This window comes from Nansenia antarctica (assembly GCF_963989245.1).
Source record: "Nansenia antarctica genome assembly, chromosome: 1".
Classification (NCBI taxonomy): Eukaryota; Metazoa; Chordata; class Actinopteri; order Argentiniformes; family Microstomatidae; genus Nansenia; species Nansenia antarctica.
Genome location: NC_137674.1, coordinates 99186971 through 99259059, shown reverse-complemented (window position 1 = coordinate 99259059; position 72089 = coordinate 99186971). Strand labels below are relative to the sequence as shown.

The following is a 72089-nucleotide window of genomic DNA, read 5'->3' as shown; positions in this document are numbered from 1 at the left end:
TTTATTAACAACAAAAAAGCAAAGGGTGGCTACTTTGAGGAATCTAAAATATAAGACATATTTAGAGTTATTTCACACTTTTTTGTTAAGTACATCATTCCACATGTGTTCATTCATAGTTTTGATGCCTTCAGTGAGAATCTACAATGTAAATAGTCATGAAAATAAAGGAAACACATTGAATGAGAAGGTGTGTCCAAACTTTTGGCCTGTACTGTATGTTGTGCCCTAAGCTTGACACAATTAATATCCAAGTCCACACGCCATCATTTGGAAACCCTAGGAAATCTACCCTGCTTGACATTCTATTGACTAATAGTCCCTACAATATAGACATATATATTTTTATAAAAGTGATCACTGTTCCATTGTGTGTCAGAGATGCTTATTTGCCTGTCAGTCTGTCAGTCACATGTATATTATACGGTAACCTATGTTCAGTGCTGTATGTATGCGTGTTCCGCATGTTCTGCTGCAGCTGTAGGATATCTTGGTATTTGATCACCTTCTATATAAAATCACCTGCTCGGCTTTAATGGCTTAACCGCAATTTAAAAATAAAAATGTTTTTGCCATCCTCTATTTTTTGGTGAAATTATGTCTTTGTTTTGAGAGCCAGTGCGCGCGAAAACCACTAATGTGAAAAAATCCTGGAGGAAACACTCCACTAGTTGTTACGAAAACCACCACTGTAGCTTGCTATGAACAACTAACTACATTTGACTGATTGTATTTGATTGTAATGAATAAGTATGTAATAATGATCTTGTATCACTAACGCAGCTCCACCTATGAGCGGCTGCAGCTCTGTACTGACCATTATACAACAGTTAGTTCTGACCAAGTAATTTGATTGGACAAGAGGCATTCCATGAGTGCTGATATACAGTATAACAGCACTGGGACTTTTAACTATATGTATCACTCCGCCGCACAGATGTTCTACTAAATGACCGTTAATTAGACTACATGTTTGTGTTCAGGTTACTAGGCAACAGTCCATTTGAAGTTCAGTTGCGGAACTATTTTTTGTTTATTTTTATGATTAAATAAACAAACAAGTCATAATGTGTTGTCGCTTATTACTGTTAACTAATACATCGCGCTGTAGAACTGTTGTATAAAAGCAATATCACACTCGAGGTCGTGCTGTTATACTGAATATCACAGTATATCACAGAGGCCTGCGGCCTCGTACCTACGACCGAATCACAGCCGTGCTGATATTCAGTATAACACACTCCCTCTCCTGTGATATTCAGTATAACACACTCACTCCCTCTCCTGTGATATTGCTTTTATACAACAGTACCGGTATATACAATTTTAGTTCGACATCCCGTTCGTTGGGCTTCTTCTTCTTCTTCTTCTCAGTTTGAATGGCGGTTTGCGACCAACTTTGATAGTGGCGCATTACCGACCCCTACCGGACTGTGTATGGACCTGTTCGTTGGTCTCACGGGAATAGCTGACGTCTCTCCTAACCTAAGGCATCATATTTGTATTTTGTTTGTGTATCATATTTGTATTTCAAAAAACTGTAAAGCACTTTGAATTGCCCCTGTTGTATGAAAAATGTGACACAGCCCAATGAAAAGGGCTACCTGTAGGCGAAATAATTTTTCAGTTTTTTACATGTGCTTAAACTACAGATTGTAAGCTTTCAAATGATGCATCATACATTGAAATCGGAAACAAATTGAAGACGACATGAGTATTTGAAAGTTGCTACACCGGAAATCACTAAGCACATAAAATCCCCATCAAAGATAATGAATCCCCATCAAACAACAAGAAACGAAGTCATTGTGTTATAGATTACACTTATTTAATGAACGTAAAACGGTTCGGAAAAATAACGAGTGGGTACTTCACATCTTCGAGTTGAATGTTAGCTAAAAAAACGAAAATCTGGAAAAAAAATAAAAAATAAATAAAGACGAATTTGACGTCTTTCTCATTTCCGAGAGGTGTCCAGAAACACCAGGAGCAGTCACAAATGCTATACAAATAAACTTCAGACGTCATAAAGACGTCATTTATTCTCGCGAGACCAAGGAACGGGATGTGAAACTAAGATGGTGGATCGACGAACTCACACAGTGCAGAGACTGAAGACAACACGAGTCATTTATTAAGTTTATAACTGTGCTAGAGGGCAAACATTACAACACTTATTACACAAAGACTGGGAAAGCGACACTAGCTTGAACAACAACGGAGGCGCCGACCTGACGGTAGGAGTTGGAGTGATTGATGAATGAAGCAGAGAGCTGCTAGATACAATGGTACAATGGTGGTGCAGCCGCTCATAGGTGGAGCTGCGTTAGATCATTATTACATACTTATTCATCATTACAATCAAATACAACCATGTTAATAGATGTGGCTTTGTTTGGCTAGTTAACCAGCCAACTCGGTAACATTACCGTAGTGAATTACTCATGACATGACGTAGGCCTACTAGTTCCCTCTCGTCCGCATTTCAGACAGCAAATGTTACCAGCCCTTTATAAACAAGCACAAACACTTTCCACCACTTATCCATGGCACTTTGTGTTCAGTAAAAGATTGCATTTCATGTTCGAAAGGCGCGATGTTAATAAAGCTTTACTTACTTACTTACTTACTTACTTACTTACTTACTTTTACACTGCTGTACTGAAAAGGTACTGAACCGTGACTTCAAAACCACAAACTGAAATGTGTTTGTACCGTTACTAGGGTTGCCACCTTTCAGTCAGAGAAATAAGGGACACCCCTCGCAGTAGGGGCCCCGCTCCTCGGGACCACGACAACCACAGGCCCAAGGGCGGGGTGGGGGCCCTAGTGCTAGTAAATCATAAGTTAAACATCGTTTCAATAAAGCATTTAGATTCATATTTAAAGTTTCAAGTGCTTTATTAACACTGACTGAACGTATCTTAATACAAAATGTATTAAACAAAAAGCATTAGCATACAGTATATGCACCATAACTTAACTCAATAACTTACAATTAAACAAAGCTTTGCCACTTTCAAATATAGTGCAACAATGGTTGTGCAAATAATAATTTATGAAACTATAAAACTACAAAACATTCAACAGTCATCATTCAATCATGTGCAGCAGTAGACAGGGTTTAACAGTTGAGCTCTCTCTCTTCTCCTCATTGTGTTACTTGTTTTTCCTGTGAAAACAGTTAACACCTCTCTCTCTTCCTCACTGTGTGTATTTCTTTTTCCAAGTGTACTTCTGATCACTCCTTGCAGCACTGAGCAGCTGTTTGTCTTTCAAAACAATGGAGTAAAACTCTGAACAGGACAGCTCAAAGTTGAGAGTGATCAGCAGCTCACTCCTCATGAGCTCCACAGAGCACCTGTTCCTGCAGTCACTCCATTTGCTGGTCATTCTGGAAAAGATCCTTTCCACATATCCAGTGGATGCTGGGACGCTCAGGATGTGGCTGATGACGGACAGCATGTTAGGCAGGTCAGCTGCTTGAAAGATAGCCACCCACCTGTAGGGGTGGGACGATTAGAAAATGTCATGTCACGATTATCGTGGGCAAAATAATCGCGATCCACGATATTATCGCGAGAATTAAAAAAAAAAAAAAAAAACTTTTTTTTAGAATGCCAATAAAACACACTGTAATCACTTTAACTTAGATTTTGTTGTATTTTTATTGAATCATGTTAATAACATTAACATCATTTTAAAAACATCTTGACAAAAATAAAAATCTTTAATAAAATCTTAAATAAGGTAATGATAAATTATAAGGTATCACTGCATAAATAAAGGAAAAAAATACTGTCAAACAAAACTTGAACACTGACACTTTTCTGTCATCAAACTGAGTGCTAGCCTTGTGGCTTAGAGACTTGAAAGCTTCAAGATAGGTTAAAGTGCAAAAATGTCAAACTTTTTCTGCCTTTAGCTGTGCTCGGAGAGGTGTGAGTTAGGGCTGCACGATTAATCGATTTTAAATCGAAATCGCGATTTGAAATGATGCGATTAGCTAATCGCAAAGCCTGCGATTTGCCTGCGATTTTTTTTTTTTTTTTTTTTTTTTTTTTTTTTACTATTTAGCAGACGCTTTTAATCCAAAGCGATTTACAATTACGAATTACAGGGACATTCCCCCTGGAGTAACTGAGGGCTAAGTGCCTTACTCAAGGGCACACTAGTAGTGGTGTGGTTTCAGGCGGGATTTGAACTCACACAACCTTCCGATCACAAGTCCAACTCACTAGACCACCACTATCCGTATCGGATACGTCATACAGCGCGTCGGATTCAACGTCAATGAACGTCAACGTCAATGAACGTCAAAAATGAACGTCAACAATTAACGTGAACGTCAATGAAAATAGGTGATAGATAGATTCATCCAATCACCTGCCAAGTATTTTTTGAAAGTACCTGCCCTTTTCCAAACAGCTTCCAATTAAGCTTTCCTAGATGGTTGTGTGAAACAAACTACCTGAGTCAGGTTAGTAATGCTCCATCACATGTTTTAATCTGAAGCTTGATTTTAAAGCAACCCAACTTGAAAGCAACCCAATGTAAGTTTAGTTCTTTCACTCATAGCTCGGGCTGTGGGGGTGCTAGAGGAGGGAGCCTCTAAGTCCCCTGAAGACGTACAAACAAACTGCACGTTGATACGACCTTCCTAGCCGGAGATATGGCCACACTTTACAAAAACTTTTTTTTTTTTTTTTTTTTTTTTGCTATTTAAAAAATAAATAATCGCAAATTAATCGCAATCGCGATATCTGTCCAAATAATCGCAATTCGATTTTTTCCCCAAATCGTGCAGCCCTAGTGTGAGTATGTGCCCACTGGCACTAAACACTCTCTCTGAAGGAACACTAGTTGCAGGTATGCATAGAAGCCTGCGTGCAACCCTGGAAAGGTGAGGCAATGGACACGGGGCCGATGCAGCCATGGTGAGAAGGCTAGCATACGTTAGTGACTGACTGACAAGGCTGACTTGACAGTCACGTTACCCATGCAGGCTGAACAATCGCGCGAGAGAAATTTCTGTGAGGATATTCGCGCGCGGCTCATGTGAGAAATCTCAATTATATTACTATTTATTTATAACATACGATTATTACATCCTCCCTCTCGCCAGTTTGGGGCAACATAGACTTCTCCCCTGGTGCCACGGATAGGGGTTTCAAGCGGTGGGACAGCAAAGGGATGGTTACTATCGGACATTTATATGATACGGAAATACTACTTTCATTTGACCAATTATGTAAGAAATATGACCTACCACGAAATGAGTTTTTCAGATACCTTCAGATACGAAGTTTTTTAAATAGCCAAAAAGACACTGGCCTCTGTCACCAACCCTCTCCGCTGGAGGAGATAGTCTCTGCTGGAAAGACGAGAGGCATTCTGGGGCTTGGGTATAGAGCACTTTCGAAATATGATAAAGGCAAACCTGCATTTACGCCCAAAGACTGGAATAATGACCTGAACATTAATACTGATGCAGCAACTTGGTCACTAATATGGCAATCGGCAAACGACATCTCAATCTGTAATAGGACGAAGGAAACGCAATGTAGACTACTACAACGTTTGCAGATTACTCCCCAACTTAGACATAAAATGGATCATAACAAATCGTAAATGTGTACAAAGTGTATTACCGAGGTTGGGAGCTTTGTTCATTGTGTTTGGACTTGTAGATATATAGATGATTACTGGAAAGGTATAGTGGATAAAATTCATCTAATTCTAGATGTTACATTGGAAAAGGACCCCATGTGTCTATTGTTTGGGTTGCCAGACAAACAACTTAAAAGTATGCATTCCAAAAGACTTCTGTGTATCCTCACTTTTTGTGCAAGGAAAAATATATTGCTGAAATGGATAGACTGCAAACCGCCTACAATAGCTGGATGGCACAAGGTAATTTTTGATATGATTCCTATGGAATATCTGACATATAGGTCTAAAGGGCTCTGCACACAGCGTGCGATTTCTGTTGCGCGTCAACGTTCCATTTTGAAGTTTGAATGGAAGTCTATGAGAACATACAACAGAAATTGCATCGCACGCTGTGTGCATTGGGATGCGATGTTTTATGATTTTCTCATAGACTTCCATTCAAACTTCAAAATGGAACGTTGACGCGCAACAGAAATCGCACGCTGTGTGCAGAGCCCTTTAGTGTAAGATAAAGACATTCTATAAGATTTGGTCTCCGTTCTTAGATTATATTGGTACCAGACTGGCTGCCATTGTAATGAAAGGTTTGGTGGATTACACTCAAGAAAGTACACAAGACTAATGTGTAACAGATCTACAATGTATGGGTCACAATATTATTTACTGTGCTGGTGTTGTGCTGCCGCTGTGTTTAGGACTGTAAGACATGGATGCTGTCTCCGATGGGGGTGATCCCCCCATATATTATGGCATTTGTTGTCATTTTCTTTTCTGTTTATTTCTGATATGTGACATGGCCTCCTCCCCCCCTGTTTTTTTGTTTTTGTTTTGTTTTGTTTGTCTTTGTTATTTGTTTGTTAGTTTGTTTAAAAAAAAAGAAAAGAGAAAGAACATTTTCTGTTATTGTTTATGGACAATGTACTGCATAACAAAGTGCAAAACTAGTTTTCTACTATTAATGGGACAATAACCTCCCCCACGGATACTAGTTGTTGTTGTTATGTCCTGTTGTGTACATGTCTCTGTGAAACTCAATAAAAATATAAAAAAAACAAAAAAAAACACACATAGGTCACATACATTAATACATACAATAAAAACAGACAGATCAAATCATGATACAGGTGATGGTACTCCTGCTGGGTAGTGTTGCACGATATACCGGTACCAACGATGTACCGCGGTGCCAAAATGTCACGGTGCCTACTATACCATAAGCTTTATACAACGGTACTACCGTGGAATACTATACTACCGTGTTGAACACGGTACCAGCGGGGCAACTCATAACACTTTCGGCTGCGTTCGTCAATTCGCTCCGAGAGCGCCGGAGCGCACACTGGGTGCAACGTCACAGAGCGACCGATTCGTTTGATTGGACGAGAGGCGTTCCGCGAGTGCGGGTCAGATTTCCAGAGCGAATTGACGAACGCAGCCTTTTTCGCGACTACCCATCGCGTTAGCTTTGTCGGCTAACAGGTTAGCAACCTCAAACGTTGTTCCTATGGTTCCTGCGAGCTCAGTGGGCATTAACTAGAAAATTAAAACCACTGAGTTTTCTTAAGTTGAGTTAAGTCTTGAGCTACAGTTTGGAAGTAGCCCTCTATTTTTTTGATATGCCAGTGTTTGCTTTTACTTTTCAAGTTCGTGAAAGACCCCACAGACGGACAGACATACAGACACAGACAGACAGACAGACACACACACACACACACACACACACACACACACACACACACACACACCTACTTTGCTATACTCTTGCAAAAGGCCAGTTGGTCTGTTTGATGTTTCAAACTACTTATTAATAAACATGTTATTCACAAAAATATCGGTTTCAGTACTTTTACTTACCTGTAGAGTTACAGTGTAATGCATTAAATGCATGTTATTCATGCACCACTCATTAAGTTATTGTAACTTGTATAAATACATTGCATGTTCATAAAAATAAAAAGTATTACAAAAGTGCCGCGGTATCGCGATACTACTCAGTATCGTGATACTTGGGCTGGTATAGTATCGCAGGGTAAAATATTGGTATCGTGACAACACTACTGCTGGGCATTGCTGCCTGACGCACCTCCAACAGTGCCTTTAGAACAGGTGTGCTGTGACACCTCACTGAACACCTATGTGGGCCTAACTGGGTCATCAGCTGGGGACCACCAGTCAGACAAAGCAGTGTTTATAAAATGTAGTGCCTATTTAAAAAGTCCAGTCATTTAAAAAGAATAATAATAAAAAAATAAAAATAAAATAAAAAACGATTATGACGATTATTCAACTAATTAAAATTCTCCACGATAAAGTTATCGCGGGTGTTTTTATCGCGATTAACGATAAACACGATAATCGTCCCATCCCTACCCACCTGGCAGCCACAGCTTTAGACTTCCACTCATCTTCTGCACCCTCCCTGAGCCCCTTCAAAGTGGCATTTGCTGTGGTGCATTCATCATATAGTTCATCCATATTGACTTTGTGGATGAGGTTGATCTTAACAGTGATCCTCTCAATATCACTGAAGGTAGCCATTCCATGGTGCAGAGAGAGAGATTTCAGGGAGAACAACCAGTTGTTCTCTGAAAAGTCAAACCATTTCTCAACATATGAGATTGCTGTGTTAAGAAACGCAGTGAAATCTGCCCTTGCCTTGTTTGCATCATGTGGAAGGAGACGCTGCAGCTTCACTTTGGTTAAGTAGCCATAGAAATGGTCGTCTCGTCTTTGTGCGAGTTTTTGTTTGAAGTTATCCATGATGGAATATAACTCAACACAGGTGGCTGAATTGCTTTCCATCTTCTTAACAACTTCCTCAAAGAGGGAGAGGATATTGTTGCAGAACAGGAGGTAAACCTCCACAATGTCAGGGTCTTCCCCAGTTGAGTCTTCACTGAGATTTAACAAATCTCTGATCTGTCTGGGACACTCATCCCCCAGGCTGATGAAGTAAGACTTGAGAGCAGTCCAGGTTTGCATAAGCCGGGTGATGGCTGGATTGAAGGAGAGACACCTTGTTGTGACTAGGGATGGGACGATTATCGTTTTTATCGTTAATCGCGATAAAAACACCCGCGATAACTTAATCGTGGAGAATTTTAATTATTTGAATAATCGTCATAATAATCGTATGTTATGAATAAACTGTGTTTAACAAATGTCTGGCGCTATTTTTCAGCCTAGGCTACATTACTTTTGCAGTCAAGTTAGCGACTGTTACTGTAATATAATTGCAATTCCTCACATGAGCCGCGCGCGAATATCCTCACAGAACTTGTCTCGCGCTATTGTTCAGCCTGCATGGGTAACGTTACTGTCAAGTCAGCCTTGTCAGTCAGTCACTAGGTAACGTATGCTAGCCTACTCACCATGGCTGGTGAAAAACTTTAGACGGGATACTGTCATTGGCCTTCCTTGTTATTACCAGGCAGTGACAGTCTATGGCTGCAAAAGGCACGGTCGCCCCTAAGCTTTAGCAAATATATTGTGGCAGTGTTTCCTCCAGGAATTTTTACCATGGTGGCGGGTAGTGCTGACCGCGCACGCGCGATTTTTTCGCGTGCACGCGCATGAAACGCGCACGCGCGCTCAAAACAACGACGTCATTTCAGCCAAAACTCGAAAATAAAATGTTTTCCTGTAAATTAAAAACAAGGGTAGTCCGTCCGTCCGTCCCTCTCTGGAATGGAATGGAATGGACTTTATTTGTCATTGCTACAGTACAGGTACCAGACAACGAAATGGTCCATTAAATAAAATGACACGGTTCAAATGTTCACGCCGGCAGTCCGGCTCTCACACATACTGGCAGCGTCCCGGTCTGACTTAGCTCTCGTTTGTGCACGGCTTTCTTTCTTTCCTTCCTTCCTTCCTTCCTTTATGTGAAGTGGCCGGTCCCGGGCACAGCTGCCTCGCATCCGCTCAACGAGCCCGGCGGTTCGGTGCTGCGCTGATTAGCGGATGCGGGACAGCTGTGTGAGCGGATCGCTCCATCTCTCATCTTGATGAAGATGAATGATCTTTATTGTCATTGTAACAGGTACAACGTAATTTAAATGAGGAATCACAAAACAGTTTTGCAAGCGCGTCGCTTCGCGCTTGTGGGTGTGTCTAGCGCTGTGAAGGTCTGAAAAGCGGCCTAAATCTTTTTTTTTTTTTTTTGGTTGAGAAATCTGCATGGTGGCGGAGGAAATTCCATCGTGGCGGACCGCCACGATGAAATGCATGTAGAGGAAACACTGTTGTGGTTTACTTGATACTGTTCAGCACTTGAGGTTACATTCAATGCATGACTTGTGCTATAGGCTAAATACAATGATTAAAGCGGCAAGTAGCAAGTGTGCACATCAAAGGCATTAGGCACGTAACATCCATGCTGTATAAACACATGACAACCGTCCGTTATTTCCCGAACTTTGCCCGAACCCCCTGCGAGGACCCGGGGAACAACGGTACGCTCCCCGCGGCTGCTATCAGACTGGCCGCGGGAGTGAGTGTTGAGGGAGAGAGGAGATGGCAACCCTCGCTCGCCATAGACTGTATCCCTACTCGTCTCTCCTGAGCTCGGTTGTAACGTGAACCGTGGAATACAGGATATGTTAGATGCTTTACAGTAATTCCCCAAATGACCAGAAAAGGAAGTTAGATTTGTCGCTGGTCGCTTTTGACTAATTAAGTCGCCAAGTCGCTCTGGAAGTTGGCAACACTGGGAGTGCGTTCTTTAAACTTCCTTGGGTACGTTAATGAAAGGTGCTGATTGGCCGAAAAGGAATTGCTCTTTCTTAAGGACCCGGATTGTGGCCAGAGATATGTGCCACTAGAATCTGAATTTGAATTACTGACTTAAACTGTCCTAAAAATACAACAAAATCTAAGTTAAAGTGATTACAGTGTGTTTTATTGGCATAAAAAAAAAAAAAGTTTTTTATTTTTTAATTCTCGCGATAATATCGTGGATCGCGATTATTTTGCCCACGATAATCGTGACATGACATTTTCTAATCGTCCCACCCCTAGTTGTGACATGTCGTAGAATCTCCCTGAATTCCACATCACAAAATTCACAAAACTCTTTGAGGGATTCTCTTCGTTTGGCTGATACGGAGAAGTGCCCATAGACCTTCAGCACAATGTTTTCGACATCTACAGTGAGCTGGTCCAGAGCATGTTTCACTGTGTTGTGCATAATGTGGGCATGACAGTTCCCTCGCAGCAGATCCTTTTGCTTTTTCTTCAGGTTTGTGAAGACAGAGTTGTGGATTCCATAATTTACATTAGTATTGTCTGCACTATATGCTGTCACTTGATCTAATGATAAGCCAAATGTATCAAGTGATTGTTGTATGGAATCTATAATCCCAGCGGCTGACTCATCTGCATTCTCTATGAAGTCAAGCATTCTGTTGGTGACCCCAGTTTCTGGCTGAAAGAATTGTACAGCAAGGGGAAACATCTTCCTGTTCCCCTTATTTGATGCATCCGTCTGGATGGAGAATGGGAGGGGTCCTGATGTCAAGACATTAAGAACTTCACCCACTGCCTTCGGCGCAAGGACGTCTTTGACCATTGCTTCTGCCTTTGTTCTCCCTAGAGACATTTTCTTTACGATTTTGGAATCATGCAGAATCGTTTGATTGAGTTTGTGTCCACAGTCCGCACTATTGTAGCTGAGGTTGTGCTTAACCGTGTGGTACACATGCGTCAATTCCGCTGCTGTAACCTAGAGGGGGGAGAGGATGACAAATTGTTAATGAAATTCAACAGTTTTAATTGTAGTGTTGTTTGGACACAGTTATGAAAGTCACACCAGTTTCTGTTTCCAAACAGTGAAACCACAGAAATCTTCACAAACATTTTTAATGTGAGAAAAACATATTAATACATTTTAAAATATATATTTTTCTCTGAGCATTTTTCTGTATCCTGTTAATCCATTAGTATTGCAAATGCAATTTTCCAGATGAGTCGAGCATATAACATAATAATATATATAACATCAGAGTTGTTTATTTTATTATTTTAATATTGTGCACTATATTTATATTGATGATACATCGATCAGTACTTGTACACTATGTTGATCGTTGCTATGACAACCACCCCGTCTTGCATCACGTGACACACACTAGTGACGATTCTGCCCACATCGACTACTAACAACAACAACAACAACAACAACAACCGTCACACATGGTAGAATGGATTCAAAATCGATCATTACGTTATCTGCTTCAGGAGATGCCTGTGGTACGAAATACTGTGTCACTGCAGCTTGGTTCATCTGGATCCTGGCATTACGGGAGTGCTGCTCTCCAGAGGCATGCTGTTTCACGTCTGACAGGCCGCCGTGTGCGATAGAAAATACCCGCCGACATATCGTGCAGTTAGCTTTATACTCGTTTTCAACAATGCTGACAAGCCACCTGTTCGCTTCTTCCCATTCGCGTCTGTATTTGCCTTTGTTTTTTTGCAGGACGAGGTGGAGTATCATGCTCTGCTTCTCGTTCAGCAGCCGGTTCCTCCATCTTCTTTAGAGAAGATATTATGATATTACCCAGCGGCCAGCGCTGCAGTAAGATATATTGTAGGAATCACGCAATGCGGGTGGATTGAAAATACGGAACAAACTGCGTTTGGATGGATTAAAAATCGATCATTACCTTATCTGCTTCAGGAGATGCCTGTGGTACGAAATACTGTGTCACTGCAGCTTGGTTCATCTGGATCCTGGCATTACGGCAGGGCTCTACGCTAACCTTTTTCACTAGGAGCACATGTGCTCCTAAATGAAAAATGTTAGGGGCACACAAAGAAATTTAGGAGCACAGTGAAAAATGTAATTATAACACATTTTTATTAGTGATTTAGCAATTTTTGCACCAAAATCACACATTGGCCCATGCCTACAGCCCTACTAGACGCAGAGTTGATGGCATTGTATTATGGTAACTAGCTGTGTCAAGTTCTCCTGGTTAGCAGCATGTTCATTCATTCATCCATGTCATGCCTGTCAGCTAGCAGCTAGCAGCCCAGCCAGGCTTTAGGGCTAGGTCTGTCAGCTAGCAGCCCAGCCAGGCCATGCAAAGGTCTGTCTCCATTAGGGGTGGGACGATTAGAAAATGTCATGTCACGATTATCGTGGGCAAAATAATCGCGATCCACGATATTATCGCGAGAATTTAAAAAAAAAAAAAAACTTTTTTTTAGAATGCCAATAAAACACACTGTAATCACTTTAACTTAGATTTTGTTGTATTTTTATTGAATCATGTTAATAACATTAACATCATTTTAAAAACATCTTGACAAAAATAAAAATCTTTAATAAAATCTTAAATAAGGTAATGATAAATTATAAGGTATCACTGCATAAATAAAGGAAAAAAATACTGTCAAACAAAACTTGAACACTGACACTTTTCTGTCATCAAACTGAGTGCTAGCCTTGTGGCTTAGAGACTTGAAAGCTTCAAGATAGGTTAAAGTGCAAAAATGTCAACATGTTCACTTTTTCTGCCTTTAGCTGTGCTCGGAGAGGTGTGAGTATGTGCCCACTGGCACTAAACACTCTCTGAAGGAACACTAGTTGCAGGTATGCATAGAAGCCTGCGTGCAACCCTGGAAAGGTGAGGCAATGGACACGGGGCCGATGCAGCCATGGTGAGAAGGCTAGCATACGTTAGTGACTGACTGACAAGGCTGACTTGACAGTCACGTTACCCATGCAGGCTGAACAATCGCGCGAGAGAAATTTCTGTGAGGATATTCGCGCGCGGCTCATGTGAGAAATCTCAATTATATTACTATTTATTTATAACATACGATTATTACATCCTCCCTCTCGCCAGTTTGGGGCAACATAGACTTCTCCCCTGGTGCCACGGATAGGGGTTTCAAGCGGTGGGACAGCAAAGGGATGGTTACTATCGGACATTTATATGATACTGAAATACTACTTTCATTTGACCAATTATGTAAGAAATATGACCTACCACGAAATGAGTTTTTCAGATACCTTCAGATACGAAGTTTTTTAAATAGCCAAAAAGACACTGGCCTCTGTCACCAACCCTCTCCGCTGGAGGAGATAGTCTCTGCTGGAAAGACGAGAGGCATTCTGGGGCTTGGGTATAGAGCACTTTCGAAATATGATAAAGGCAAACCTGCATTTACGCCCAAAGACTGGAATAATGACCTGAACATTAATACTGATGCAGCAACTTGGTCACTAATATGGCAATCGGCAAACGACATCTCAATCTGTAATAGGACGAAGGAAACGCAATGTAGACTACTACAACGTTTGCAGATTACTCCCCAACTTAGACATAAAATGGATCATAACAAATCGGAAATGTGTACAAAGTGTATTACCGAGGTTGGGAGCTTTGTTCATTGTGTTTGGACTTGTAGATATATAGATGATTACTGGAAAGGTATAGTGGATAAAATTAATCTAATTCTAGATGTTACATTGGAAAAGGACCCCATGTGTCTATTGTTTGGGTTGCCAGACAAACAACTTAAAAGTATGCATTCCAAAAGACTTCTGTGTATCCTCACTTTTTGTGCAAGGAAAAATATATTGCTGAAATGGATAGACTGCAAACCGCCTACAATAGCTGGATGGCACAAGGTAATTTTTGATATGATTCCTATGGAATATCTGACATATAGGTATAAGTGTAAGATAAATGTATTTTTATAAGTTATTGTTTATGGACAATGTACTGCATAACAAAGTGCAAAACTAGTTTTCTACTATTAATGGGACAATAACCTCCCCCACGGATACTAGTTGTTGTTGTTATGTCCTGTGTACATGTCTCTGTGAAACTCAATAAAAAAATTAAAAAAAACAAAAAAAACACACATAGGTCACATACATTAATACATACAATAAAAACAGACAGATCAAATCATGATACAGGTGATGGTACTCCTGCTGGGCATTGCTGCCTGACGCACCTCCAACAGTGCCTTTAGAACAGGTGTGCTGTGACACCTCACTGAACACCTATGTGGGCCTAACTGGGTCATCAGCTGGGGACCACCAGTCAGACAAAGCAGTGTTTATAAAATGTAGTGCCTATTTAAAAAGTCCAGTCATTTAAAAATAATAATAATAAATAAATAAAATAAAAAAAATAAAAAAGCGATTATGACGATTATTCAACTAATTAAAATTCTCCACGATAAAGTTATCGCGGGTGTTTTTATCGCGATTAACGATAAACACGATAATCGTCCCATCCCTAGTCTCCATGCTGCCCACCTCCCTGCTGCTGGGTCAGGCTACATCAGTCACACACGGTGGCCAGACAACTCCACATCTAGGGGTATTAAACTACCCCACATCCAGATGACCAGTCCCCAGCCCCATGCTGCCCGGGGTGGTGACATGTGGAGGTGGCCAGCCCAGCACGGTGCCTCTGCGGCGGCTAGCTGTTAGCACACCACCATCCCCGGGGGTCCCACCTCTCTGCCCCACTCAAGTACAACATGTTGCATTTTCATGCCATTAGGCAACTTGCTTCCTAGGGTTTCCTAGGATTAGAGATGCATTTGGACTTCTGGAGTACCTCCACTACTTTCAATGGGTTCTGAAGGTCTGAGAGCTTTCTACTGGTTGTAACCTTGGGTTCAAATCTGGAGTGTGTGGGACCAAATCTGTAGATGTGGTGAGCTAATGAAGCTAATGAAGCTTGAGATGAGAAAAGGGCGCTTGTCTCTTTAAGGCCCAGGAGGGAGTTAGCGATTAGCGATGTTAGCTTAGCGCCAGTTTAAGTCGCAATTGCGAGTGAAATGGTCGCACTGTCGAGCCCTGTACGGGAGTGCTGCTCTCCAGAGGCATGCTGTTTCACGTCTGACAGGCCGCCGTGTGCGATAGAAAAGATTAAAGGGACGGGCGATTTCCTGAAATCCAAATGTCCCGCTAAATTCGGACCAATCACAAAACTGTTTTGCAAGCGCGTCGCCTGTTCAGAGCGATTCAGTCTCGATTGCAGTGCGGGCCGCCACGAATCAATGCATATAGAGGAAACACTGATATTGCCCAGCGCTGCAGTAAGATATATTGGAGGAATCACGCAATGCGGGTGGATTGAAAATACGGAACAAACAGCGTTCCGTATTGGTTCAAAACGGAACGCATCTTTTAACTGTCAAATAAGGAACGATTCCGTATTTCAAGGTACGGGTGGCAACCCTAACCGTTACACCCCTATATATTTTAAATGTAACAATACAAACCTGATCTTTTCAAATCTGTAATCTCTTACCTTTCAATAGCTATTTTCATTTCGTCTACACTCTTATCCTGTGGCCTGTAAATGGTATTTGAAATGTTAAATGCCAAAATCATAGGCATAATCAGCCTATTTGCTGTGTTGTCAACACAGAAAAAGCTAAACTTGTGGTTTTCCCTTGAAAAAGAGGGGGCCACATATTAAAGAGCTGTAATTCCTAGACCCTTCCTCCAATCTGGATGTGAATACTCTCAAATTAAAGAGGGTATTTAGTCTGCACTTTAAGGCCATGCATTCTATAACTGCAACTTGAATATGTTTTGGTAAACAGCTAAAATAACAACAATTCTGTCAGTGTCCAAAATGCATATATATATATATATATATATATATATATATATATATATATATATATATATATATATCAGTGGAGGCTGGTGACTTCCAGAATTGAGGAGGCCACATTTTTTTCCGCTTGCTCGCTTCACTCGCGATGGAATGTTCCCTGTTCTTCTTATCTGTCTTTGTTAAAAATGATTAATTTGTGTTTGGCGGTACTGAAGGGATTGGGACACTCTCAGGATGGTGGATGAAGCATCTTTTATTGCCTGCACAATGGGTCATCAAATAAACAAAACAATTGGCATGAATCTCTGGTCCGCCTGCAGCAGCTATTGTCCCTTCTGCTCAGGCTCACAACATTCACCACAACATACTACATACAATCAATGACATGTCAAAAGCACTCAAACACTATGTCAATCAGACACACAACATACAATTCAGAACAATACTTCATCCATTTCTAATATTTATCCTGCAGAACAGCACTCATACACGCGTGTGGTGGAAAAAGGTACTACATGTGGAATGCAACATGACGTTACTGACTAGCCATGCCCTAGATCGCGAATGCTAGCAACACCACGAGTGGACTCTTACAAAATGCACCAAAACATAGAACTCAAACAACATATTGTTTACATAACATATTATGTAATAAGTTACCTGCACAATGGGTCATCAAATAAACAAAACAGCTATTGTCCCTTCTGCTCAGGCTCACAACATTCACCACAACATACTACATACAATTATTAATTATTAATATTAAAAATAAAACTGTTCAATAAATCCTAACTGTTGTCTACCTATTCGATGTATAAATCGCGCCAGAATCTCGCCGACTTCCGAGGTCATTTTAAGCAAAAGTATTTTTGGCCAAATGAGCTATTATCTTCAGGGGAAAATGGCTTCATGTGATTGGACGAACAAAATGTCAATCTTTCAGCCCTGGACTCAATGCATGGTGAGGCCAGGCCTCCTCTGCCCACCCATTTTCAGTGATTTGGCCAATCACATATTGCCATGAAAAAAATTGCATTACATTGACTTCTATGAGAAACCACTTTCCTGGGGGAGGCCTGGCCTCCTCAATACAAACGGATAGGGATTCTGGCCTGGAAAAATTCAGATTTATGAACAAAACGGAAATAATATGAATATAAAAAAATTTAAAATATGTTTTTTGTTAAATAAATAAATAAAATTATTGCTTTTTTAAATCTCTCTCTTCTCTCAAATTATTGGGGAGGCCAGGCCTCCTCCACCTCTATGGAGGAGCCTCCACTGATATATATATATATATATATATTAGGGCTGTTACGATTATTCGACGTCGTCGACGTCATCGACTACGTCAATACGTCGGTTAGCGTAATATGCGTCGGTTAGTCGTAAACAAAAATATTTTTTTTTTTTTTTTTTTTTTTTTTACCTTTATTTTACCAGGCGAGACAATTAAGTGTATGAGTGAAAAATGGATAGCTACTAGCTAATGTTACACAAGCAATGTAGCTCACCACAGTTCGTATGTCTTGTCTTCTGGTGTTAGTAACGTTAGCTATGTAGCTGGCTAGCTACGGTAGCCTATTGTCATTGTGGTGCGAGCACCTACTGTACGTTATCTAGCTCGTAGCTCGCATGCTACGTTAGCATCCATTTAGCTAATCATAACATAGCAGCGAGAGTAACGTTAGCTAGCTATGTGTTGTGGTGATGGACAGACTTCTAAATGGCCATGTTGGCATTCAAGTTGGCTAAACATAGCAGTGAGGTGGAGACAAATACGTTTTTTTTTTTTTTTTTTTTTACAGTACAAAAATTATCGTTAGACTTATCGATAAATTACTCGTTAGACTAATCGAATAATCGATAAAATAATCGCTAGATTAATCGTTAGAAAAATAGTCGTTTGGGACAGCACTAATATATATATATATATATATATATACATACACCGCGTTCCAAATTATTATGCAAATGATATTTTTCTCAGATTTTCCTAAATAGTCGATGCAAATGACAATCAGTATAATTTTCAAGTCATCAACCGTTAGAGTATAATTCAAATTTTATTGAACAAACCTCCCAATGATAACAGTATTTTATTTTATAAAAAACTCAAAATGCACTGTTCCAAATTATTATGCACAACAGAGTTTCAAAACATTTTATAGGTTGTAAAGAACTAAAAATGGTAATTTGATGAATTTAGGGTTAGGAGGTCATATTAGGAGGTCATATTTACTGAAATCAAAAGCTATTTCAAACAAAAACATCTTAACAGGTCAAGTTACATGTTAACATAGGACCCCTTCTTTGATATCACCTTCACAATTCTTGCATCCATTGAACTTGTGAGTTTTTGGACAGTTTCTGCTTGAATTTCTTTGCAGGATGATTGATTGATTGAAAACCTTTATTGTCCCCAATGGGGAAATTTTGTTGTCAAACAGCTCAGTTAGGGCAGAAAACATTCAATACAGAAAACAGAAAACATTCAATAAAATACATAAAACAGTGCAGGCTCAATAAGTAAAAAGTTCCAAAAGTTCCAGCTCCAGGTCTCCCCCACCCTGCAGGGCCTGGTTGTAGAGTCGGAGTGCAGCTGGAACAAAGGACTGTCCAAATCTTTTTGTACTTTGACGGGGGAGAACAAATCTGTGGCTGAACTTGCTCCTCATCCCCGCCAGCTCGCAGTACATCGGGTGGGAGGGATTGGCCAGCATGGCCGCCAGTTTTTTCCCCATCCTCTGTTCTGCCACCACCTCTAGGCTGTCCAGCCCGGTCCCCACCACAGAGCTGGCCTTCTTCACCAGTTTGTTTAGCTTCGCAGCATCCCTGGCACAGATGTTTCCACCCCAGCAGGCCACGGCGAAGAACAGAACGCTGGCAACCACCGACTGATAAAACATTTGCAGCAGCTTGTTGCAGACACCGAAAGACCTCAGCCTTCTCAGGAAAAACAGTCTGCTCTGCCCTTTCCTGAGAAGAGCCTCGGTGTTGTCAGTCCAGTCCAGTTTGTTATTAATTTGTACTCCCAGGTACCTGTAGGAGTCCACCCTCTCGACTTCCACCCCCTTGATGGTGATGGGGGCTGGGGTCCTTCTCTTCCTCCTAAAATCCACCACCAACTCCTTTGTTTTGCTGGTGTTAAGCAAAAGGTAGTTGGTGTCGCACCACTGCACAAAGCTCTCCACCAGGGCCCTGTACTCCTCATCCCTGTCATCTGTGATGTAACCGACGATAGAGGAGTCATCCGAAAACTTCTGCAGGTGGCACTGGTCGGAGCTAAACTGGAAGTCGGAGGTATAGAGGGTGAAGAGAAAGGGTGACAGAACAGTTCCCTGGGGGGCACCGGTGTTGCACACCACCACCTCAGACTGACAGCCCTGCAGTCTCACATACTGACGCCTGTCTGTGAGGTAGTTGTGGATCCAAGCCGTCAGGGAGTCCTCCACACACATCACTGCTAGTTTGTCAGCCAGCAGTGATGGCTTGATAGTGTTAAATGCACCGGAGAAGTCGAAGAACATGGTCCTCACCATGCTCTGTGGCCTCTCCAGGTGTGTGTAGGCCCTGTGCAGCATGTAAATGATGGCATCCTCCACCCCCATGCTCTCCTGGTATGCAAACTGCCGGGGGTCCAGGAAGTCCTTCACCTGGGGCTTAAGGTGTTGCAGCACTAGCCTCTCCAGGATCTTCATGACCTGTGGTGTCAGGGCGACAGGTCTGTAGTCGTTTGGGGTGCTGGGCCGTCCCTTCTTTGGCACTGGGACGATGCAAGAGGTCTTCCAGAGCTGTGGCACCCTCCTCAGTCTTAGAGATAGACTGAAGAGATGTTGGAATGTGTCCGCCAGCTCTCCAGCACACACCTTCAGAACCCTGGGGTTGATGTTGTCTGGACCTCTGGACTTGTTCACATTCACCCTGGAGAGCTGCCTTCTCACCTGCTCAGATGTTATAAAGCTGTGAGTACCGGTGTCTCCAGGTGTGAAGCATGCTCCCTGGCTCCTGGTGTTGGTAAGGGGGGGCAATTGCTGCTGGGGTGTGAGGGGGTCAGGGGGAGTGGGGGCTACTGTTGCCAGGGGTGCGGTACATTGGAGAGGGGAGGAGAGGGTCGGGGGCTGTGGGGGGTGACAGGGGGATGGTTGGTCAAACCTGTTAAAGAAGCAGTTCAGGTCATCCGCCTGCTCTCGGGTCCCCTCCACCACAGTATGTGGCTGCTTGTGGCCCGTGATCTTCTTGAAACCCTTCCACACCTCCTTGGAGCTGTGGGCCACTAGCCCGCCCTCCAATTTCCTCCTGTATTCCTCTTTGGCTGCTCTCAGCTCCTTCTTCACCTCCTTCTGAGTGGCCCTGGCTCCCTCAGTGTCCCCTGCCTTAAACAGCCTCCTCTTCCTTTTCAGAAGGTTCTTGATGTTCCCATTTATCCACGGCTTGTTGTTAGGAAAGCACCGTACCTTTTTAATGGGGACGATGCTCTCCTCGCAGAACTTGATATAGTCTGTGACACAGTCTAGCAGACCATCTATGTCCTCCCCGTGGACTCTCTGGAACATCCCCCAGTCGGTTGTTTCAAAACACGCCCTCAGCTCCTCCTCCACGTCTTCTGACCATTGCTGGACAGTCCTGGTGGTGATAGGCAGCCTTTTTATGATAGGGGTGTATGTTGGTTCCATCCAGACCATGTTGTGATCGGATGCCCCTAGTGGCGGGAGGGCAGTGGATGTGTAGGCTCCCTTCACATTGGCATATAGTTTGTCTAGTATTTTGTTCTCCCTTGTTTTACATGTGACATACTGGGTAAAATCCGTCAATGTCTTTTCCATATTTACATGGTTGAAGTCCCCATTCACGATGATAAATGCGTTTGGGTGAGCAGTCTGTATCCCCGCGATACAGGAATGGATGACGTCATTTGCGCGCGCCGGGGTCGCGCTTGGGGGAATGTAAACAGTCACGGCCACAACATGGGAAAACTCTCTCGGACAGAGATCTGGCCTCAAACCTAGCGCCAACAGTTCTATGTCTGGAGTGCAGACTTGCTCTTTGATTGTGATATGACCTGGCTTGCACCACTTGGAATTAACAAACACAGCGATCCCGCCTCCTTTGATCTTACCGCTATTTCTCGTTCTGTCCGCGCGGACCATGGTGAAACCATCTTGCTCTACCGCTCCGTCTGGGATGCCAGGATTCAGCCAGGATTCAGTCAGGAATAGCAGGCTACATTTCCCATATTCCCCCTGTCCCTTCATCAGAGCAGAGAGCTCATCAGCCTTGTTGACCAGCGACCTGACGTTCCCCATAAGAACAGACGGCAGGTAGGTCCTCTTGGCTTGTCTGTCTCTCCTCGCCCTCACGAACGCTCCAGCCCTCGTTCCTCGTCTGCGTGTCTTTATTTCGCTGGGCATTCCTGTTGGAGGGGCAGTAGCTCGACTCCTAAGGGCAATGAGCTCCTCTCTGGAATACACCCGCACTCCTCCGTTTATCAGGCACATATTGAGCACTCCGGTTAAAAGATAAAAGATAAAAGTTTGAAATAAAAGGTTGAAAAGGGCTAAAAAAGGGCTAGAAAAGTAGAAGTAAGACTGAGCTGTTTAACTGGCAGCCACCCAACCGGCGCCATTTTGTGTGCCAGAACAGTGTGCTATGCCAGAATAGCCTCCCAGAGCTGCTGTTTTGATATGAACTGCCTCCCACCCTCATATATATTTTGCTTGAGGATGCTCCAAAGGTTCTCAATAGGGTTGAGGTCAGGGGAAAATGGGGGCCACACCATGAGTTTCTCTCCTTTTATGCCTATAGCAGCCAATGACACAGAGGTATTCTTTGCAGCATGACATGGTGCATTGTCATGCATGAAGATGATTTTGCTACGGAAGGCACGGTTCTTCTTTTTGTACCACGGAAGAAAGTGGTCAGTCAGAAACTCTACATACTTTGCCGAGGTCATTTTCACACCTTCAGGGACCTTAAAAGGGCCTACCAGCTCTCTCCCCATGATTCCGGCCCAAAACATGACTCCGCCACCTCCTTGCTGACGTCGCAGCCTTGTTGGGACATGGTGGCCATCCACCAACCATCCACTACTCCATCCATCTGGACCATCCAGGGTTGCACGGCACTCATCAGTAAACAAGACTGTTTGGAAATTAGTCTTCATGTATTTCTGAGCCCACTGTCATGCTGCAAAGAATACCTCTGTGTCATTGGCTGCTATAGGTATAAAAGGAGAGAAACTCATGGTGTGGCCCCCATTTTCCCCTGACCTCAACCCTATTGAGAACCTTTGGAGCATCCTCAAGCAAAATATATATGAGGGTGGGAGACAGTTCACATCAAAACAGCAGCTCTGGGAGGCTATTCTGGCATCCTGCAAAGAAATTCAAGCAGAAACTGTCCAAAAACTCACAAGTTCAATGGATGCAAGAATTGTGAAGGTGATATCAAAGAAGGGGTCCTATGTTAACATGTAACTTGACCTGTTAAGATGTTTTTGTTTGAAATAGCTTTTGATTTCAGTAAATATGACCTCCTAATATGACCTCCTAACCCTAAATTCATCAAATTACCATTTTTAGTTCTTTACAACCTATAAAATGTTTTGAAACTCTGTTGTGCATAATAATTTGGAACAGTGCATTTTGAGTTTTTTTATTTAAAAAAAAAATACTGTTATCATTGGGAGGTTTGTTCAATAACATTTGAATTATACTCTAACGGTTGATGACTTGAAAATTATACTGATTGTCATTTGCATCGACTATTTAGGAAAATCTGAGAAAAATATCATTTGCATAATAATTTGGAACGCAGTGTATATGGACCTACATATAGCTTGGCTACTGTTTTCCACTTCTGGTAAAAAAATAACATAAAATATGTTTTGATTACATTTCTTCACTTTTGTTTTAATATTTTGATCATCTTTATTCATAGGATTACCTTCACTGTGAACTCCCCATCTGGGCAATGATGGATGCTTCTGCTTGTTCTGGTCATGACGACATGCGCCAGTGCTACGTCCAGTGTGGGAAGAAACTAAACATGGAGGATATTGTGAAAATACGGCAGCGAATTAGAAAAGGAGGACAACACCATTGTGGTACAACTGATCAGTAAGTCATACACATGCTGTGAATCCTGTCCACATGTAGCCTATTGTGTTCACAGGGTTCGACAGTAACGCTTGTCCGGAGCAAGTAAAACATTTGCCGGGTTTGTTTGCGCGAGCCCGATGACGCTGCTGGATCCTGGATACTTTTAACTGTGTGCAGGAAGAACAACAGACGGCATAATAATAATATCTTCACACCACGATCATCTAGTCTGGTCTGGCGCCTGCGCCGTCTGTTGTTCTTCCTGCACACAGGTAAAAATATCCAGGATCCAGCAGCGTTGTCGGGCTCGCGCAAACAAATGCGGTGAATTTTTTACTTGCTCCGGGCAAGCGGGCAAGCGTTACTGTCGAACCCTGGTTCAATAATTCACCATAGCGTGCCAGGTGTACAGTATGCTAATGGTGGTCATTGAATTGATATGATGAATTATACTGCCAGGTGCATAACTATAATCTTAGCCAAGTCATTGTATTAGCTCAGTACATTTCAGCAGCAGCTAAACAGTTGGTAATTAAAGGGCAGAACTATAAGCACATCTAATAGATCAGTGGTTCTCAACCTTTTTTGGGCCAGCGCCCCCCTGTCCATTATCCAGGTCTCTTACCGCCCCCCATAAAAAAAGTAGGCTTATTTTCTCCCCTGAATATTAATGTTGACTAATATTCTGTGTTATATCATTTAAAAAGCATGTAACTGAATGCCAAATAATAAATTGGATTTAACTGGGCAGTTGGAATATCATTATCATTAGTCATCAGTGAGCAGAAAAGCCATGTGAATGTGAATACAAATTATGCTTATGAGTGTTAAACAAACTCAGACAAGAGAATACAAACAGAATACAAACAGACTGCTACGGAACAGCAGCAATTGCACACGTCTGGTGCAGAACAAACAGCAGGCTACAAAACTGTACATTACAACTAACATTGTTCGTTTTTTAAGTGTGCTGGTGTGACATTTCGCCAAATTGCGCCGGGGGGGGGAGATTAGTGTGAGCCCTGGCCTGCGCTTGGTGGTTCTCCGCCAGTTTCTTCACTGCGGGTTGCAGAGAAGTTAGTTTCAGTCGCAGTGCACCTGAGGCCGTCAAGTTCAAGCGATTGCGGTACTTGGACTGCATGTGGAGGACCTGGCTGAATCCCTGCTCCACCAGGTATGTGGTTGGGAAAGCCAGAAGAAGCAGCCTCACTTTCTCCCACAGAGCCGGGTAACGCTGAGAGTACTTGACCCACATGTTGCCCCTGCCAGAGGTGCGGAAAATAGCCTGGGCCTCATCGTCACTCTGGATGTCGATGAGATGCTCCTGGATTGCTGGCTCGCATTCCGCCACGTCCGCCTGAAAGGGCTGCACCACCCAGATGGGAACATCAAGGTCCAAAAGATCCCTGAAGCGGATCTTCAAGTCAGCATTCACCATCCTCAGGTGGTCTGTGTAAATGAGGAGGCGCTCATCGGTAAGAGCCTCAGACACCTGCAATGAGCATAACCAGGAAATTGTTATCTGTGCAGAACCTTACTATCTGATTTTGAACTGGTTATTTTATTGCTAATTAGTTAACTAATTGATGTTTCTTAAAGTTTATACTCATAATACATAAGAACACAGAACATAAGTTATTTATACTAACCAGGAACACAAATATAGTTTTGCATAGAGTAGCCTACATTTATTACATGTATTATTTATTATTATCATAATTTAGTAGCCTAGGCTAGATTACCTTGGTCAACAGTGGGAAATGAGCAAACTGCCTCCTGCCTATGCTCTGCCTGTATAGATCCAGCCTGGAGGTGAGACTCTGGATGACCGCCTTGCTCTGGACCAGAGTAACTCCTTTTCCTTGGAGCTTCAGTGTGACTTCATTCATTTTGCCAAAGAAGTCTGCGAGGTGGCTGATGTCGCAGCGGCTGGATGACACCTGTTCCCCAAGAGCTGCATCCACCTCCTCCAGGAACTCCACGATGCTGTCAAACAGCTCACAAAAGCGAGCAAGGCAGTTTCCTTTTGAGAGCCAGCGGACCTCAGTGTGGAGAAGAAGACGCTCAAAGGTCTGACACAGCTGTCTGAACAATCTGGTATTCAGGGCGTGGGCATTTATTTTGTTTATTGCCTTGACTGTAACATTGAGAGACGCGTGGAGAGGTGGACTTTTAGATTTGGCCACAAGGTTGTGGCGGTGCAAGACACAGTGGACTGTGAGGACATGCGGGACCTGCTCCTTCAGCAGAGCGGTGAAGCCACGGTACCTGCCAACCATGGACGGGGCACCGTCAGTGGCACATGCAAGGATGTTCTTGATTGGGATTGACTTCTTCTGTAGATATGCATCCAGTGCATTAAAAATGGTCTGGCCCTTGGTGTCTGTTTCCAGATATTTGAAAATAAAAATTCCTCAGCCATCTCCTGACTGTTGGAGGCACTATAGCGGACATAGGCCATCAACAGAGCATTATTGTCAGCAGTGGTTGTCTCATCCAGCTGAAGGCTGAATGGAGTTTCCCGCAGGATGGCACACAGCTGCTCCTCTGTATCGGCGCCCATCTCATCAACCCTGCGTGCTACGGTGTCATTGCTGAGTGGAGTGGATTTCAGCACCTGTGTGGGATCACGCTCCATCACAGTAGATATTACCTCTTTGATGGCAAGGAGTACCAACTTCTCTCCAATTGTGAACGGCTGCCCACATTTGGCTATCAGCAGGGAGATATTATATGATGCTATTAGCCCGCTGTCAGTCTGGGTGGTCTTCCTAGCGAAGAGACTGCTGATGGTGCTCCTACCATGTTTCTCTTTGAGGGCCTGGAAGAATGGACGCTGCTTATCTGCCTTGTCTGGGTGTATCTTGTTAAGGTGCTCCTTTAGACGTGAGGGTTTCATTGCCTCATTGGAAAATACTTGTTCACACAGTAAACACATTGGGAGTTGGTCATTGGTAGGAGACGGTATGAAGCCATAGACTCCGATCTAAATTTCAACAGCCACATAAACTCGATAACTAAATCAGCCTACTATCACCTGAAAAACATAACAAGAATGAGAGGTTTCATGTCCAAGCAAGACCTTGAAAAACTCATCCATACATTTGTTTCGAGTAGACTTGATTATTGTAATGGTCTACTAACAGGCCTATCTAAAGGAGCTGTTCGTAAATTGCAGCTCATCCAAAACGCCGCTGCTAGGGTCCTAACAAAAACAAAGAAATTTGAACACATTACACCAATCCTGAGATCCCTGCACTGGCTACCAGTCTCTCAGAGAATTGAATTCAAAATCCTCCTAATTACATACAAATCACAAAATGGTCTTGGACCAAAATACATATCAGATCTCCTCCCACCCTATATTCCCGCAAGGTCCCTAAGGTCAGCTGAGACAAATCAGCTAATAATTCCAAGAGTAAAAACAAAACACGGTGCAGCAGCTTTCAGTCACGCTGCTGCATGCTCCTGGAACAAACTCCCTGAAGAAATCAAACAGGCCCAAACCCTTAAAATATTTAAATCTAAGCTAAAAACCTTCATGTTTTGCACCAGTTATGATTAAACACAAACACTTCTATCAATGTCTTTTTTCCATTAACTATTGTCTTTTTAAATGTTTTATCTATTTACTTCTTATATTTGCTTTTATTCATTGTAATTTTTATTTTCTTATGCTCCTCTTGCTGTATTTTTAAATAATGCATGTAAAGCACTTTGAATTGCCCCTGTTGTATGAAATGTGCTATACAAATAAACTTGCCTTGCCTTGCCTTGCCATAGCTAAGATACTCAATAGAGTACTGTCTGCATTTTACCTTTTTTGAGGCCATTTTGATGATATGATTTTAGTTGTTTTATAATGCTATGCTGGGAACGCTCAGAGATGGGTGCTCTGACTGAAAAGACAGTTTGTCCAACTGACCGTTCTTGCATTTACGAACGTACCAGTAATAACACTGCTGACAGCTGACCAATCGCAAGCAGAGTAGTGCCTATGCGTTCGTTTCCAGGACATCACAAGAGATCACTAAAAAGCGATCGTATATTTTAGTTTGTAAACGTTAAGACGAACACATCGCAATGCTAACCTCAGAATGGCACTAGGGATAACTTCCACAACAGCACTTAATTAACAGTAATACATTTATGTAATATACTGTGATGAACGTGGGGAGGGGACATTCGTAGCTGATTGCTCGGTTAGATTCTTGGTAACCGACAGGGCCCTTTCCCGACTGGTTCATTACAATATTATCGCTTTTTTGTGATAGGTTGCTCCTGCTGTGATGTTCTGGTATCTTGGTATGTTGTAATAAGCTGTATTGAAAGGAAGCGAACGCATAAGCGCAGAAGGTAGTGTATATGCGGGGAGTGAGTATTTGTCTGCGTCACAGAACCCGGCCAAGTTCAGAGCACTGCGCTCTGGGAGCGCTCAGAGACGGGTGTTCTGACTGAAAAGACGGTTTGTCCGAGCGAACTGACTGTTCGTGCAATTACGAACGTAACAACACTGCTGACAGCTGTTTTTCATGAGAAAAAGACTATGCATGAACGCCCCCCAAGAACACCTCAACGCCCCCCTTTAAAAATATTTGTTCCAGCGCCCCCCGATGTTGTCTGAACGCCCCCGTTGAGAAACGATGTAATAGATTAATGTAATGTATGATAACGCAGCAAGCTAGCTTGAAAGGGAGCTGCCAGTCAAGCGTGCAAAGTCCACGCCCATACAGCCCTCTGTCTGACCAGGAAGTTGAGCCTATCTAGAAGATGATTGTCATTTTTTCTTGTGTAAAGTATTTATCAATATCAAAATACAATTGGAACCGTTTAATGTCTATTTTCCAGACCCTTTAATTACAAAGAAATGCAATCAGTAATCCATAGATTATTGCATTTGCAGGACATGTCCTGTCAGTCTAGATGGGCTTTCAGTGAACTGGTTGGCTGTCATTTATAATTGACTCTGCACTGTTTCTGCCTCCATTGTTTCTAGCTGCAGGTCCTCTTCAGCTCATGTAACCATGTATGAACCAGAGTCCACAGAGTCCCCCGGATCTGGCTGTGGTTTTCCAGCCCTGAAAATCACATGGTGGGGTCCAGAGATGGTGGCAGTGAAGCTGGAGGAAGAAGATGTAGAGGGGAATGGTGTGATGGTGAAAGAAGAAGTGGAGGAGAAGAGAGTGATGGTGAAAGAAGAAGTGGAGGAGAAGAGAGTGATGGTGAAAGAAGAAGATGGAGGTGCAGCTGTAATGCAGAAGGGTGTGATGGTGAAAGAAGAAGATGGAGGAGAAGAAATGAGGGAGGAGGGAGTGATGGTGAAAGAAGAGGTCGAAATAGAAGTGGAGATTGAAGACACGGATGGTAAGTCTTTGTTGTGTAGTGGTGAGGGTCATTGCACTGCTGGAAAATCAATGCTGCCAGTGGCAAGGCAAGTTTATTTGTATGGCACATTTCATACAACAGGGGCAATTCAAAGTGCTTTACATGCATTATTTAAAAATACAGCAAGAGGAGCATAGCAAGAAAATAAAAATTACTGAATAAAAGCAAATATAAGAGGTAAATAGATAAAACATTTAATAAGACAATAGTTCATGGATAAAAGACATTGATAGAAGTCTTTAATCATAACTGCTGCAAAACATGAAGGTTTTCAGCTTAGATTTAAATATGTTTAGGGTTTGCGCCTGTTGATTTCTTCAGGGAGTTTGTTCCAGGAGCATGCAGCAGCGTGACTGAAAGCTGCTGCACCGTGTTTTGTTTTTACTCTTGGAATTATTAGCTGATTAGTCTCACCTGACCTTAGGGGCCTTGCGGGAATATAGGGTGGGAGGAGATCTGATATGAATATAGGGTGGGAGGAGATCTGATATGTATTTTGGTCCAAGACCATTTTCTGTGAGAGACTGGTAGCCAGTGTAGGGATCTCAGGATTTGTGTAATGTGTTCAAACATATTCATTTTTGTTAGGACCCTAGCAGTTGCGTTTTGGATGAGCTGCAGCTTACAAACAGCCCCTTTAGATAGGCCTGTTAGTAGACCATTACAATAATCAAGTCTACTCGAAACAAATGCATGGATGAGTTTTTTTTCAAGGTCTTATTTGGACATGAAACCTCTCATTCTTGTTATGTTTTTCAGGTGATAGTAGGCTCATTTAGTTATCGAGTTCATGTGGCTGTTGAAGTTTAGAGTCTAGAATTACACTAAGATTTCTGACCTGTTTTTTAGTTTAGAGAGAGAATCACGTTTTGCACTGACTTTCGATCTTTTGTCAGGTTTACCGAATACAATTATCTCTGTTTTGTCCTTTAATGAGGAATGGACAGACTCTTACATGTTCATTCTTCCCACGGGCAGTTCAGTTCAAACCCTGTATGTCTGATATGTTTGGAGACCATGGCGATTATTAAAAGCGGCAATGTAAAGCGTTACGAGACTAAACCCATCTTTTGAGCAGAAACATACACACTCAAATCTGAACCGAGGACAGAGAAAATACACGATACAGAGCCCAATATGCTCGATCCACCAGAATTCAAACACATTCATTCACTGCCCAACAACGTGCTAATGAATATTCCCTTAAAGTTGCTTGCGTTTTGCGTCAACATAAAACACATTTACTGACGGTCAAGGAGTGCATGAGTGGTAGCTGAAACCTTCCTTGAGGGGAAACAAAAATAAGAGTTTTGTGAAAAGATCAAGCAGATAGCGATGTACCTATTTATTTATTTTTTAAATTACATTTTTAAATTTAACCTTTATTTCTACAGGTAAAAAACACATTGTGCCCCAAGGGCTCATTTTCAAGTGTGACCTGTTCACAGGCATACAACATCCACCACAACCAAATACAATACAAAACCTGGCCTACATAGTCTAAAACTAAACTAAAACTACATAGTCTAATACTAAAACTAAAACAGTCTAAGATAATCTAAACTTTCCGTCAATATAGTCTAAAACTAAACTAAAACTAGTCTAAAACAGTCTAAGATAATCTAAAACTAAACTAAAACTACAAAACCTAAAACTAGACAGCTAAAGAGCTAGGGACAGGGAGGAGTCAGTAATGGGCAAAAGGGAGGGTCAACTTAATTGCAAGAACAAATCATAGACTCGCACTGTATGTCTCTCAGCAAGAGCTTGAAACCTATGCAGATGTACAGATACCTACGTCAGCATCATCAGCCACAAGGGAAACCGAAATATTAACCCAGGACATGCTAGCAAAACAGAAGAGAAAGGGAGACTCAAGCTCCACTTTATATTTCGTTTTTAAATTTATTTTTCAAAAATTAAGCACTTTACTTTTAAGACGCACATTTTTCAAAAGCTCTGTTATGTATCTTCAGTGTTTCCTCCAGGATTTTTCACATTAGTGGCGGAGCGGTTGTCTTTCGCGTGCACGCGCATAAAACGCGCACTGGCGCTCAAAACAAAGACGTAGTTTCACCAAAAACTAGAGGGTGGCAACAATTATAATTTCTTAAATAGCGGTTAAGTCATTAAAGCCGAGCAGGTGATTTTATATAGAAGGTGATCAAATACCAATATATCCTACAGCTGCAGCGGAACATGCGGAACGCGCATTACACACACACACACAGAAAGATCAATACGAAGTAGGCCTACATGAGAGTACACGCTCAAAACCGGCTAACGTTACTCATTAACTGTTTACACAAGTAAAATCACAGTGTGACAGTCAGATGGAGCATTCGGTAAACAACAACAGCAAGGTAATGCTATCAGTTGAGTTAAAGAAAACCAACTCTTACCTTTGAGGACACCAACATGAGACCTGCTTACCCGTACCTCCGCCGTTCTGTTCGTGGTGATTTTAGAGGCAATAGATTATTTTTGCCCCGCGCTTATTGCTATGAATAGTTCGAAGCTAGGTGCTTGCACGTTAGGTGCGAGAATGCACGGTTAACCCATTAGCGGGAACATTATTTGTTTCACAAAATAGGCTGATTTAATTGACCATGAACATCAGAGACATACATTACGAATGTTCATTTAAAATACTCTATACTGAGCACTGGTATAAGAACATGAACCAGAGAACAGCAGTAAATGCAATAACCCACAGTCGTCGCTGATGATGTTGCATTTTCGATTAGGATACGGGATTAAAGGTACCGGCGACGGGCTAAAAGAGAAATCCAAATGTCCCGCTAAATTCGGACCAATCACAAAACTGTTTTGAAAGCGCGTCCCCTCGCGCCGCGCGCCTGTTGAGAGCGATTCAGTCTCGATTGCAGTGCGAACGCAAACGACGAGGTTAATTGTAACATATTGTAAATAACTACGCCCTAAATCATAACGAAATGTTGGTCTGGAAGCGGCCTAAATCTAGCTTCAATCTGCTTTTTTTCTGTTCTCCGGTCATAATAACTCGCTGCCTTTCTGCGCAGCCTGAATCAAAGTGGACTGTCTGAATCAATTAGTGGCGGAGGAAATTCATTCGTGGCGACCCGCCACGAATAAATGCATATAGAGGAAACACTGATCTTTACATTTAAATGCAGCCCTTATTTTACATGAGAAAAGAACATTTATTAGTACTTATAATCTCTCCACTTCAAAGTGAAAATCTACAATATTGTTGAAATATTATTGAATTGTACTTTAATATGTATATGTACTATATGTATATATGTTACGGTACATGTGGGAATACGGTACATGTGGGAAAACTAGGGTTAGGGTTAGGTGCTACGTCGACTTGGTACATGCTGGCATGTCTAAAGCGGGGTACACACATAAGGATTTTCAAAATCTTAACCGAAATCTTATCTGAGACAGACCCCACACATGAAGAAACAAAATCTTGGATTGAACAGCCTTGATCGTGTTGTGTGTGGTGTGCGCCAATTTCCCCATTTCAGCACCCCACAGACATGAAGATTTTCGTTACGACAGACTCCAAACTCTCTAGTCTCGTTCCCCAAGCCAGAAATCTCGCGGTAACCCATCCTTTTAATATTGCCTTTATGGATATGATTTTGTTTGTGGTTTATTTTCTCTTATTGACAGGGGTGCACATAACTTTTTGGGGCCAGTGCTCAGAGGAGCACCTAGGGATGCTGCTTGGTGCTCCCCGAGCTCGCGAGTCACGACCCGTCCCACAGGATGGATAAAAAAGGGATACATGGATAACTTATATTAGCAAAACGACATTTATTCATAAATAAAGATGAACGAACAAATGATTGTGTGCAAAACAAAAGAAACAAACGCAAAATCAAATGACTGCTCTTTAAGCATGAAAGTCTGTCAGACTCCTTTAAACATAATGAAATCAACTGACATCTCTTTAAGCACTAACTGAATGTCTGTTCTTTAAACACAATGAAATCAACTGACATCTCTTTAAGCACTGCTCTGTTCTGTAAACACTGAAATCAACTTTTCAACAAAAAGTTACAGCCTAAGCATTTATTTATGCTACAAGCTTAATCATCATCAGCACTGCTCTCTTGACTGCTGTAAGTTATCACTGTCCTCAATTTCAACCATGGTAGAGGATGTTGTAGGCTATCACTTTAAATAGCTCATTATTTTGATTGTGCAACAAAGTCTTATTTTTTTTTCTAATAGAATTCCCAACCATATTCCCTGGGTCAGGGGTCTAGGTGTGATAATGAAGCTGTAAAATAAACGTCTGAACGTTTGAAAGCTTCAGAGAAAAGAAACGTGAAGTTCCTTGGTGTTGTTTTTCCTTTTAGCGACGAGTCGTTCGGGACTGAATTGTCACGTGTCGGCGTGATAACCGTGCGATACGCGATACGCGGAATGAAAGTACAAGTTACGATACTTTCCGAATGTTTTCGTGAGGGGAGTCGCCGTGGTCGTTGTGATGGCGTTACGGCGCTTGCAGTGATGCAGCAGTCAGCAGTCAGCAGGTGGATTTTGAGGAAGTCAATTCCTCTCCCAGCGCTCCCAGCTGTTGGTGCGCAAGAGCGCGTTCATGCCGCTGATCTTCCGCGCAGCATGCATTTTGGCGACGCATGCGCACTGGCGCACCAGTTATGTGCACCCCTGCTTATTGACATGCATTAAGTGTTCCTTGATGTTTATTTGAAACATAAATATTGACGGGAGTGGAACTATGTACAAGCCTTCTGGGCTTCGTTCCCTCCTTGCACAATCTCTTGTGTGCTAAATAAATAAACTAAACTAAATTACAAAATAATTAAATGAAGATTATATAATGATTAAAGCACTTTGAGCCGCAACGTTTGCAGGAAAAGCGCTATACAAATAAAGTTATTATTATTATTATCTAACGTAGTACCCTGACTGACCTGTACGAGACAACCATGTGCGACAGGGCAAAAAAAGTGCTGAATAATGAAAAGAAGAAGTCAGCTCGCTTCTTGATTGGCGAGCAGGGTTGCCAGATGGGAATGACATTTTCCACCCTAACCACAGTCTAAAACCGCTAATTTCACCAAACAATCTGGCAACCCTATGATTTCTGCTCGTAATTATTGAACACATTTCACATTTACGATTGCCGGCCACACCCATTTTCCAAGCAGGTTGTCGGGAGAGTTGATTGCACAATTGAAGAGAGTTGACTCTTAACACACCTCACACCCCAGGATTTTGTTATAGGAAAATGTTAAGATCCATCTGATAATCGGGCGTTTTCTGTCGTTTTCAGACATCCGAAAATCGGGCCAAAACCGCCCAAAAAATCCTTGTGTGTACCCCGCATAACCCTACCCCTAATCCTAACCCTAAGCCTTTGAGCTGTCTCGAGTAAACTTCCTGCAGTTTTCAAATGCGTGTTCAATAGGCACAGCAGCTTTTTTTCGCGGCTCGGCTACCTTCTGCTACCAGTGTTTCCTCTATATGCATTTATTGGTGGCGGGCCGCCACGAATGAATTTGCTCCGCCACCAAATGATTCAGACAGTCCACTTTGATTCAGGCTGCGCAGAAAGGCAGCGAGTTATTATGACCGGAGAACTGAAAAAAAGCATGTGTCCCTGAACGCTCCGCCAATCACTGTTATGTTATGTTATGTTAATTTCATTTATAATGCGCCCCCCATCCAACTTTTACATCGGCCCGGGGCGCAGCCCGGGTAAAGGAACAGATAAAGACAAAGACAAGGAACACAGAAAGCAATCAGACACAGACGACTTAAATGTAAAACTCAGGCATACAATTCACAACAAATAGGGAGTAGATTTAGGGAATGTCATTTTGGAAGAGGTGGGTTTTTAACTTGGCTCTAAAGGAGTCCAGAGTGGGAGCTAACTTGATGGCAGAAGGGAGCGTGTTCCACAGGGTCGGTGCTATCACCGCAAAGGCACGGTCACCCTTCCTCTTGAGGTTGGTACGTGGGACCCTCTGTGAGTAAACTGACTCTGAGAATGTCCTCACGTCACATTTTACCGTAATACCCTATATGTTGGTTGAAGTGCAACATCTCAGCTTTCAGGGACAGTTGGATTTTTTTCGATAGCACAAACCGTTTAGAAATTACGGTAATTACAATGTCGGGTGCGGATTTGTGCCGGTGGCGGTACATTCTGCGCAGAAGTGGTATCTATACCAGATAAATAATAACCATTTGCTTACGTAATTTTTCGTTTGTTTACATAGTCTGAAACTACAGATGGTAAGCTTTCAAATGATGCGTCATACATTGAAATCGGGAAAAAAAATCAAGACGACACGAGTATTTGAATGTTTGTTTGTATCATGTTTTGCTCAAGAATGGTGACTGCTAAAAACGCTGCTACTAACGTTTCGTTCTAAAACGAAAGTATTGTAACGTCCCCACTTGGACAGTGGTTGAAATAATGACAGATAGCTTCTCTCATGTAATCTGTGCGTTTAATTGTAAACTATCTCATACACAACTTTCTTAGTTCACCCGAGCTCTCTCTCCCAACGGTCTCAATAACACACACAGCATCACAGGGGTGCATTGGCACACAACACAGTAACAGTGCGAACATGAACTCAAGCATTAATGAACATGGTTGTTCTATCTAATTTATTATGTTTGTGTTATGCTAATAAATGTAGATCCACACAGGTATACAAACTGAGATCCGTTTACTGTCAAGTGCCATTCATTCTGACAACACACACACACAGTCGTAAAGCTCTAACAGAACGTGACGTCGTAAAGTGCAACAAAGTGCTGCAATGACATACTGTCGTACATAACAATATTGGTATTTGATCACCTTCTATATAAAATCACCTGCTCGGCTTTAATGACTTAACCGCTATTTAAGAAATTATATTTGTTTTCGCGTGCACGCGTTTTATGCGCGTGCGCGCGGGGAAAAAAATCCCCGCCACTAATGTGAAAAATCCTGGAGGAAACACTGGCTACTAGTCAAATCAAATCAAATCAAATTTTATTTGTATAGCGCATTTCTTACAAGATGCAACTCAATGCGCTTCACACAATGAAAATGTTCAGTCAATCAGTCAATCAATCAATCAATACTGACAGAGCCGCGAGCAGGCAAAAGTAAAAAACCTGTATACTATGTAGCCAGGAAAAAATTCCCTTGCAGCCCTCTACCAATAGAGCGACTACTAGCCAGTTTGCTTACCAGTACCCAGCGGTCCCCCAGGGGAGGCCAGGACCACCGGCACAAAGCAAGCAAGCAAGGGCAAAAACCTGTACACCATGTATCCAGGAAAAATTCCTTGCATATTATCGGCGTACACACTGTCCATAAATTTTGTGTTGTATTTGCATCGTTCTGCATCCAGTATGGTCACAGGTCCTGCCAAAAGAGAAACTTAAGCACAGTTATAATGCAACAACACAATAGAGACAGTAAAGATGACAGCAATACAACCTGATGGTGGTCCTGGTACACTCTTGTACCGGTTCCAGTACTGCTCAAGGTGCTATTTGGAGCTGACAGTGCCTCATCAGCACCCGGGTCCATTTTCCTGTCAATACAAATCTCAAAAATACGAGTATGGTGTAGTGGCCTAGTGATCCTAGTTCTATAATGTCCAATGTCTCCCTTAGTATCAAAAGGCGACATTGAATAAGTAGGTTTTGAGGTCACGCTTAAAAATGTCCTGAGTTTTAGACAACCTCAGGCCCTCAGGTAGGGTGTTCCACAATCTAGGAGCATATATGCTAAAAGCTGATCCTCCAAATCTCTTTGTCCTAGCCTCTGGCACTATTAAAAGTTCCATGCCACTAGACCGTAAGGGTCTAGCTGGTGTGTACCTTATGAGCATGTCCACCATGTAATTGGGTGCATCACAGTGAAGTGATTTATAAACTAGTAAAAGGATCTTGAAGTCTATTCTATGACTGACAGGGAGCCAGTGTAGTGATCTCAAGACAGGTGTGATGTGCGCTCTCCGTTTGGTCCTAGTAAGGACACGAGCAGCAGCATTTTGAACCATTTGTAGTCTATTTATCATTTTTTTGGGGAGACCTGTCAGGAGAGCATTACAGTAATCTAGCCTACTAGTAACAAACGCATGCATTAATTTTTCAGTGTCTGCCTGGGAGAGAAATGATTGTACCTTAGTGATGTTTCTTAGATGGTAGAAGGATGTTTTAATAGTGTTATTTATATGAGTTTCAAAATTTAGATCTGGGTCAATTATGACACCAAGATTCCTGGCCTGACACTTAGTGTTAAGAGCTAGTGTTTTCAAGTGTGCAGATAATTTCTCTCTCCCAGTTTTCTCGCCAATGATCAATACCTCTGTTTTTTCTTGATTGAGTTGGAGAAAGTTTTGTGTCATCCAAATATTAATATCGGCAATACAGTCTATCAGGTGGTCGATCATCTTGTAGTCGTTGGGAGTTACTGAGATATAAAGCTGAGTGTCGTCAGCATAGCTGTGGTAGTTAACGCTATGCTTCTTGATAACAGAACTGAGGGGTAGCATGTATAGGCTAAAAAGCAACGGTCCTAAAATGGACCCCTGGGGAACTCCACAGGTTGTGCTATAATTTTTTGACTTATGGTCACCAAGGGCTACAAAGTAGTCACGGTCAGCCAGGTAGGTCCTGAACCAGTTTAAGACCGGACCTGAGAGGCCAACCCAGTTTTCGAGTCTCTCAATAAGTATGGAGTGGTCTACCGTATCAAAGGCTGCACTTAAGTCTAAGAGTACAAGAATCGAGAGTTTTTTCGAGTCTGCATTTATCCTAAGGTCATTAGTTACTTTAAGCAAAGCGGTTTCTGTGCTGTGGTATGATCGGAAACCTGACTGAAGTGGGTCATACCTATTATTTAGGACTAAGAATTCATGAAGCTGTCTATACGCTGCCTTTTCTAAAATTTTGCTTAGAAAAGTAAGATTGGATATTGGTCTACAGTTTTTTGGATCAGAAGGATCTAGGTTACTTTTCTTCAGGGTGGGTCTAACCAGGGCAGTTTTTAGCGCCGCAGGAAATATCCCTTTAAGTAGGGAGTGATTTACAATGCCTAGTATGTCATCAGACACAGATTCAAAAATGTCCTTAAAAAAGGTGGTAGGAATAGGGTCAAGAGGACACGTAGACGGTTTAAGCTGTGACACAATTTTACCTAGTGTTTCCGTACTAATCATGGTGAACATGCTCATAGTCATGTTCTGTGGTGGCGGATCTGTGGTGCTACACAAACCTAGTCTTTCCTGAGTAATACATATTCTAATATTTGTTATCTTATCCCTGAAGTGGGCTGCAAATTCCTCGCATTTGGTGACAGAGGCTGCGCCGTCTAGAGTCCTAGGAGCAGGGTTTACAAGGCAATCAATTGTCGAGAACAAGACCCTGGGGTTATTCTTGTTTGTAGATATTATCTTTGAGAAGTGATTTTTCCTAGCATTTCGCATTGCCAAGTTAAAGGCAGATAGATGTTCTTTAAAAGTATTCTGATCAATCTGTAGTTTGCTCTTTCTCCATCTGCGCTCAGCTTTTCTACATGTTCTCTTTAAGAGATTTATTTCACTGTTTCGCCATGGTGCTCTCCTCTTGGCTCCAACCTTTTTTAGTTTGGTAGGTGCCAGGGAGTCTAGGGCCATTTTTACTTTATTGTTAAAGGTAATTACTAAGTCGTTTTCACATAACGTGGGAGTTGTGTGATTACTGTTCATTAAAGCTTTGAAATGTTCAGCCACTGCAGGGGTAAGATAACGTTTTTTAACAACACGTTCAGCATTGCTTTCAGCTTTATGTGTTACAATGGTAAAGAAAATACAGAAATGGTCAGAGAGGGCCAGGTCGCTGATACCTGATATTGAGACCTCAAGACCCTTTGTAATCACAAGATCAAGGGTATGGCCATGATTGTGGGTGGGTTCATTGACATGTTGGACAAAATCCATGGATTCCAAGAGGTCAATAAATTCCCTAGCCCTCAAGTCAGCCTCATTATCAACATGAAAGTTAAAATCACCAGTGATAATAATCCTATCATAGTTGGGATGGATAATGGATAGGAACTCAGAGAAGTCAGGTAGGAAGGTAGGGGCTGGTTTCGGCGGCATGTATACAGTTACCGTAAGAATAGGTGGTTGGCATGCCATAACTGTGGCATGATATTCAAAGGAGGAGAATATATCAAAGGATATGCTCCTGCAGTTTAGGTTATTTGAAGCTATGGTAGCTGTTCCTCCCCCCTTTTTTCCATTTCTGATTGATTGGAAAAAACTGTAGTTGGGGGGAGATGCCTCAATAAGGGCTGCTGCTCCATTTGTATCTAGCCAGGTTTCTGTGAGTAGCATGCAGTCGAGTTTTCTATCACAAATGAGCTCATTTATGATAAATGTTTTTTTGTTAGATAGGGACCTGATATTCAAAATTGCCATGGAGATGTCATTTTGACACTGGGGCTGACTCGTGGGCATACTTAATGAAATGGGTAATAGATTTCTCAAATTTGCGCCATGTATTGCCTTATTTGTGGTGGAGGGAGTCCGATGGGAGACAATAGTCTGGATGGCATGTTTGGTGTTAGAGGAATGGATCGGACTCATCCCACATCAGCGTTGACAGGGCACCGGCCAATGACATCGGACAGCGAGGTCCATGGACATCGACAGCAGGCGGGCACCATACCTGTTTGGGTGAAATCTATCTCTCGCAAACAGCTCACTACGGTTAAAGAACGTGGTGAAATTGTCTATAAATGGGATTTGCATAAGACAGCAGTATCCCTGTAGCCAAAGGTGAAGACTTCGAATTCTACTGTATTTGGTGTCGCCATACCTGGGACTCGGGAAGGGGCCCGAGATGATGCAGGTCTTACCTGTGCCCCTGACGGTGGCGATGAGGGCTCGGAAGTCGACCTTCAGCTCCTCCGACCTCTCCCGTCCGATGTCGTTGGCACCCACGTGGACGATGACGGAGGTGACCTGGGGGGGGGCATCCTTCACCAGCATCGGGACTGCCATGGCGATGTCCCTCACCTTGGCACCTGGGAAGCAGTGGGTTTTGGCCTTCGGGACTACAACATGGCGGACCATGGACGAGCCTATTACAAGCACAGAGGGGGGGGGGGGGGGGAGAAGAGCGGGTGCGGGGGGGGGAGGAGACGCGAACTGTAGTCTCCTCTGCCGGTGGCGTGATGGACCTGTAGGGGGCCCAGGGTGGGAGAGGGGGAGAGAGAGAGGGGGGGCGTGTGGTCTCTGGGGCGGGGGCGGGGCCAGGCATGTGGTCTCTGGGGCGGGGGTGGTGACAGGCGTGTGGTCTCTAGGGGCGGGGGCGGGGCCATGCGTGTGGTCTCTAGGGGCGGGGGCGGGGCCATGCGTGTGGTCTCTAGGGGCGGGGGCGGGGCCAGGCGTGTGGTTTCTAGGGGCGGGGGCGGGGCCAGGCGTGTGGTCTCTAGGGGCGGGGGCGGGGTCAGGCGTGTGGTCTCTGGGGGTGGGGGTGCAGGCCCTGGCTCTCTTCGGCTTCGGTGTGGACTGGTGGCTCTGCAGCGCCTCAAAGCTGTTCCGCAGCAGGAGGGCCTCATGGGGGTTGGCGCCAGAGGAGTCATGGGTACGACTCCTCTTCCTGACGGTGATCCAAGTCTCTGGTGATATAGGGGCAGTGTGAGTTACACCTGGAATTGGGCTTACAGGTGGAGACTTTGATGTTGATGTTGTGGTTTGTGTGCTTTCTATGTCTGTAATTATTATATGGTGTAGATTCGAGATTCGTCCCTTCATCTCCTCAACCTGGAAGCTAAGCTCCAGGCAGCGCTGGCAGGCCATGAAAGAGAAAAATGGTGTTATTTGCAGAGAGAGAGAAAAACAATTTGATAGTGATCAATCAGTGTTTCAGAGATATGTGATATAAAAGTGTATAAGGTTCTAGTAGGGGTAGTGATGGTCTAGTAGAGGTAGTAGTAGGGGTAGTGTTGGTCTAGTGGGGGTAGTGGTGGTCTAGTAGAGGGGTAGTGGTGGTCAAGTAGGGGTAGTAGTGGTCTAGTCGGGGTAGTGGTGGTCTAGTAGGGGTAGTGGTGGTCTAGTGGGGGTAGTTAGTAGTTCGGGGAGGTATCCCGATAGAAAAAAGTCCGTTTAAAAAGTGTAGAGGTGGCTAGCTGGTTAGCCGCGGTAGCTAACTAATAACGTTGGTAATCCCGATTCAGCCTCCCGGCGTCGGATTCGGCGGAACGAGGTCCCGATGTTATATAGGATAGGAAAGCTATTTATTGTAGTTAGTAGTTCGTGGAGGTATCCCAATAGAAAAAAGTCCGTTTAAAAAGTGTAAAGATGGCTAGCTGGTTAGCCGCGGCAGCTAACTAATAACGCTGGTAATCCCGATTTAGCCTCCCGGCGTCGGATTCGGCGGAACGAGGTCCCGATGTTATATAGGATGGGAAAGCTATTTATTTACAGGAAATGCTTTCTCAATAGAGTTTAGTATAGATAGCAGTTTTTAAGATTCTAGCGCTGTCCAGCAGCAGCAGCAAAACAAACATTCGTCGTAAACATTCGAAACATTCGTCGTAACCCGGAAAAAAACTAGTGCTTGATATTCCTTCCATACAGCGTGCTTGCAATGGTGAATCTTAAGGTGACTTATGAGATTCGTTGTGTTGTAACTCGTAGACCTTTGCCCTCCTCTCCGAACTTTTGTCGAACATGTATTGCAAATTGCAAACGCACTATCTGCCTCAGAAACTTTGAAGAATGTCCACACCGGGGAAGACATGTTTCGCTCTCGACTCTACACTGCGTGGCTGTAAGCAGGCGCAGCAGCATGAGCGCGTTAACCGGAACCAGAAATATTTCCGGCTTCATATTATCGGCTCTATATCTGCAAAAATGTAATAAAACCGATAAATATTTAATAACATTAATTTCCCATTATCGGGCCGATAAATATCGGTGCCGATAATATCGTGCATCCCTAATCCTAATGCTGTATGTAAAGCACTTTGAATTGCCCTTGTTGTATAAAATGTGCTATACAAATAAACTTGCCTATGTAACCCTGTATATGTTCCTATTCTTACAGACCAGCAGAGCTCCAACCCAGGTTCAGACAGCGAGCCCAGCTCCACCACACCAGGAAACCATCAACAACACAGGAGCTCGAGGCGGAAGAATCACCTTAAAACACACCCACAGACTTACACCGGAGAGAAGACCTACCGCTGCCCACTGTGTGGGAAGAGTTTTAGTGAAGCAGGAGCCCTGAAGAAGCATCAGAGAATACACACCGGAGAGAAACCATACCACTGCTCCCAATGTGAGAAGAGTTTCAATCAATCAGGAAGTCTGAAGATTCACCAGAGAATACACACCGGGGAGAAACCATACCACTGCTCCCAGTGTGGGAAGAGTTTTAGTGAAGGAGGAAGCCTGAAGATTCATCAGAGAACACACACCGGAGAGAAACCATACCACTGCTCCCAGTGTGGGAAGAGGTTCAATACAGCAGGAACTCTAAAGGTGCATCAGAGATCACATACGGGAGAGAAACCATACCACTGCTCCCAATGTGGGAAGACTTTCAATCAAGCAGGACACTTGAAGATGCATCAGAGTGCACACACAGGAGAGAAACCATACCACTGCTCCCAGTGTGGGAAGAGTTTTAGTAAAAGAGGAAGCCTGAAGATTCATCAGAGAACACACACAGGAGAGAAACCATACCACTGCTCCCTGTGTGGGAAGAGTTTTAGTGTAGGAGGAAGCCTGAAGATTCATCAGAGAACACACACACAAGAGAAACCATACCACTGCTCCAAGTGTGGGAAGAGTTTCAATACCGCAGGAAGTCTAAAGTTGCATCAGAGAATACATACGGGAGAGAAACCATACCACTGCTCCCAATGTGGGAAGAGTTTCAATCAATCAGAAGGTCTAAAGATGCATCAGAGAACACATACGGGAGAGAAACCATACCACTGCTCCCAATGTGGGAAGAGTTTCAGTCAATCAGGAGGTCTAACGATTCACCAGAGAATACACACCGGAGAGAAACCATACCACTGCTCCCAGTGTGGGAAGAGTTTTTGTGAAGGAGGAAGCCTGAAGAAGCATCAGAGAACACACACAGGAGAGTAACCCTACCACTGCTCCCAGTGTGGGAAGAATTTTAGTGAAGGAGGAAGCCTGAAGATTTATCAGAGAACACACACAGGAGAAACACCATACCAGTGCTCCCAGTGTGACGATCCACACTTGAACCTATAGTGGGCGCTATTACATCTGTTGTCCTGTCTACCTTATCTCTTTGTTCCAGATGGGCACAGGTGTGGGTGATTATCCTAATTGTCCCAGGAACTTTAAGAGTGGGTCAGATTGATGGACTCGCTCTCTTCCTTGTCGACCAGCAGACGTTTTTGGTTGTTGTTGCCATTTTCTTTATTCATTATTTCAATTCAACAATATTTTCTTTAATAAATGTCCTATTATTGTTAACCATGTGTGGTCTCCCTTTTTGTTACCTTGTCAAGAGCCAGGCAAGCGTAACAAATTGGGTGCTCGTCCGTGAGTGATTTTGGTGAGAGCGATAGTCTCTCCCTTTTCATAGTTGATATTCAGGATTGGATTATTGGATGTGTCCAACTCTATATTGGGAGACTCGCATGGGTTATTGTTTATTGTTATTGGGTTTTGGTTGGATTGGATTTAATGTATTGTTTAGTATATTTGGTATGTTGGTTTGGGTGCTGGTGACGAGGGGGAGCTGGCCGTCCGACTGTGCTGACAAGGACGTAAAACTTGGTATTGGCTGTGATCTTCGGCTGGAGGTTGGTGAGTGCTGTGTTCTATGCAAAGCAGAGAAGGATAGGTAGGGCGGATGGTTTAGATACCATCAGAGCTATACGTGAACCCCCGTGCTAGGAGTAGAAGCGCTTAACGCTTGTTTATTGTTTTCGTTTGTTATTTTTGGTGTGTTGAACGCGGGGGCGCCACCAGGCATTTGCCGGGTGGAAGAGTTGCATGTGAACGCACTGAAGACTAGCTGAGTGGTTAGTCAGTCATTGCTGAGTTAGATGCGGGGCAGCTCTTACGAAGTATGTTAGTTACTTTGTATGTGTGCACAGATATGGGAGTAGTTTATAGGAGGAGTTTGTAATAGGAGGGGAGATTCCCGTTTGTTAGGGTTGGTTTATATTGGTTATTTGGTCATATTGAGTTATGGATGTTTTTGAGGAGTTTGTGGAAGCTCCGTCGGTCGATGGGTTGTTACAGTTAACAAAGGAACAACTGTGGAAGGTTGTTGAACATTATGAGGTTAAGCTTGAGGTGGTGAAAGGCCGAGCAAAGAAACAGGACGTAGTAGAGGCTTTACAGAATACATTAATTAATAGGGGAATACTAAAGGGTAAATTGTCTGTCCCTAAAATATCCGTTGGGGTTGCATCTGGGTCCACTGAGTTAACATTTGATCAACAGAGAGAATTGTTAGCATTACAGATGGAATCTCAGACGCGAGAGCGTGAATTTCAGACGCGAGAGCGTGAATTTCAGATGCAAGAGCAGATGCGAGAGCGTGAATTTCAGATGCGAGAGCGTGTGAGGGACAGGGAATTGGAGTTTGAAAAATTGGCTCATGAACGGGAGCGCCTTAAGTTGATTGCTGAGGGAAAGTTATAGGGCTGGGTTCAAAAAAATCAATTTCCCGATTCTGAATCGATCTAATGAGCGATTATCGATTCATAAATCTTGCAGCTTCAACCCGCAACGAGATCTCATTTTGTCCTGCTCATCTCTATCGTCATAATTTTTACATCCAAAATGCACCCAGACATCTGCCTTTAACTCTTTCACCGCCAGAGTTTTCTGAAAAAGTTGCCAGCCAGCGCCAGCCTTTTTGATAATTTTGACTCATCTTCAAAAATTCCCAGAATATTCTGTTCTATGAATATGTAAACACTGAATACACCAGAAGAAAGAAGAGACCTTCTTCTTGCACACAAAAAAACGCAGAAAAAGTTTGATTCTATCTTCTTCCTAGCATGTTCAGTGAACACTTCAATGTTGGTCATTTTCATCAAAAAACTACTTTTCGGACAAAAAACTGAAAACCGTGTTTTTGTGAAAAACTGTTTATTTTCACCCCCAAGACCCGTTTGACCCATTTTGACATTATAAAACTATAATACACACAATTAATCTCATTGTAGGAGCCATTTAGTCCTACATGTTATGTTAATTTTCTAATATTCATTATGAACAGGATCAGTAGTAGGCTAATGGATATTTTGAGAAGATAAAATAATGTGTTCATTTTTATACATGTGACGCATTTGAAAATAATCATGTAAACTTGCCTGTAAGGCAAGGCAAGTTTATTTGTATAGCACATTTCATACAACAGGGGCAATTCAAAGTGCTTTACATGTATTATTAAAAAATACAGCAAGAGGAGCATAGTAAGAAAATAAAAATTACAATGAATAAAAGCAAATATAACGGTAAAGGTAAATAGATAAAACAGTTAATAAGACAATGTAGCTGGTAGAAATATAAATACAATAAAATGATCTGATGTGTGTTACCTTGGACAGGGGAACGTGACCTTGCACTTCGGGTCCAATCTAGGTCTGAACCCGGGTCTGAATCTGAATCCGACAGGGGGGGGCTTGAAGGCTTAGCACTGTGCGCTGTTTGATGTGTACATAATTAGAATTAGTATAACACTAACTAAAACTATATTCCCGCCCGCACCAGCTGGTAGAGATCTGTGTTGTTATTAGATATTTCGCTGATGATGGGCGGAGGCCGAGATTCGTTGATCCCCCAAGTAATTATTTAATGATTGCTCAAGGTAGACAATTAAGATACAAGTTTATTCACAGCGCTGGATGTGTTCCGTCACATGCAGACAGAGAACGCACACAGAATGATGTTTACAGTGGCTTCTTATAGGCAATAGTTGATGATCAAGCAAACAGTTCTCAGAGAGGGAATAGCTTTACCTCGTAACTTACAATACTGACATTAGTTCCCATACATGGCTCTATCCTGTGTCCATGCGGTTCTACCCTGCTGACCACTGGTAACCTATACTGGTCCCCACTAGCCGTGGTCTCTAAATCTGGCTCAGGTCCAGTTACAGAGAAAAGCATGATGACTAAGAGTGGCCAGTTTATGTCCTGAGAGTGGCCACACTTAAAGTATGTTTAAGGTTAAACAATGAGTATTGCAATATTTGATAGGCACACAAAATTGGCATATAGTCACACAAAAACGCATCATATCATGTGTCTTACCTCTAGCAAGGGAATGTGACGAGTCACTGACTTGCATCCGACGAGGGGTCCTGATGTTCCCGCTTCATTCACAGCGCCGCGCCTAATTCGTCTTCGACGCTTAGCACTGTGCACTGTTTGATGTGTAAATAATTAGAATGAGTATAACACTAGCTAAAACTATGTTATAAAACTAAGTTGTGCAGCAAACTCTTGGCTATGTACTGTTGACAAAATACATCCAACATCTAAATAGCAAAAAAGATCGTTTTAGTAATATTGTTACTAACGTCAGAACTGGAGCCATTTGCACATGAAGAGAGAGTCTCTAAAAGACTCACTTTTCTTTTTTCCAAAAAAAGGACACCTGCGTCCGGTCTTGCCGACTCCAGAGGGATAACGTTTATAACGTTGACCCAACGTTACTGTATGATAATATTGCACATTGCTGTACTCGTTATTCAGTGAATTGTCTTACCTTGTCCATCATCTTCTACACCGCCGTTCCCCTGCGTCTCCGTCTTTCGCGTCACACTGTCCTCCGGCTCAAAGTCACTATTACGGTCGTAATGTAAATCACCTGCCTCATCAAAAACCTCTCGGTCTGAGTCCCACAGTTTGGACATGACAAATTTAGCTATTTCAGCTGCTGAATAGCTTTTAGGCCGCGGCATCTTTGGGGAAAAAGTGGCGCGACTGTGATTTGATAATCCCGCTTATTACTCACTGGAAAACAGCTGCGCAGTTTTCCTGAAAATTCCTGTTGGCTTGGTGAAGGATGGACATGTGTAATACTTGGTCAAACGATGCATAACAGAGCCCCCTAGCGTCTGGCAGTGATAACTCTGAAACCCGGAATATTCCGTTATTGGCGGCCAAGCGTTCTATCATAAAACACGGAATTTTCCGGGTTTGGCGGTCAAAGAGTTAAGCCTGGTCGTTGCGTGAGATATGATAAATTCTTGTAGCGCGAGATCTGGCCACGAGATCTCGTTGCGGGTTAAAGCTGCAAGCAGAAAAATAAAAAATAAATGAAAGGATCTCGGGATTTATGAATCGATAATCGCTCATTAGATCGATTCAGAATCTGGAAATCGAAAGTTATCTGACGTTGGAGGTGGCGATTTGAGTCATTCTAAAGGCCAATGCACACAGCGTGCGATTTCTGTTGCGCGTCAACATTCCATTTTGAAGTTTGAATGGAAGTCTATGAGAACATCGCATCTCAACACACACGGCCCCGATTTTAATCGCACGGCGAAAATTCGATTCCATTCATTTTGAATGGGACAAAGCACACGTTTTGAATGGGACAAAGCTAACATTTGCAAAATTTGACAGTGCGACAAAACTCGCACGCCGTGTGCTTTGTCCCATTCAAAATGAATGGAATCGAATTTTCGCCGTGCGATTAAAATCGGGGCCGTGTGTGTTGAGATGCGATGTTCTCATAGACTTCCATTCAAACTTCAAAATGGAATGTTGACGCGCAACATAAATCGCACACTGTGTGCAGAGCCCTTAAGAGGGATAATTTGTCTGCCATGGTTAGACTGTTGCCAAAGTTTAATGAAAAAGATCCTGATATATTCTTTTCACTGTTTGAGAGTGTTGCCGACGATAGGGGCTGGTCTACTTCAGACCGCACCGCATTACTACATCCACACCTGGGTCAGAAAGGGGACAGAGTTGACATACATCCATACCTGGGTCAGAAAGGGGACAGAGTTGACATACATCCATACCTGGGTCAGAAAGGGGACAGAGTTGACATACATCCATACCTGGGTCAGAAAGGGGACAGAGTTGACATACATCCATACCTGGGTCAGAAAGGGGACAGAGTTGACATACATCCATACCTGGGTCAGAAAGGGGACAGAGTTGACATACATCCATACCTGGGTCAGAAAGGGGACAGAGTTGACATACATCCATACCTGGGTCAGAAAGGGGACAGAGTTGACATACATCCATACCTGGGTCAGAAAGGGGACAGAGTTGACATACATCCATACCTGGGTCAGAAAGGGGACAGAGTTGACATACATCCATACCTGGGTCAGAAAGGGGACAGAGTTGACATACATCCGTACCTGGGTCAGAAAGGGGACAGAGTTGACATACATCCATACCTGGGTCAGAAAGGGGACAGAGTTGACATACATCCATACCTGGGTCAGAAAGGGGACAGAGTTGACATACATCCATACCTGGGTCAGAAAGGGGACAGAGTTGACATACATCCATACCTGGGTCAGAAAGGGGACAGAGTTGACATACATCCATACCTGGGTCAGAAAGGGGACAGAGTTGACATCCATCCATACCTGGGTCAGAAGGGGGACAGAGTTGACATACATCCATACCTGGGTCAGAAAGGGGACAGAGTTGACATACATCCATACCTGGGTCAGAAAGGGGACAGAGTTGACATACATCCATACCTGGGTCAGAAAGGGGACAGAGTTGACATACATCCATACCTGGGTCAGAAAGGGGACAGAGTTGACATACATCCATACCTGGGTCAGAAAGGGGACAGAGTTGACATACATCCATACCTGGGTCAGAAAGGGGACAGAGTTGACATACATCCATACCTGGGTCAGAAAGGGGACAGAGTTGACATACATCCATACCTGGGTCAGAAAGGGGACCGAGTTGACATACAGGCTCTCACTGACCTGCAGCATCTCTTGTCTGAAGCTCTGGTAGGTGACCTGCTGCAGGACCGCGTGGTCACTGACCTTCTGGTTCACCAGACCCATGAAAACAGCTTTCTGTTGGACACACATCAAGTAGTTCCTGTTACGTACCGTGTTGGTGTTCTGTGTTTGTGTTGTAGCAGGCCTGCTGTTTGTATTGTGTTATGTGTTGTGTTTTGGTCTCCCCCTGCTGTTGTCATTTTTCCTAGGTTCACAGATAATTGCTTGGTTCCAGTCCCATCATTCCACACACCTGTTCCTGATTCATCAATCAACCTGGTCTTTCCACTATAAATGTTCTGTGTCCTCAGTGTTCTCTCTCTCTCTCTCTCTCCTGTTTTGAGCTGTGGCAGGGTTCTGGGTTGAGCCTTGTTTGGTTTTGTTTGTGTTATTTGTTTTGTTCATTTAGATGATTTAGATGATTTATGTAAGTTTCCATTTATTATATTACCTTGTTAATGTATTTTGTTTGTTAATCATTTATGTTTATTTGTGCACACAGGGACAGATGACTAGTTGAGATACCCTGGGTTTACATCTGCATACACGTAGGACATACCTGGGGGCTATTCCACGAAGCTCGATAAAGTTCTAAGCCTCGATAATGTTAGCTTGCATTCGGTTCCATCAATGTGGCTCAAATAATTCGCTGCTTGGTTGAGCTCCTTCTGAGTCAGATATAATTAGCCTGGTCGCGACCAGGCTAAAACACTGGCTATAGTAAGACGCGCGTCAAAAAAGGCTCACAGGCGGAAACTAAACCCCGAACGACAGTTCCTCATGTGTCTTTTAGGAAATATTAGTTCCCACTTCACACGAGATAGATAGATTAGATAGTTTGACTGTGTGATAGATAGATAATTTGAAAGTGTGATCGATCGATAGATAGTTTGATTGTGTGATAGATAACTAGATATTTTGAAAGTGTGATAGATAGATCGATGGATACATAAATTAAAAAGTGTAAAAAATAAAATAAAATGAATAGGTATGTCTATCAACTTGCATTGCTGTCATCACAGCAGTCTGGTTGGCGCAGTGGTTAAGGCAGCCGGCTGGAGTTCCAAAGGTTGCGAGTTCGAGACTTGACTAAGTATATATATTTTTTTTTTACATTTAACCGAAGATTTCATGCAAAGGCTTCAAACACCATTGTAATCGTGTCAGTTCTTGTAAATTAGCCTGCACCATAATTTTATAGCCTACATACTTTTTTAGATGAGATTTTAGATTAGATTCAGACAACGAAATGCAGTAAAAAGTGTGTCGGAAGAGGGATTCGAACCACATCTAAAAATGATGAATAAATCCTATGGCAGCGGTCGATACCACTAGGCCATTGTGGCGATATGACGGTTTGTAGCCTGCTGCTGATATCACCACAGTAGTAATATTCATTTATTAAAATATGAACATATAACAATAACTGGGGCTAGTATGACCTACGCATTTAATCGGTCAGCAATTTCTTGCCAAACCATTTCCCTCGCCTTGTTAATTGCGGCAGTATTGCACTATTTTACATCTTATTTTTCCGTCTTCATAAAGATCAATAATTCGGGAATGCTGCGCAAATGTAGAACCCCTGCAGAGTGGAGTATCTTCATTTCGACAGATCGACTCTTCTGGGCTCTTTATGTCTGCGTGCACGCGCCCCCTATCGAAGATTTGTACGCCTGTCTTCTGTGAACACTGATGACACAAGGCTGATCCTCGTTCGAGGAATCACCTGAGGCTTGAATTCCAATCTCGAGTTGCCTGATCGCCGCATTTATTTCAATCGCCGCTATACTGATCCACCTTTAGTGGAATGGCCCCCTGCTGTCTAGCACCCCAGTTTAGAGTGAGCACCACCCACTGTACTTTTGAGGTGCCTAGCACCTGTAAAGGGGGGGTGGGGGTTATTATTTCGATTACTTTTATTTGGTGCCACTGTTAGTCCTCTCTGTTCCCTGTGTTGCTGTATTAATAAATCTCAAGTTAATTGCAACCCTTAGTTTCCTGGTTTGTGTGACTGCACCCTCACTTGTCCTTCTTTGTTGCTCTATGTTGCGCCCTTCTACCCCGAGTCACCAGGGGGCGTAACAGTTCCAATTAAGATATTTAAGCAATATCACAGGAGAGGAAGTGCTGTTATACTGAATATCAGCACGGCTGTGATTAGGTACGAGGCCAGTCTAATTAACGGTCATTTAGTAGAACATCTGTGCGGCGGAGTGATACATATAGTTAAAAGTCCCAGTGCGGCGGAGTGATACATATAGTTAAAATAAATCACCATACATTTTAAGTAAAATCCAGATATTGATGTCTCTGTGCATCCTAAGTTAGATATTGATGTCTCTGTGCATCCTAAGTTAGATATTGATGTCTCTGTGCATCCTAAGTTAGATATTGATGTATCTGTGTATCCTAAGTTAGATATTGTTGTCTCTGTGTAACCTAAGGGTTAGGGTTAGGTATATACAGATACCTAGGTTGGTCCTAAGTTAGTCTCCTCTCTCTGAGCTCACCTTGCCCACCATGCCTCCTTGGCTTTGTCAAACTTCCTGTTGTTGATGCAAACTATCACCAACTGAAAACATGAACATAGACACATCCTGTAAAGTCAAACCATTATACAACAGCTTCACCAACTGATCTCATATGAGGAGGAGAAGGTAACACTTATCATATGAGGAGGAGAAGGTAACACTTCTCATATGAGGAGAAGAAGGTACTTATCATATGAGGAGGAGAAGGTACTTATCATATGAGGAGACGGTACTTATCATATGAGGAGAAGAAGATACTTATCATATGAGGAGAAGAAGGTAACACTTATCATATGAGGAGAAGAAGGTACTTATCATATGAGGAGAAGAAGGTACTTATCATATGAGGAGGAGAAGGTAACACTTATCACATGAGGAGAAGAAGGTACTTATCATATGAGGAAGAGGAGAAGGTAACACTTATCATATGAGGAAGAGGAGAAGGTACTTATCATATGAGGAAGAGGAGAAGGTACTTATCATATGAGGAGAAGAAGGTACTTATCATATGAGGAGGAGAAGGTAACACTTATCATATGAGGAGAAGAAGGTACTTATCATATGAGGAGAAGAAGGTACTTATCATATGAGGAGAAGAAGGTACTTATCATATGAGGAGGAGAAGGTAACAATTATCATATGAGGAGAAGAAGGTACTTATCATATGAAGAGGAGACGGTACTTATCATATGAGGAGAAGAAGGTACTTATCATATGAGGAGAAGAAGCTACTTATCATATGAGGAGGAGGAGGTACTTATCATACGAGGAGAAGAAGGTACTTATCATATGAGGAGAAGAAGGTACTTATCATATGAGGAGAAGAAGGTACTTATCATATGAGGAGGAGAAGGTACTTATCATATGAGGAGAAGAAGGTACTTATCATATGAGGAGAAGAAGGTACTTATCATATGAGGAGAAGAAGGTACTTATCATATGAGGAGAAGAAGGTACTTATCATATGAGGAGGAGAAGGTACTTATCATATGAGGAGAAGAAGGTACTTATCATATGAGGAGAAGAAGGTACTTATCATATGAGGAGGAGAAGGTAACAATTATCATATGAGGAGAAGAAGGTACTTATCATATGAGGAGGAGACGGTACTTATCATATGAGGAGGTGAAGGTACTTATCATATGAGGAGAAGAAGCTACTTATCATATGAGGAGGAGGAGGTACTTATCATACGAGGAGAAGAAGGTACTTATCATATGAGGAGAAGAAGGTACTTATCATATGAGGAGAAGAAGGTACTTATCATATGAGGAGGAGGTAACACTTATCATATGAGGAGAAGAAGGTACTTATCATATGAGGAGAAGAAGGTACTTATCATATGAGGAGGAGAAGGTACTTATCATATGAGGAGAAGAAGGTACTTATCATATGAGGAGGAGACGGTACTTATCATATGAGAAGAAGGTACTTATCATATCAGGAGAAGAAGGTACTTCTCATATCAGCCAAATTGGACCACAATGTGGAGCAAGATTGGCAAAAGATTGGCGTGGTGCAACCGAAATTAGTAAACAACTAGTTTGAAACTAACTAGTAACAACTAGGGGTTTAGTAACTACTAAATGCCTGCATTTAGTAATGACTTACGCCATATTGGTGCAACCCAGTCCAGTAGGCTACCAGATACGATGTTGTAATGCAGGGGTCGGCAATAGGCGGCCCGTGGGCCATTGCTGGCCCGTCACCAATAATATTTGGCCCAGCAGATTATTTTGAGAATCCACTTTTTTATTTTATTTTAATTTGATAAATAATAATATCGGACCGACAGTCCCACATATAGCGCCTATAATGTCCGAATAGAGAATCGAACTCCACCTGAATAATGCTTATTGTACTTTTATCCATGTTGAGAGTGAATGACACAGGGACAGACAATCAGGCAGCAAGGTGCACCGAAGCGCACTGACGCTGAACCCCTCAGAGTGAATCATAAGCAGGTGGACAACGCGTCACGGTGCTGAAATAGCCGACATACCGTGTGTGGTTTGAACAAAATAACACGAGCTCAGTAAGCCATTCAAACGTAATGTTTACGTATATGTGACTGCAACACACATATGAACAGTAACAACGCAAATTCTGTTTAATTTTCTGAAAAACATTGAAAACAAAATCGGCGAAAACAAAAAGCATCTCCCATCGGTCAGTATTTGCTTGATATCTGGTGATATTGACGTCACTTTAATCCACAGGCAGTTCTCAAGGTTTTTATGCATCCATCGATTCCTCTCGTGCGTCTTTATCGCATTCATTGACGAAAAGGACGACTCGCATGTATAGAAAGGGAACATTGTGAGCACGGAAAATGTCTCTCACAACGGCTTTGCATTGATGAAACCAGGTAGGATGAACGTATAGTTCACTGTCCATTCCTCTTTAAATGCCCTGTTTCCACCGTCAACTTTCCTCTTTAGACCTTTGGAGAGTGACATTATGTTTCTCTTGCTAGCAGGTTAAATGTTTGGCTAACTTCACCCGGCACGCAAACAACCAATCCAATAATAATAATGTGACCTTGTCTGGGAGGAGGGGGGAATAATTATCAGAATGAAACTATGTTACCTAATTATTAGAATAAGTTAGGCTACGCTACATCGTCAGTCCACACATTTATTATTCAAAAATATGGAAAAGTGTGAAACTACGTTTCAACGTTGTTGAGAATCACAACACAAACTCGCTAGTCAAGCCAAAATACTGCAACATAATGGATTGGACAGCTACCTAGTTAACTAGAACACTACTTTACATTGTTAGCAGGTTCACAAAACAAGCTGTGTTAGTTGACTAGCGATGTGTACAGTCGAAAGAAAAGTCAAAGCATTAGAACGTGTCACATTTTTAAACAATCAATTACTGAAATTAGCCTTTGATTATGTTCGGGCCCGCCATCTAGTGGCTCAAAAAAAAAATGGCCCGAGGCCAAACCTAATTGCCGACCCCTGTTGTAATGTATGCACATATTTTGCTACCACGGTTGCCAGATGGAATTGACAATGTCCAGCCCAACCGGTCTAAAAGCTGCCGAATCCACCCGTCCAGTGTGACCAAAAGTAGCCCAATCTGGCAACCCTGCTTGCTACGTTCTTGCAGCTCATGTGAACACAGGTTCTTCCATCAGGGCTCGCCTGCCGCTTCGATTGCAGACTCAAGTTAACGCGCGTGCAGAAAGATGCCACGAAACTCATGTCCGGTAGCTTTCTTTCAAGGAATTTCAAAAATGAAAGTCCCGTCAAAAAAAAAAAAACGTTATTTCTCGCCGTGAGAAATAGAGATGTGGCGTGAGAGCGTGAGAACTGGTTGAAATGCGTGAGTCTCACGGTGATTGCGTGAGACTTGGCAGCCCTGTCTTCTGGTTCTGAAGAATTCTACTTCGTTGTCAAACAACGTGAGTGTGTATTCTCTAACAACGTGAGTGTGTATTCTAACAACGTGAGTGTGTATTCTAACGTGAGTGTGTATTCTCTAACAACGTGAGTGTGTATTCTAACAATGTGAGTGTGGATTCTAACAACGTGAGTGTGTATTCTAACAATGTGAGTGTGTATTCTAACAACGTGAGTGTGTATTCTCTAACAACGTGAGTGTGTATTCTAACAACGTGAGTGTGTATTCTCTAACAACGTGAGTGTGTATTCTCTAACAATGTGAGTGTGTATTCTAACAATGTGAGTGTGTATTCTCTAACAATGTGAGTGTGTATTCTAACAACGTGAGTGTGTATTCTAATAATATGAGTGTGTATTCTAACAACGTGAGTGTGTATTCTAACAACGTGAGTGTGTATTCTCTAACAACGTCAGTGTGTATTCTAACAATGTGAGTGTGTATTCTCTAATAACGTGAGTGTGTATTCTAACAATGTGAGTGTGTATACTAACAATGTGAGTGTGTATTCTAACAATGTGAGTGTGTATTCTAACAATGTGAGTGTGTATTCTCTAACAACGTGAGTGTGTATTCTAACAATGTGAGTGTGTATTCTAACAACGTGAGTGTGTATTCTAACAACGTGAGTGTGTATTCTAACAACGTGAGTGTGTATTCTAACAACGTGAGTGTGTATTCTAACAACGTGAGTGTGTATTCTCTAACAACGTCAGTGTGTATTCTAACAATGTGAGTGTGTATTCTCTAATAACGTGAGTGTATATTCTAACAATGTGAGTGTGTATTCTAACAATGTGAGTGTGTATTCTAACAATGTGAGTGTGTATTCTAACAATGTGAGTGTGTATTCTCTAACAACGTGAGTGTGTATTCTAACAATGTGAGTGTGTATTCTAACAACGTGAGTGTGTATTCTAACAACGTGAGTGTGTATTCTCTAACAACGTGAGTGTGTATTCTAACAATGTGAGTGTGTATTCTAACAACGTGAGTGTGTATTCTAACAACGTGAGTGTGTATTCTAACAACGTGAGTGTGTATTCTAACAATGTGAGTGTGTATTCTTTTTTAAAAAAAAAATTCTGATTTTATCCCTTTTTCACCCAATTTAGTATCCAATTGTACCCAACCTAGCATCCAATTATCCCCTGCCTATTGCGTAGGATCCGCCGCACGACCCCGTGGCCGGCAGCCCCAGAGGAGATAGCCAGGCAGACTGGCTTCTCGAGCCCGACACCGTTATTCCGGCACCCCGGGGGCGGTGTTGCGCGACGGATCCTTGTCCGGAAATAGTCCTATACCCCCCTTGGGAGCGGCCGCTCAATATGCCGCTCCCTGTGAGCCCCGGCCATATCCGGGTCTGGCGAGACCGGGATTCGATCCCAGTCCCCGTTGGGCAGCTTGCACTAGAGGCTAATGCTTAGACCGCTGCGCCACCGCGGGGCTAGTGAGTGTGTATTCTAACAACGTCAGTGTGTATTCTAACAACGTGAGTGTGTATTCTAACAACGTGAATGTGTATTCTAACAACGTGAGTGTGTATTCTCTAACAACGTGAGTGTGTATTCTAACAACGTGAGTGTGTATTCTAACAACGTGAGTGTGTATTCTAACAATGTGAGTGTGTATTCTAACAATGTGAGTGTGTATTCTAACAATGTGAGTGTGTATTCTAACAATGTGAGTGTGTATTCTCTAACAATGTGAGTGTGTATTCTCTAACAATGTGAGTGTGTATTCTAACAATGTGAGTGTGTATTCTAACAATGTGAGTGTGTATTCTAACAATGTGAGTGTGTATTCTAACAATGTGAGTGTGTATTCTCTAACAACGTGAGTGTGTATTCTCTAACAATGTGAGTGTGTATTCTAACAACGTGAGTGTGTATTCTAACAATGTGAGTGTGTATTCTAACAATGTGAGTGTGTATTCTCTAACAACGTGAGTGTGTATTCTCTAACAATGTGAGTGTGTATTCTAACAATGTGAGTGTGTATTCTCTAACAACGTGAGTGTGTATTCTCTAACAACGTCAGTGTGTATTCTAACAACGTGAGTGTGTATTCTAACAACGTGAGTGTGTATTCTAACAATGTGAGTGTGTATTCTCTAACAACGTGAGTGTGTATTCTCTAACAATGTGAGTGTGTATTCTAACAACGTGAGTGTGTATTCTAACAACGTGAGTGTGTATTCTCTAACAATGTGAGTGTGTATTCTAACAACGTGAGTGTGTATTCTAACAATGTGAGTGTGTATTCTAACAACGTGAGTGTGTATTCAGTAGCCTACAGACTCTAAAAGAAAATTGGGCCCCATCAACAGGACTCAGCCCCTTGGTCAGTAGCAGAAAGACCCTTGGTCATCATCTTATAGTGCATTGCTCATAGATGGCTATCATGTTATACAGTAGGCTACATACCAGGGTTTTTCCTGGGTCAGAATGAGGCCTTGGCGGTTGATCTTGTGCGCGCGTAGCGCGGCCATTTTTTTTTTGAGGGACCCCCAATTGTTGTATTGTAAATTGCGATTACTATTTATTATTACTATTGTAGGAGCCAGATATGGTCCTGTGATACGTGTTGTAATTCACTGTGTGGGCATGGGGTGGCGCTGTCACAATACCTGAGGCAGGTATATCAGGTAGCACATTTGTTGTTGTTGTCGTCAGGTGTTGACCCCGGAAGGGCAAATAGGTTTCACCGCAAGGACGCTAAGTTTGTTATTGTTATTGTTTGTACCAGTGATTAAGCCATTGATGGCACATAGTAACACAATAAATGTTTATTATGCAGCAAACCAACGACTACGGATCGTATATAACCAACAGCAACACATCAAACTAGGACGCACGGCGCGTCAACCGGACAATCCATCGGGTTAGCATCTCAGTAGCAAGTAGTAGACTATGCTCCTTTAACAATTATTATTAATGTACCTGGTTATGTTACAGTAGAGAAACAAATGCATTTAGTAAAGACTTACGCCAAATTGGTGCAACCCAGTCCAGTAGGCTACCAGATACGATGTTGTAATGTATGCACATATTTTGCTACCACGGTTGCCAGACGGAATTGACAATGTCCAGCCCAACCGGTCTAAAAACTGCCGAATCCACCCGTCCAGTACCAAAAGTAGCCCAATCTGGCAACCCTGCTTGCTACGTTCTTGCAGCTCGCGTGAACACAGGTTCTTCCATCAGCGCTCGCCTGCCGCTTCGACTGCAGACTCAAGTTAACACGCGTGCAGAAAGATGCCACGAAACTCATGTCCGGTAAAACAAATAGTTATTTCTCGCCGTGAGAAATAGAGATGCGGCGTGAGAGCGTGAGAACTGGTTGAAATGCGTGTGTCTCACGGTGATTGCGTGAGACTTGGCAGCCCTGTCTAACAACGTGAGTGTGTATTCTAACAACGTGAGTGTGTATTCTCTAACAATGGGAGTGTGTATTCTAACAACGTGAGTGTGTATTCTAACAACGTGAGTGTGTATTCTAACAATGTGAGTGTGTATTCTAACAATGTGAGTGTGTATTCTAACAATGTGAATGTGTATTCTAACAACGTGAGTGTGTATTCTAACAACGTGAGTGTGTATTCTAACAATGTGAGTGTGTATTCTAACAATGTGAGTGTGTATTCTAACAATGTGAATGTGTATTCTAACAACGTGAGTGTGTATTCTAACAACGTGAGTGTGTATTCTAACAATGTGAGTGTGTATTCTAACAACGTGAGTGTGTATTCTAACAATGTGAGTGTGTATTCTAACAACGTGAGTGTGTATTCTAACAATGTGAGTGTGTATTCTAACAACGTGAGTGTGTATTTGTCACAGTTTGGAGTGAACACCCTTAAACCTTCCCGGCACAGAATATTTTATTCTCCAACACACACCCTCACACAGAAGACCAAGATGAGCGTATGAAAATAATCATCTTTATTTCAAATTTCATATTACACATTGCTAAAATCCATATAAATTGACTACTTTAAAATCCACCCTTCCAACCCACCCCCAGTACACTCACTACCCTTCCCTGACTTACAATGTGGGGATGAGGAGCCCTTACAAGTGGGTGTACTATCAGATAATAAATAACAACTGTGAACAAGGGGAAAACACACACTGTACCCTGGTAATTTAGGGAGGACACTGCAAATATCAAAAGAGCACACTGCACTCGATAAGACAATCTCTGGCACGGCCATCATCAAACAGGAACACTGCACTCGATATAATGGTAATAATAAGGCACTGCAATCAGGAACCAATAGGGTACTACACTGCACACGTGATGATACTCCCATAAGTACCCACCCGTGGTGCTATCCGTCATCTCCCACCCATCTACAGGGACTTACAGTGCTGGACTAGGTGGAGAGGGTTTGAAGGAAGGCGCACATGACATACAAACAGAGTTCAGGGGCGTGGGGTAGGCTCTCCTCCTCAGCGCTACCCCACAACAATCTAAACCAAAGAAATAAACAAAGAGTCTCTATTTGCCTGAGTTGAAACGAGGCCTGTCGTCGTGACGTCGGCGGGGCTCCGCCTCCGAGAATCCCCAAGCTCACGACTCGGCAGTAGAGTGATTTTCCCCAGCGATTTCCCAGTAGAGTCCCCCCGTCAGCAACCACCGTCGGCTCGGCTCCACCGAATAGTCCGCCGTCGGCGGCCACCACTCGACCAGGCAGCGCCTCGACCAAGTGCCTCGACCAGGCAGTCAATCCGCCACACAGGCACTCCACTAACTGCAATATAGGTTTGTCGTACAAAACAGCATGTGTCCACTCACGACAATACAACCCCCATGTCTCCCTCTCTCTCCCTCCTAAAACTCTGGGGTTTTTAAAAGGCGCAACAGCCAATCCACTGGCTAGTGCGCCCAATCAACCAAACCCAGGGCAGCTGTGCTCACAGACGTGCCCGCAAACTACCCACGGCTAGTCCCGCTTTCATCTCGTGACATCTAACAACGTGAGTGTGTATTCTAACAACGTGAGTGTGTATTCTAACAACGTGAGTGTGTGTTCTAACAACGTGAGTGTGTGTTCTAACAACGTGAGTGTGTATTCTAACAACGTGAGTGTGTATTCTAACAATGTGAGTGTGTATTCTAACAACGTGAGTGTGTATTCTAACAAAGTGAATGTGTATTCTAACAACACTGTCACTTCTGCCTGTCGAAGGAGAACTTCTGTCACTGTGTGACAGACAATAACAAAACAAAAGTCTGTACATTAATGAACTGAAATGAACAGAACAATGTGTCAGTGGGGCACATCTCTAGGTTTTTAGCTGTTCTGTTCCTCTGAAAGCACCCCCATGAAGCTTTGGGTTTGTGTGTGGGTTGGTGTGCGGGCATATCTCCACAATCACAAGGGCCTTCATAATGATCTTGTTATCAAATGAAAGCTAACACCTGTGGGGTGGCTGTAGAAGTGTCAGAATCAAAATCTATGTTACTGTGTCAGAGTAAATAGAGCTAGAACATTATAAAACATCTCAAATTCAGTCTCCGCCTAAAAAAACAACAGCTTTTACAGTGAATATCACCTTGGAAACCTGATGACGAAGCCCAAATCATCTAGGAATCAGTACTCCAGGGTCTTATTAGTACTTGTGCCAAAGTCGATGCTAGTAATGTGAGCAAATGCAACTTTGTACCTGTTTTAGTACAGGTATGTTTAGGCGGACACCTATATGTTTAGGCCATTTGGAGATATGTTGGCACCATCTTTGACCTTTGACCTTTCTCATGTATCAGATTTCTTTTTTTGGGGGGGGGGGATTTTTGGGGGGTTGGCCGACCAATGGTATGGAAATTCGGCGTTGAAACCGGACATGACACATTCTCCAGTTGGAGAAAACTGGATGTGACTTAGGCCGTGTTTACCGTCTCGGGGGAAAAAAATGGTGGCATCGTATAGCATGGAAAGTTGTGAAAAAATGTTGATATCGATGAAGAGAATTGATCGAGGTAAGCTCTTTATATCACTCTGGATCCACCTGTGGGTCCGTTGGCTCCTGTGATGATTTTGAGCGGATGTATGTGCAGAATCGTGTCGTAGGACCAGCCACACTTCACGAGCCACGACGAAAATGTCTGACCTGCCAGAAATTTGTCGGCAGGTCGTAGCCTCGTCTTTAGAACGTAGGAGCAATTAGTCGTTGATCGCTGACTCTCACACTGTGCGACTTACGACGTCCCGATTTGGCCTTACGACGCTAGGATGTCTCTACGACTACGCAACGTAGTCTGCGACAACAAATTCGTGGCGAAATCGTGGACAAATCGCACAGTCTATGCCCGGCTTAACGCAGGGTGCGTTCGTAAATTCGTTCTGAGAGCGTACACTGGGTTCAACGTCATAAAGGGACCAGGTAATTTGATTGGACAAGAGGCATTCCTTGAGTGCTGATCAGATTTCCAGGGCAAATTTACGAACGCAGCCGTAATATAGCTAGGAACAGAAGACGGAAAAAATCGTCAGGGTTATTTTGGTAAACTGGACACATTTTGGGAATATATGTGGTTACTTTCTCACCTGAAAACATATTAAAACTTCATAAAATGACATGTTACGGGTGGTTAGTTAAACCATGTGGTTAAGGGTGGTTAGTTAGACCATGTGGTTAAGGGTGGTCAGTTAGACCATGTGGTTAAGGGTGGTCAGTTAGACCATGTGGTTAAGGGTGGTTAGTTAGACCATGTGGTTAAGGGTGGTTAGTTAGACCATGTGGTTAAGGGTGGTCAGTTAAACCATGTGGTTAAGGGTGGTCAGTTAGACCATGTGGTTAAGGGTGGTCAGTTAGACCATGTGGTTAAGGGTGGTTAGTTAGACCATGTGGTTAAGGGTGGTCAGTTAAACCATGTGGTTAAGGGTGGTCAGTTAGACCATGTGGTTAAGGGTGGTCAGTTAAACCATGTGGTTAAGGGTGGTCAGTTAGACCATGTGGTTAAGGGTGGTCAGTTAGACCATGTGGTTAAGGGTGGTCAGTTAGACCATGTGGTTAAGGGTGGTTAGTTAAACCATGTGGTTAAGGGTGGTTAGTTAAACCATGTGGTTAAGGGTGGTCAGTTAGACCATGTGGTTAAGGGTGGTTAGTTAAACCATGTGGTTAAGGGTGGTTAGTTAAACCATGTGGTTAAGGGTGGTCAGTTAGACCATGTGGTTAAGGGTGGTCAGTTAGACCATGTGGTTAAGGGTGGTCAGTTAGACCATGTGGTTAAGGGTGGTTAGTTAGACCATGTGGTTAATCACCGTTAGCTCTGAGCCTCGTAAAGAAAGATGTTTATTTCGCTTGTTGTAAATTAAATTAAAATATTGAAATAAATTCCATAGAAAACTGTTTGTCTGCTTGAGTCTGATATGTACCCCATATGACCATCTCTCCATATGTACCCCACATCACATCTCTCCATATGTACCCCACATCACATCTCTCCATATGTACCCCACATCACATCTCTCCATATGTACCCCACATGACCATCTCTCCATATGTACCCCACATCACATCTCTCCATATGTACCCCACATCACATCTCTCCATATGTACCCCACATGACTATCTCTCCATATGTACCCCACATCACATCACATCTCTCCATATGTACCCCACATGACATCTCTCCATATGTACCCCACTCCCCACATCACATCTCTCCATATGTACCCCACATGACATCTCTCCATATGTACCCCACATGACATCTCTCCATATGTACCCCACATCACATCTCTCCATATGTACCCCACATCACATCTCTCCATATGTACCCCACATCACATCTCTCCATATGTACCACGTCGTCGTCGTCTTCTTCTTCTTGTTTTGGTTTTAACGGCAGCGTGCGTCCTTGATGCTGCATTACTGCCCTCTGCTGGAGGCAGTTACCTCCTACAATGTCCGTTCTGTGTCCCACCATTAATATATCCATCCTTTTAAAAAACTTTTTAAACCTTTTTTTTTTTCTTAGAATGATAATAATATATCATATTATCATGTTCTTTTTTTTTACGTTATTACTTTTTCCTTAGAATGATAATATATCATATTATACTATAGAATTATCATAGGGTTGATCGCAGGGTTTTCCTGGGAGCAGTGGTATGGTTTCTCTCCTGTGTGTGCTCTCTGATGCATCTTCAAGTGTCCTGCTTGATTGAAAGTCTTCCCACATTGGGAGCAGTGGTATGGTTTCTCTCCCGTATGTGATCTCTGATGCACCTTCAAGTTTCCTGCTTGATTGAAAGTCTTCCCACATTGGGAGCAGTGGTATGGTTTCTCTCCCGTATGTGATCTCTGATGCACCTTTAGAGTTCCTGCATTATTGAACCTCTTCCCACACTGGGAGCAGTGGTATGGTTTCTCTCCGGTGTGTGTTCTCTGATGAATCTTCAGGCTTCCTCCTTCACTAAAACTCTTCCCACACTGGGAGCAGTGGTATGGTTTCTCCCCGGTGTGTATTCTCTGGTGAATCTTCAGACTTCGTGATTGATTGAAACTCTTCTCACATTGGGAGCAGTGGTATGGTTTCTCTCCTGTATGTGTTCTCTGATGCATCTTTAGATTTCCTGCTATATTGAACCTCTTCCCACACTGGGAGCAGTGGTATGGTTTCTCCCCGGTGTGTGTTCTCTGGTGAATCTTCAGACTTCCTGATTGATTGAAACTCTTCTCACATTGGGAGCAGTGGTATGGTTTCTCTCCTGTATGTGTTCTCTGATGCTTCTTTAGATTTCCTGCTTCACTAAAACTCTTCCCACACAGTGGGCAGCGGTAGGTCTTCTCTCCGGTGTAAGTCTGTGGGTGTGTTTTAAGGTGATTCTTCCGCCTCGAGCTCCTGTGTTGTTGATGGTTTCCTGGTGTGGTGGAGCTGGGCTCGCTGTCTGAACCTGGGTTGGAGCTCTGCTGGTCTGTAAGAATAGGAACATATACAGGGTTACATAGGCAAGTTTATTTGTATAGCACATTTTATACAACAAGGGCAATTCAAAGTGCTTTACATACAGCATTAGGATTAGGGATGCACGATATTATCGGCACCGATATTTATCGGCCCGATAATGGGAAATTAATGTTATTAAATATTTATCGGTTTTATTACATTTTTGCAGATATAGAGCCGATAATATGAAGCCGGAAATATTTCTGGTTCTGGTTAACGCGCTCATGCTGTTGCGCCTGCTTACAGCCACGCAGTGTAGAGACGAGAGCGAAACATGTCTTCCCCGGTGTGGACATTCTTCAAAGTTTCTGAGGCAGATAGTGCGTTTGCAATTTGCAATACATGTTCGACAAAAGTTCGGAGAGGAGGGCAAAGGTCTACGAGTTACAACACAACGAATCTCATAAGTCACCTTAAGATTCACCATTGCAAGCACGCTGTATGGAAGGAATATCAAGCACTAGTAGCCAGTGTTTCCTCCAGGATTTTTCACATTAGTGGCGGGGATTTTTTTCCCCGCGCGCACGCGCATAAAACGCGTGCGCGCGCATAAAACGCGTGCACGCGAAAACAAATATAATTTCTTAAATAGCGGTTAAGTCATTAAAGCCGAGCAGGTGATTTTATATAGAAGGTGATCAAATACCAATATTGTTATGTACGACAGTATGTCATTGCAGCACTTTGTTGCACTTTACGACGTCACGTTCTGTTAGAGCTTTACGACTGTGTGTGTGTGTTGTCAGAATGAATGGCACTTGACAGTAAACGGATCTCAGTTTGTATACCTGTGTGGATCTACATTTATTAGCATAACACAAACATAATAAATTAGATAGAACAACCCTGTTCATTAATGTTCATTAATGCTTGAGTTCATGTTCGCACTGTTACTGTGTTGTGTGCCAATGCACCCCTGTGATGCTGTGTGGGTTATTGAGACCGTTGGGAGAGAGTACGTTAGGGTGAACTAAGAAAGTTGTGTATGAGATAGTTTACAATTAAACGCACAGATTACATGAGAGAAGCTATCTGTCATTATTTCAACCACTGTCCAAGTGGGGACGTTACAATACTTTCGTTTTAGAACGAAACGTTAGTAGCAGCGTTTTTAGCAGTCACCATTCTTGAGCAAAACATGATACAAACAAACATTCAAATACTCGTGTCGTCTTGATTTTTTTCCCGATTTCAATGTATGACGCATCATTTGAAAGCTTACCATCTGTAGTTTCAGACTATGTAAACAAACGAAAAATTACGTAAGCAAATGGTTATTATTTATCTGGTATAGATACCACTTCTGCGCAGAATGTACCGCCACCGGCACAAATCCGCACCCGACATTGTAATTACCGTAATTTCTAAACGGTTTGTGCTATCGAAAAAAATCCAACTGTCCCTGAAAGCTGAGATGTTGCACTTCAACCAACATATAGGGTATTATGGTAAAATGTGACGTGAGGACATTCTCAGAGTCAGTTTACTCACAGTGATTGGCGGAGCGTTCAGGGACACATGCTTTTTTTCAGTTCTCCGGTCATAATAACTCGCTGCCTTTCTGCGCAGCCTGAATCAAAGTGGACTGTCTGAATCATTTGGTGGCGGAGCAAATTCATTCGTGGCGGCCCGCCACCAATAAATGCATATAGAGGAAACACTGGTAGCAGAAGGTAGCCGAGCCGCGAAAAAAAAAGCTGCTGTGCCTATTGAACACGCATTTGAAAACTGCAGGAAGTTTACTCGAGACAGCTCAAAGGCTTAGGGTTAGGATTAGGGGTAGGGTTATGCGGGGTACACACAAGGATTTTTTGGCCGATTTTCGGATGTCTGAAAACGACAGAAAACGCCCGATTATCAGATGGATCTTAACATTTTCCTATAACAAAATCCTGGGGTGTGAGGTGTGTTAAGAGTCAACTCTCTTCAATTGTGCAATCAACTCTCCCGACAACCTGCTTGGAAAATGGGCGTGGCCGGCAATCGTAAATGTGAAATGTGTTCAATAATTACGAGCAGAAATCATAGGGTTGCCAGATTGTTTGGTGAAATTAGCGGTTTTAGACTGTGGTTAGGGTGGAAAATGTCATTCCCATCTGGCAACCCTGCTCGCCAATCAAGAAGCGAGCTGACTTCTTCTTTTCATTATTCAGCACTTTTTTGGCCCTGTCGCACATGGTTGTCTCGTACAGGTCAGTCAGGGTACTACGTTAGATAATAATAATAATAACTTTATTTGTATAGCGCTTTTGCTGCAAACGTTGCGGCTCAAAGTGCTTTAATCATTATATAATCTTAATTTAATTATTTTGTAATTTAGTTTAGTTTATTTATTTAGCACACAAGAGATTGTGCAAGGAGGGAACGAAGCCCAGAAGGCTTGTACATAGTTCCACTCCCGTCAATATTTATGTTTCAAATAAACATCAAGGAACACTTAATGCATGTCAATAAGAGAAAATAAACCACAAACAAAATCATATCCATAAAGGCAATATTAAAAGGATGGGTTCACGCGAGATTTCTGGCTTGGGGAACGAGACTAGAGAGTTTGGAGTCTGTCGTAACGAAAATCTTCATGTCTGTGGGGTGCTGAAATGGGGAAATTGGCGCACACCACACACAACACGATCAAGGCTGTTCAATCCAAGATTTTGTTTCTTCATGTGTGGGGTCTGTCTCAGATAAGATTTCGGTTAAGATTTTGAAAATCCTTATGTGTGTACCCCGCTTTAGACATGCCAGCATGTACCAAGTCGACGTAGCACCCAACCCTAACCCTAGTTTTCCCACATGTACCGTATTCCCACATGTACCGTAACATATATACATATAGTACATATACATATTCAGGGCTTAAAGTGGGAAAAAATCCTGTGCCTGAAACTTTTTCTTGGGGAGGGGGGTCACAGTTTGAGATATTGGGAGAGCGGGTACAGAAGACAGCTTCTTGTCTCAATGTTTAAATGCATTAATACTATTTTATAGTCAATACAAAATATATGTCTCAATGTTAAAATGCATTAATACTTTAAATGAATGTGCAACAATACTATGTGCAATATGACAACCCTTGTTAAGGTTCAGATATAGGAAAAGTTAGGATATGTATAGCATATAGAGTACAGCACAGTGTTTTATTGTATAGTATAGTAGTATAGTAGATAGTGTACATAGCCTTTATTTATGTAAACCAGCTCTTTCCCCTTTTTTATTTTACCCTTGGCCCTCGTGTTTTTAGTCTTTTTCCAAGCACCAGGGGAGCCCCCCCTCCTAAATTTCGTTGTATGGTACCTGTACTGTATTACAGTTTTTCTCAATTGCTAAAATACATTTCACAAAACTTTCCTCCATTTTCCCAAAACTCTAAACACAACACACTTTTCTAAAGCTACATAAGCAAAACCACACCTTCTCTCTTCAAAACTCAAACTCAAACCCTACCCCTAATCCTAACCTTACTGTAACCCTAGCACCTAACCCTAACCCTAGTTTTCCCACATGTATGATAGTCATGCATACAAATAAATCTGCGCTCCCTGTCTAACGTTATATCTAACATTACATATTTTACATTACAGTAAGGCTGATTTTGCATTATAGTCATGCATTTTTAGATATCTATTTCCCCCCTTTAAATGGCATATGATGTCCGAAATTTTACTAAAGTTCAGCCGCGAAGTTGTTGCACTGTTGTCCTATTGAGTTTTACGTAAATAAAGGTTTGAAAAATGTTACCGTATTCCCACATGTACCGTAAAGGGCTCTGCACACAGCGTGCGATTTCTGTTGCGCGTCAACGTTCCATTTTGAAGTTTGAATGGAAGTCTATGAGAAAATCATAAAACATCGCATCCCAATGCACACAGCGTGCGATGCAATTTCTGTTGTATGTTCTCATAGACTTCCATTCAAACTTCAAAATGGAACGTTGACGTGCAACAGAAATCGCACGCTGTGTGCAGAGCCCTTGACATGTACAATACTGTACTGTATCACAACTCAATGCAAACACTACAGAGGATCCATTACACACAACAATACTCACTGAAAACAATGTTCAGGGTGAGATGTTTTTTTATTTATTTATGGAACTATACCACACACACACACACCACAATCATTTGCAACAAGTGTCTTAAATTTTGAGTCGTTATGTTTAATGAATGAAGCCAGGTGTGTTCATTGTGTTACAATTTTGCTGACTGTGGCAAGCATTTTGCATCACATGAACTTTAATTTGAGAATTTGACATTTTGAGCAGAGTTTTTTGCAACTTGTGTTTTAGCAAGACAAAATGTGTTTAGATTTATGAGAAAAGGAGGATTGTGTTTTGTGAATTGTGTCTTCATGTGAAATGTGTTTATGGTTTTGGCAAATGGGAGCTAGTTTTATTAAATGTGTTTAGAGAACTGGTCATTTGGTTTAGAGAATTGGCTTTTGTGTTTTAGCAATTGGGAAAAACTGTAATGACAATAAAGACTAGTGTTGTTCCGATACCGATACTAGTATCGGCATGGCCACCGATACGCACAAAAATGCTGGTATCGGTATCGGCGAGTACTAGGGATGCTCCGATCTGGATTTTTGGGGCCGATACCGATCACCGATTTTTTTCCTCAAGATCAACCGATACCGATTTTTTTTTTAATACATAACTGTTAGGGGTGTAACGATACATCGATTCACATCGATACATCGATTCATTGACTAACGATCTGATTACATCGACGCAATGTAAAAACATCGATCTATATCGTCATCTTAAAGATACACCTTTATTTTGAAATGGCACATTCTGCGTGACTGTCACCATTTCCGTGCAGCACGCGACTAGCAGACACTCTCTGCTCGGTTGGGAAAACTCAACATGTTGACTGTTCGTCAAACACGCTCTGGAAATCTGATCAGCACTCGCGGAACGCCATTGTCCAATCAAATGACTTGACGTTGAACCCAGTGTTGTGCTCCGGCGCTCTCAGAGCGAGTTGACGAACGCAGCCCACATGTTACTGAAGCTGTCAGCCAGTCAAACGCGGACTCCCAAACCCCACCTCTCCTCTCCTCTGAGCTGTCCTTCCAAACCCACGTTGCGCTAGCCTGCCTAGCTTAGTTAGCTAACGTTAGCTACAATAACTTTGCAAATAAAACAAACAACAAGCACCGTGTGTTCCTCACAGCCCACCACAGGGACACACATCTACCTCCACGTCCACTGGGCTGCTACAGGCCAACTAGCCGCACAGACACTAGGGGTGTAAATCACCAGCTTCATCACGATACGATATTATATCGATTTGTTTGTATGACGATACAATGTTTGACGATATCACAATGTCAGTCACGATACGATTTCGATTCGATTCAAGATCGATATGACGATATGATCGATATGACGCGATATCATGTTGTGTGCGTGTGTGTGTCTGTTTGTGTGTATAAGTTGCATCCCCTCCCCGACCCTACCATGCCCCCCCAAAAAACACACGTTAGCTGCTTTAGCTTAACTTCTGTTAGCATGCAGTGTTGTGAATATGTGTGTCTGTGCGGCTAGTTGGCCTGTAGCAGCCCAGTGGACGTGGAGGTAGATGTGTGTCCCTGTGGTGGGCTGTGAGGAACACACGGTGCTTGTTGTTTGTTTTATTCGCAAAGTTATTGTAGCTAACGTTAGCTAACTAAGCTAGGCAGGCTAGCGCAACGTGGGTTTGGAAGGACAGCTCAGAGCAGAGAGGAGAGGAGAGGTGGGGTTTGGGAGTCCGCGTTTGACTGGCTGACAGCGTCAGTAACATGTGGGCTGCGTTCGTCAACTCGCTCTGAGAGCGCAACACTGGGTTCAACGTCAAGTCATTTGATTGGACAAGAGGCGTTCCGCGAGTGCTGATCAGATTTCCAGAGCGTGTTTGACGAACGCAGCCAGGGTCAGTCAACATGTTGAGTTTTCCAAACCGAGCAGTGTAAACTTCTGCTAGTCGCGCGCTGCACGGAAATGGTGACAGTCACGCAGAATGTGCCATTTCAAAATAAAGGTGTATCTTTAAGATGACGATATAGATCGATGTTTTTACATTGCGTCGATGTAATCAGATCGTTAGTCAATGAATCGATGTATCGATGTGAATCGATGTATCGTTACACCCCTAACAGACTAGGGATGGACGGTTTCCAATTATTGAAACCGAAAAACCGTCAGAGAGTAAAACCGCGGTTTTCCGGTTAACCGAAAAATACAGTAAAAAAAAAAAAAAAAAAAAAAAAAAAGGGGGGGGGGGGGTTTTAAATAATTGAGCCCTACTGCTACAATACACTCATGTCGAACACCATTAAAACACCGTAAGCACAGTCGCAACACATTTAGGCTACTTAGTTTCACAAATATAAGTGGAAAGGCAGACTTTTGTAAGCTACACCATACATGAAAACACATGAACACTTAACACACCAGCTCTGCTGATCCAGGGTGCACGCCTGCACGGAAGATCATCTCTTGGAACAGCGTCTTCATTGAATGAACTGCTTTCTCAATATCTTGGTTCTTAGACAAAGTTTCAGCTGCTGCTCAATGTATTTAAATATTTGAATACTGCTCAATAATCACTGAAATATTAGACTTAGAATTATGCAGTGAACATACTTAAAGCTTTTCATAAAAACCACATGCCGCGAGACTGACTCGTCCTGAACTGTCGTAAGTCAAACAACAAAGAATGCCCCATCAAAATAAAAGTGCCCATGGTAGACCTGTCAAAATAGAGCTTTCAAAATAAATGTACTAATACAGATAGAGATAAATACAGAACTACCTTTGCGTCACTAAGTGACCGCGTATCTTCTGAGACATGCGTTCTGTCTTCACTTTCAGTAGCGCCTTCACACACAGTGGCACTGTGCACAAACACTCTTGATCCGTATAGCTCTTGTTTTATTATATTGTGGTTTAGTAAATACTGCACTTGGAGTTACATTCAATGCATGATTTGTGCTATAGAACATAAATAAAGTTTGATTGATTGATTGATATCAAATCAAATCACATTTTATTTCTATAGCGCATTTCTCACAAAAGTGACCCAATGCGCTTTACAGAGAGCAGCGAAAATGATCTTATTAAATGTAAGCGAGTAATTGTAAAAAACCTTTCCTATCTACCAATAACTGAAGGCAACTATCTTTCCCATAGAGTGATTCGTTACCCTTAAATATAATCCCAATTAGATATTAATCCTCAGTTATTCTTCACAACTGACCAAACCTCTCACTCATTGCGCGGCAGATTCAGACTGTATCATTGTTATTTTCACACACGACAAACATGTTCCAGTTTTATTCTTATTCTATTTTATTCTTCTTCTAAAAAATAAAAAAATAAAACAAAAATAAAAAAACGGTTTCAGACGGTTTTGATCAAAAACCGTTTCTATTTTTAGAAACCCCGGTTTTCGGTTTAACCGAAAAACCGTCCATCCCTATAACAGACACACATATTCACAACACTGCATGCTAACAGAAGTTAAGCTAAAGCAGCTAACGTGTGTTTTTTGGGGGGGCATGGTAGGGTCGGGGAGGGGATACAACTTATACACAAACAGACACACGCACACAACATGATATCGCGTCATATCGATCATATCGTCATATCGATCTTGAATCGAATCGAATCGAAATCGTATCGTGACTGACATTGTGATATCGTCAAACATTGTATCGTCATACAAACAAATCGATATAATATCGTATCGTGATGAAGCTGGTGATTTACACTCCTAATAACTGTAGGCCTACTGACTGGATAGCCTACATATGTTATGCTTTTTAGACAAAAGTTTTGATCCATTAGGCACCAAGCAAACGCAGACCCATTTTTATGGCATAGTAAAGGTCTGGCCTATCACCCAGTTAGGGCCTGAAGCCCAAGTCAGTCGATATGGCTGTATAAAAGACATCATAAACGTGGCCTTCATGGTTTACATACTGTTACGTCCTCCTATGTTTTCTGTTCAGTTATCTGTCTTCCCCAGGAAAAAAAAATAATAATAAAAAATCGGTTTTTGCGATCGGCCATTTTTGCCGATCACCGATCGAGTCATTTGGAGTGAAATCGGCCGATTTAAATCGGTGGCCGATAAATCGGAGCATCCCAAGCGAGTACTAACAAATAATAACACCCGATACCAAACTTTCACTATCGCGGAAAAACAAACACGCAACTGTGGTTGTCGAGGAGAGGAGCGGTGGAGCGGCGAGGCTCACCTCAGGTAACCTGCTGTCCCTTCCAGCTGCTCAGAGCCCAAGCTAAGCTATGCTACCGGGGCAACGTTCGGAAAGTCCCCCTGAGAGCGCCGGAGCGCACACTGGGCTCCGACGTTATAAACGGACAGAGGAATCCGATTGGACAAGAGGCGTTCCACGAGTGCCGATCAGTTTCCCAGAGCGACTTTTACCAACGCAGCCCT

The 72089-nt window shown here is 42.6% G+C and overlaps 1 protein-coding gene across 1 annotated transcript; it reads right to left on the bottom strand.

Annotated features, from left to right (window-relative positions):
* Positions 1–24332: 24332 nt before the first annotated feature.
* LOC308155049 (zinc finger BED domain-containing protein 5-like) lies at positions 24333–26270 on the bottom strand (the record flags this gene model as incomplete). Its single annotated transcript, XM_080528282.1, has 3 exons — positions 24333–24863; positions 25114–25508; positions 25802–26270. 3 exons carry the CDS (start codon positions 26268–26270, stop codon positions 24333–24335), a joined length of 1395 nt encoding a protein of 464 aa, XP_080384408.1.
* Between the last annotated feature and the right edge of the window lie 45819 nt (positions 26271–72089).